Source organism: Oncorhynchus nerka, linkage group LG2 (genome assembly GCF_034236695.1).
Source record: "Oncorhynchus nerka isolate Pitt River linkage group LG2, Oner_Uvic_2.0, whole genome shotgun sequence".
In the NCBI taxonomy this organism is placed as follows: domain Eukaryota; kingdom Metazoa; phylum Chordata; class Actinopteri; order Salmoniformes; family Salmonidae; genus Oncorhynchus; species Oncorhynchus nerka.
In genome coordinates, this window is record NC_088397.1 from 6,781,277 (window position 1) to 6,844,550 (window position 63,274).

Below are 63,274 nucleotides of genomic sequence, written 5' to 3' on the forward strand. Positions count from 1 at the left end.
TTTGTTGACGTTGAGTGTGAGGTTATTTTCCTGACACCACACTCCGAGGGCCCTCACCTCCTCCCTGTAGGCCGTCTCGTCGTTGTTGGTAATCAAGCCTACCACTGTTGTGTCGTCCGCAAACTTGATGATTGAGTTGGAGGCGTGCGTGGCCATGCAGTCGTGGGTGAACAGGGAGTACAGGAGAGGGCTCAACACACCCTTGTGGGGCCCCCGTGTTGAGGATCAGCGGGGAGGAGATGTTGTTGCCTACCCTCACCACCTGGGGGCGGCCCGTCAGGAAGTCCAGTACCCAGTTGCACAGGGCGGGGTCGAGACCCAGGGTCTCGAGCTTGATGACGAGCTTGGAGGGTACTATGGTGTTGAATGCCGAGCTGTAGTCGATGAACAGCATTCTCACATAGGTATTCCTCTTGTCCAGGTGGGTTAGGGCAGTGTGCAGTGTGGTTGAGATTGCATCGTCTGTGGACCTATTTGGGCGGTAAGCAAATTGGAGTGGGTCTAGGGTGTCACGTAGGGTGGAGGTGATATGGTCCTTGACTAGTCTCTCAAAGCACTTCATGATGACGGAAGTGAGTGCTACGGGGCGGTAGTCGTTTAGCTCAGTTACCTTAGCTTTCTTGGGAACAGGAACAATGGTGGCCCTCTTGAAGCATGTGGGAACAGCAGACTGGTATAGGGATTGATTGAATATGTCCGTAAACACACCGGCCAGCTGGTCTGCGCATGCTCTGAGGGCGCGGCTGGGGATGCCGTCTGGGCCTGCAGCCTTGCGAGGGTTAACACGTTTAAATGTTTTACTCACCTCGGCTGCAGTGAAGGAGAGACCGCATGTTTTCGTTGCAGGCCGTGTCAGTGGCACTGTATTGTCCTCAAAGCGGGCAAAAAAGTTATTTAGTCTGCCTGGGAGCAAGACATCCTGGTCCGTGACTGGGCTGGGTTTCTTCTTGTAGTCCGTGATTGACTGTAGACCCTGCCACATACCTCTTGTGTCTGAGCCATTGAATTGAGATTCTACTTTGTCTCTGTACTGACGCTTAGCTTGTTTAATAGCCTTGCGGAGGGAATAGCTGCACTGTTTGTATTCGGTCATGTTGCCAGTCACCTTGCCCTGATTAAAAGCAGTGGTTCGCGCTTTCAGTTTCACGCGAATGCTGCCATCAATCCACGGTTTCTGGTTAGGGAATGTTTTAATCGTTGCTATGGGAACGACATCTTCAACGCACGTTCTAATGAACTCGCACACCGAATCAGCGTATTCGTCAATATTTTTATCTGACGCAATACGAAACATGTCCCAGTCCACGTGACTAAGCTGTCAAGAAGAGGATGTCAACAACCTCCAGACAACAACACATTGAAAACACTGTTATAACTATTAACAGTTTATTGTGGCTGAAATGTAATATTCATATGTATCTAATAACTGTCTTGTCTTCAGGGCATGAACTTCATTGCTGGGTACCTCATCATCATCACTAAAGATGAGGAGAAGTCATTCTGGCTGATGGACGCTCTACTGGGCAGGATACTACCAGGTGTGTTTGTCTTCTCTCCCTGCCGTGGGTCTATGTATAACCCAGCGGAGGTCACATGGTCTTGAGCCTCGTTAAGACTCATGTCCTGTCACACGGAGGGGAGGGAGGGAGGGGGTAATCCTATGATGTCACACAGGAAATGACATCACGCCCCCAGCTCTCTACCTTGGCATAGTCGGGCTCCACTCTGACAAACAGGTGGATTTGATCTGAGATCACATTCGTCACTGAGTTCAGGGCTCATATCTTTGAGGTGTGTGTGTGTGTGTGTGTCTTGACGACAGTAAAAAAACAGTGTAATGAAAGGGACTGTTGATACTAAGTTGTGTGTCCTGTCTGTCTCCTGTCCAGACTACTACACCCCAGCCATGCTGGGTCTGAAGATGGACCAGGAGGTTTTAGGGGAGCTTGTGAGGACCAAAGCCCCAGTTGTATGGCAGGCCATGGGGCAACACAACGTCATGTGGACCCTGGTGGTCTCCAGGTGGTTCATCTGTCTCTACATAGACGTCCTGCCTGTAGAGGTGAGGGGGGTGGGACTAGGGGTTAGGGGGTGGGACTAGGGGTTAGGGGGACTAGGGGTTAGGGGGGGGGACTAGGGGGGTTGGGGGGGGGACTAGGGGTGAGGGGGGGCTAGGGGTTTAGGGAGGGGACTAGGGGTTTAGGGAGGGGGACTAGGGGTGAGGGGGACTATGGGTTTAGGGGGAACTGGGGGACTAGGGGTGGGGACTGGGGGGGTGGGGGAGGGGGGGGGGACTAGGGGTTAGGGGGGACTGGGGGTTGGGGGGGACTAGGGGTGGGGGGGACTAGGGGTGGGGGGGGACTGGGGGTTAGGGGGGACTAGGGGTGAGGGGGGGGGGACTGGGGGTTAGGGGGGGGGGGACTAGGGGTTAGGGGGGGACTAGGGGTGAGGGGGACTAGGGGTTAGGGGAAACTTTGGCCTAATCTTTGTTGTTGTTGGAGTACTATTACTAAGTTGATGTAACTATTGAACATTTAAACACCCAGTCAGGTTTGGGTCCGTGATCTGTTGTAGAAGGGCTATTAAATAATGTTTTATCAGTGCTGAGCTTTATCAGAGACTCAGCCCCACAACAGGACGGAATCAGATTTACAGGGCAGAATGGGTACTCAGCCCCACAACAGGACTGAATCAGATTTACAGGGCAGAATGGGGACTCAGCCCCCAACAGGACTGAATCAGGTTTACAGGGCAGAGTGGAACTCAGCCCCACAACCAGACTGAATCAGGTTTACAGGGCAGAGTGTGAACTCAGCCCCACAACAGGACTGAATCAGGTTTACAGGGCAGAATGTGAACTCAGCCCCACAACAGGACTGAATCAGGTTTACAGGGCAGAGTGTGAACTCAGCCCCACAACAGGACTGAATCAGGTTTACAGGGCAGAATGGGGACTCAGCCCCCCAACAGGACTGAATCAGGTTTACAGGGCAGAATGGGGACTCAGCCCCCCAACAGGACTGAATCAGGTTTACAGGGCAGAGTGTGAACTCAGCCCCACAACCAGACTGAATCAGGTTTACAGGGCAGAGTGTGAACTCAGCCCCACAACAGGACTGAATCAGGTTTACAGGGCAGAATGTGAACTCAGCCCCACAACAGGACTGAATCAGGTTTACAGGGCAGAGTGTGAACTCAGCCCCACAACAGGACTGAATCAGGTTTACAGGGCAGAGTGTGAACTCAGCCCCACCACAGGACTGAATCAGGTTTACAGGGCAGAATGGGAACTCAGCCCCACCACAGGACTGAATCAGGTTTACAGGGCAGAATGGGTACTCAGCCCCACAACAGGACTGAATCAGATTTACAGGGCAGAATGGGAACTCAGCACCACCACAGGACTGAATCAGGTTTACAGGGCAGAATGGGGACTCAGCCCCCCAACAGGACTGAATCAGGTTTACAGGGCAGAGTGTGAACTCAGCCCCACAACCAGACTGAATCAGGTTTACAGGGCAGAGTGTGAACTCAGCCCCACAACAGGACTGAATCAGGTTTACAGGGCAGAATGTGAACTCAGCCCCACAACAGGACTGAATCAGGTTTACAGGGCAGAGTGTGAACTCAGCCCCACCACAGGACTGAATCAGGTTTACAGGGCAGAATGGGAACTCAGCCCCACCACAGGACTGAATCAGGTTTACAGGGCAGAATGGGAACTCAGCCCCACAACAGGACTGAATCAGGTTTACAGGGCAGAATGGGACTGAATCAGGTTTACAGGGCAGAGTGTGAACTCAGCCCCACAACCAGACTGAATCAGGTTTACAGGGCAGAGTGTGAACTCAGCCCCACAACAGGACTGAATCAGGTTTACAGGGCAGAATGTGAACTCAGCCCCACAACAGGACTGAATCAGGTTTACAGGGCAGAATGGGACTGAATCAGGTTTACAGGGCAGAATGGGAACTCAGCCCCACAACAGGACTGAATCAGGTTTACAGGGCAGAGTGTGAACTCAGCCCCACCACAGGACTGAATCAGGTTTACAGGGCAGAATGGGAACTCAGCCCCACCACAGGACTGAATCAGGTTTACAGGGCAGAATGGGTACTCAGCCCCACAACAGGACTGAATCAGATTTACAGGGCAGAATGGGAACTCAGCACCACCACAGGACTGAATCAGGTTTACAGGGCAGAATGGGGACTCAGCCCCCAACAGGACTGAATCAGGTTTACAGGGCAGAGTGTGAACTCAGCCCCACAACCAGACTGAATCAGGTTTACAGGGCAGAGTGTGAACTCAGCCCCACAACAGGACTGAATCAGGTTTACAGGGCAGAATGTGAACTCAGCCCCACAACAGGACTGAATCAGGTTTACAGGGCAGAGTGTGAACTCAGCCCCACCACAGGACTGAATCAGGTTTACAGGGCAGAATGGGAACTCAGCCCCACCACAGGACTGAATCAGGTTTACAGGGCAGAATGGGAACTCAGCCCCACAACAGGACTGAATCAGGTTTACAGGGCAGAATGGGACTGAATCAGGTTTACAGGGCAGAGTGTGAACTCAGCCCCACAACCAGACTGAATCAGGTTTACAGGGCAGAGTGTGAACTCAGCCCCACAACAGGACTGAATCAGGTTTACAGGGCAGAATGTGAACTCAGCCCCACAACAGGACTGAATCAGGTTTACAGGGCAGAATGGGACTGAATCAGGTTTACAGGGCAGAATGGGAACTCAGCCCCACAACAGGACTGAATCAGGTTTACAGGGCAGAGTGTGAACTCAGCCCCACCACAGACTGAATCAGGTTTACAGGGCAGAATGGGAACTCAGCCCCACCACCCAGTCAGGTTTGGGTCCGTGATCTGTTGTAGAAGGGCTATTAAATAATGTTTTATCAGTGCTGAGCTTTATCAGAGACTCAGCCCCACAACAGGACGGAATCAGATTTACAGGGCAGAATGGGTACTCAGCCCCACAACAGGACTGAATCAGATTTACAGGGCAGAATGGGGACTCAGCCCCCCAACAGGACTGAATCAGGTTTACAGGGCAGAGTGTGAACTCAGCCCCACAACCAGACTGAATCAGGTTTACAGGGCAGAGTGTGAACTCAGCCCCACAACAGGACTGAATCAGGTTTACAGGGCAGAATGTGAACTCAGCCCCACAACAGGACTGAATCAGGTTTACAGGGCAGAGTGTGAACTCAGCCCCACAACAGGACTGAATCAGGTTTACAGGGCAGAATGGGAACTCAGCCCCACAACAGGACTGAATCAGGTTTACAGGGCAGAATGGGAACTCAGCCCCACCACAGGACTGAATCAGGTTTACAGGGCAGAATGGGAACTCAGCCCCACAACAGGACTGAATCAGGTTTACAGGGCAGAGTGTGAACTCAGCCCCACAACCAGACTGAATCAGGTTTACAGGGCAGAGTGTGAACTCAGCCCCACAACAGGACTGAATCAGGTTTACAGGGCAGAATGTGAACTCAGCCCCACAACAGGACTGAATCAGGTTTACAGGGCAGAATGGGACTGAATCAGGTTTACAGGGCAGAATGGGAACTCAGCCCCACAACAGGACTGAATCAGGTTTACAGGGCAGAGTGTGAACTCAGCCCCACCACAGGACTGAATCAGGTTTACAGGGCAGAATGGGAACTCAGCCCCACCACAGGACTGAATCAGGTTTACAGGGCAGAATGGGTACTCAGCCCCACAACAGGACTGAATCAGATTTACAGGGCAGAATGGGAACTCAGCACCACCACAGGACTGAATCAGGTTTACAGGGCAGAATGGGGACTCAGCCCCCAACAGGACTGAATCAGGTTTACAGGGCAGAGTGTGAACTCAGCCCCACAACCAGACTGAATCAGGTTTACAGGGCAGAGTGTGAACTCAGCCCCACAACAGGACTGAATCAGGTTTACAGGGCAGAATGTGAACTCAGCCCCACAACAGGACTGAATCAGGTTTACAGGGCAGAGTGTGAACTCAGCCCCACCACAGGACTGAATCAGGTTTACAGGGCAGAATGGGAACTCAGCCCCACCACAGGACTGAATCAGGTTTACAGGGCAGAATGGGAACTCAGCCCCACAACAGGACTGAATCAGGTTTACAGGGCAGAATGGGACTGAATCAGGAACTCAGCCCCACAACCAGACTGAATCAGGTTTACAGGGCAGAGTGTGAACTCAGCCCCACAACAGGACTGAATCAGGTTTACAGGGCAGAATGTGAACTCAGCCCCACAACAGGACTGAATCAGGTTTACAGGGCAGAATGGGACTGAATCAGGTTTACAGGGCAGAATGGGAACTCAGCCCCACAACAGGACTGAATCAGGTTTACAGGGCAGAGTGTGAACTCAGCCCCACCACAGGACTGAATCAGGTTTACAGGGCAGAATGGGAACTCAGCCCCACCACAGGACTGAATCAGGTTTACAGGGCAGAATGGGTACTCAGCCCCACAACAGGACTGAATCAGATTTACAGGGCAGAATGGGAACTCAGCACCACCACAGGACTGAATCAGGTTTACAGGGCAGAATGGGGACTCAGCCCCCAACAGGACTGAATCAGGTTTACAGGGCAGAGTGTGAACTCAGCCCCACAACCAGACTGAATCAGGTTTACAGGGCAGAGTGTGAACTCAGCCCCACAACAGGACTGAATCAGGTTTACAGGGCAGAATGTGAACTCAGCCCCACAACAGGACTGAATCAGGTTTACAGGGCAGAGTGTGAACTCAGCCCCACCACAGGACTGAATCAGGTTTACAGGGCAGAATGGGAACTCAGCCCCACCACAGGACTGAATCAGGTTTACAGGGCAGAATGGGAACTCAGCCCCACAACAGGACTGAATCAGGTTTACAGGGCAGAGTGTGAACTCAGCCCCACAACCAGACTGAATCAGGTTTACAGGGCAGAGTGTGAACTCAGCCCCACAACAGGACTGAATCAGGTTTACAGGGCAGAATGTGAACTCAGCCCCACAACAGGACTGAATCAGGTTTACAGGGCAGAGTGTGAACTCAGCCCCACAACAGGACTGAATCAGGTTTACAGGGCAGAGTGTGAACTCAGCCCCACCACAGGACTGAATCAGGTTTACAGGGCAGAATGGGAACTCAGCCCCACCACAGGACTGAATCAGGTTTACAGGGCAGAATGGGAACTCAGCCCCACCACAGGACTGAATCAGGTTTACAGGGCAGAATGGGAACTCAGCCCCACCACAGGACTGAATCAGGTTTACAGGGCAGAATGGGAACTCAGCCCCACAACAGGACTGAATCAGGTTTACAGGGCAGAATGGGACTGAATCAGGTTTACAGGGCAGAATGGGAACTCAGCCCCACCACAGGACTGAATCAGGTTTACAGGGCAGAATGGGAACTCAGCCCCACAACAGGACTGAATCAGGTTTACAGGGCAGAATGGGACTGAATCAGGTTTACAGGGCAGAGTGTGAACTCAGCTCCACCACAGGACTGAATCAGGTTTACAGGGCAGAGTGTGAACTCAGCCCCACAACAGGACTGAATCAGGTTTACAGGGCAGAATGGGTTCTGTGTGTCAGGAGGTCAGTCTGCTGAGCTGAACTCAGTCCAGGGCCCTGTCCTGGAGCAGCAGGAAGGGAAGAGACAGCAGAATGAAGAACCATCTTTACATATTTCATCACCAAGCCTAGTGTCACTGTCTACCATCTCAGCTTGATGACCTGTCCTGCGGCCCATTAAGCCTAGTGTCACTGTCTACCATCTCAGCTTGATGACCTGTCCTGCGGCCCATTAAGCCTAGTGTCACTGTCTACCATCTCAGCTTGATGACCTGTCCTGCGGCCCATTAAGCCTAGTGTCACTGTCTACCATCTCAGCTTGATGACCTGTCCTGCGGCCCATTAAAGCCCGACTGTCCTGCGGCCCATTACAGCCCGACTGTCCTGCGGCCCATTACAGCCCGACTGTCCTGCGGCCCATTACAGCCCGACTGTCCTGCGGCCCATTACAGCCCGACTGTCCAGCGGCCCATTACAGCCCGACTGTCCTGCGGCCCATTACAGCCCGACTGTCCTGCGGCCCATTACAGCCCGACTGTCCTGCGGCCCATTACAGCCCGACTGTCCTGCGGCCCATTAAGCCCGACTGTCCTGCGGCCCATTAAGCCAGACTGTCCTGCGGCCCATTAAGCCTGACTCTCGTCTCTCTCCTTGGTTCTCGTCCTCAGACGGTTCTGCGTATCTGGGACTGTCTGTTCTACGAGGGTTCTAAGATTCTGTTCCGTGTGGCTCTGACGTTGATAAGGAACCAGCAGGCTGAGGTCCAACAGGCCGGTTCCCTGCCTGACGTCTGTGACTGCTTCAAACACATGACCAGAGGCCCCGATGTAGAGGACTGCCACTCCTTCATGCAGGTATACACACACACACACACACTCTGAAATGAACATGTGTGTGGATGTGTTTTAACTTCTGGTCCCCACAAGAATAGCAAACAAACACAAATTTGACAAACTGGGGACATTTTGTTAGTCCCCATGAGGGGAAATGCTATTTCTAGGGGGTTTAGGTTTTAAGGTTAGGGTTAGATATTTCTAGGGGGTTTAGGGTTAAGGTTAAATATATGGGTTCCAGTTCGGGTAAAAAGGATTTTGAGTGGGACTAAATTGTGTGTCCCCACAAGGTTAGCTGTACAAGACTCTGTGTGTGTGTGTGTGTGTGCACCATAATGATCTCTGTTCATCCCTCTAATCCTTTGTCTTGCTGCTTTCCCAGAAAATCTTCACGGAACCCGGAAGCCTCTCCATGGCAACCATCACCAAGCTCCGGGAGACGTGTCGAACACGCATCATCGCAGAGGAGTCCTGACCCCATCCTCCTGACCTGTCAATCAAACACACTACACATTCCGGGCTGGGTCCCAACACTCCTTAATGGTCTCCTCTCCTCGGATCCTATCCCTCACTGTTGGGAGTGTCCTAGACTGTTTTGTACTCTTTAGCATGACTACCATGTAGCAATGTAGACTACCATGTATGGAGACTACTAGGGGGAAAAGAAGGTGTTATGAGTACCAGCAACTTTAATGAGTAACTATCCTGTGGGGGCACATGGTACAGGTTAAACATGAGCCTATCACAATAATTAACAACCAAGATGTCAATGAAACCTTTTGTCTATTACACTATTGTCATTACTATATGAAAGTCACATGAAATAAAACATATGTAGCCAATGGACATGAAAACATAATACGCTCAAATGCAGTGTGGTTTGGCAATAAGTGACATTTTGTAAAAAGAGATTCAGAGATGATCGTCCGAGACCCGTGGACAGCAGTGGACGTTACCAGACTGATGTCGTCTTAATGACGCGCGGACAGCAGTGGACGTTACCAGACTGATGTCGTCTTAATGACGCGCGGAGAGCAGTGGACGTTACCAGACTGATGTCGTCTTAATGACGCGCGGAGAGCAGTGGACGTTACCAGACTGATGTCGTCTTAATGACGCGGAGAGCAGTGGACGTTACCAGAGATGTCGTCTGATGTCGTCTTAATGACGCGCGGACAGCAGTGGACGTTACCAGACTGATGTCGTCTTAATGACGCGCGGACAGCAGAGGACGTTACCAGACTGATGTCGTCTTAATGACGCGCGGACAGCAGAGGACGTTACCAGACTGATGTCGTCTTAATGACGCGCGGACAGCAGAGGACGATACCAGACTGATGTCGTCTTAATGAGTGACGTCGCTGGGTGTCATTCATCAAACGGCGGCTGCACTGTAGAGATGCAGGAATTCAACATGAGTTTTAGTCCAGCGTTGGTGTTCATCTGCATTGGGGGAAACCAGCCCTGGACCTATTGGTTCATGTAGACCTGAATGTACACATGTAGCTAGATAGTTAATGTAGACCTGAATGTACACATGCAGCTAGATAGTTAATGTAGACCTGAATGTACACATGTAGCTAGATAGTTCATGTAGACCTGAATGTACACATGTAGCTAGATAGTTCATGTAGACCTGAATGTAGTTAGGAGTGTAATGTTAACTCACACCCTGCTAACTGAGGATTCCATTGTGTCCCCCAAATGGCACCCTATTCCCTACAAAAGTAGTGCACTATATATAGGGAATAGGGCCCTGGTCTAAAATAGTGCACTATATAGGGAATAGGGTGCCAATTGAGATGTAACTCATGTGAGATTAATGTTGCTGACTGAAGCTAATCTTAACTGGAATAAACATTTATTTAAGAACAAGATTTGGATTCTATGACTTTGCACTTTTCTCCTCTGAGTGATGACATCACTGATGACGTTGGGAAGTCGACTTGAAGCGTCGTTGTACATGAAGGATAGTGTCTGTTGTAGTGCACTAGAAACTAGCCTGATTCTCTGTACACCAGACATTATTAAATTAACTACTGACTCTTCTCTCCCCCCCCAGTCTGTTCTTTCTGCTACTTTTGTAGTCCCTGTAAATCTCTAGTGCTGGGAACTACAAACCCCATCTATTCTCGACTCAGGAAGCAGAAGAAAAGGTGTTTCAGATGTCTTTTATTGAACTTAGCAAGACGCATAATAGAAAAATGATCAAAACATTCTCTACAAAAATAAAAAAGATCAACTCGCTACAATGGATGAACACAATCTCATGGGAGGAGAGGAGCTTTACGATATTACACACCAGGTCAAGGGGAGGAGCTTTACGATATTACACACCAGGTCAAGGGGAGGCTTTACGCTACACACCAGGTCAAGGGGAGGAGCTTTACGATATTACACCAGGTCAAGGGGAGGAGCTAAACGATATTACACACCAGGTCAAGGGGAGGCTAAACGAGCTAACCAGGTCAGGGGAGGAGCTAAACGATATTACACACCAGTTCAACACATCCATCATGAAACAACCTTAACCTTGTTCTGTTCCTCAGTCCGACAGCGTCCACAACCTTTTGTTATGAAACGCAGTAAAACCACAAAACACACAATCCCCCCCCCACAAGGCCTTTCAAATGCTCCTGTGACCTACAACATAATCCGCTCAGTATTTCTGACCAGAGAGGAGGAGGTGTTAGACATTCAAGTTTCCCTTTGTGTTCCCTCACAGGAGTCTTCAGACCTCCCTTAGGTGATGTCATAGAAAAGATGGCGGTCCTGAAGGAAAGGAGATGAGGAAGGAAGGGAAGCTTGTTGAGTCCATCACAAAACGTGCTTCTAGGAAAGACCCACTCTTCCATAAGAGTTGAATACTATATAATTTAATATCAGATTCATTTAATTTACACAAAAAACTGCAATTGAAGAAAAAGAAAAATCTTTAAATTCTGTTTAAAGCGAGAATCCACCCAAGTCAAACATGAAATGATATCAGAACTAAAAGGGTATACTGAGCCAGCTGCAGTAGAGACGGGCTAGAGACAGAGAGACGAGGGGGAAGGTAGGTTTGACCAGGCACTAGTCTGTTAGTAGGTAGCAGAGGATGAGTTGCTGTGAATAACAACACACAGACACACACACACACACAGAGACAGACAGACACACACACTGCAGAGAGGGCCTGGATGGTACATGGAATAACAATCCAGTCAGTCATTAGTAGCAGTGGTTGGTTGAGCGTCCGGCTCTCTGCAGTCTGCCTGAAAAGACTCCCTATATTGTGCACTAAGTTTGACCAGAATCCACATAGACCTCTGGTCAAAAGTAGTGCACTATATAGGGAATAGGGTGCTGTTTGATACACATAAGGTTGTGTGTCAGTGTTCTCAGATGGTCTGGTATCAGCATGGCTCCTCTTCCTGCCGATGAGGTAAGCGATGAGAGCGATGAGAACCAGGCCGGCCAGAGCAGCTCCCACGACGATGGGAATCAACATGCTGTCCTGATCCAGGAGACACTCCTCCGCTAGAGGGAGGGAGGGGGATGTGGAGGAAAGGAGGGATGTGGAGGGGAGGAGCGATGTGGAGGAGGGGAGGGAGGAGGGATGTGGAGGGAGAGGAGGGATGTGGAGGGAGAGGATGAGGAGGGATGTGGAGGGAGGATGAGGAGATGTGGAAAGAAAGAAAGAAAAACAGAGATGTAGGGGACTCATGTAACTCATGATTTCATGTTGCTGACTGAAGCTCATCTTAACTAGAATAAACATTTATTTAAGAACAAGATTTGGATTCTATGACTTGCACTTTTCTCCTCTGATGACATCAGTGATGGCGTTGGGAAGTCGACTTGAAGCGTCGTTGTACATGAATGATAGTGTGTTGTAGTGCACTAGAAACTAGCCTGATTCTCTGTACACCAGACATTATTAAATAAACTACAGAACTTCTAATCAAGGACACATTGACTAAGTGTAGAGAGAGGGGAGATTAGAACTGAAAGTGTAGAGAGAGGAGAGATGGATAGATCATATGAAAGGAGAGGAGATGGAAAGTGTAGAGAGAGAGGAGAGATGGATAGAACATATGAAAGATGGTAGAGAGAGAGGAGAGATGGATAGATCATATGAAATGGTGTAGAGAGAGAGGAGAGATGGATAGAACATATGAAAGAGAGAGGAGAGATGGATAGATCATATGAAAGGTGTAGAGAGAGGAGAGATGGATAGATCATATGAAAGTGTAGAGAGAGGAGAGATGGATAGAACATGAAATGAGAGATGGATAGAACATATGAAAGAGAGAGGAGAGATGGATAGATCATATGAAAGTGTAGAGAGAGAGATGAGAGATGGATAGATCATATGAAAGTGTAGAGAGAGAGGAGATGGAGATGGATAGATCATATGAAAGTGTAGAGAGAGAGGAGAGAGATGGATAGATAGAACATATGAAAGTGTAGAGAGAGAGAGGAGAGATGGATAGAACATATGAAAGTGTAGAGAGAGAGAGGAGAGATGGATAGATCATATGAAAGTGTAGAGAGAGAGGAGAGATGGATAGATCATATGAAAGTGTAGAGAGAGAGAGGAGAGATGGATAGAATCATATGAAAGTGTAGAGAGAGGAGAGATGGATAGAACATATGAAAGTGTAGAGAGAGAGAGAGGAGAGATGGATAGATCATATGAAAAGTGTAGAGAGAGGAGAGATGGATGGAGAGATGGATAGAACATATGAAAGTGTAGAGAGGAGAGATGGTAGAGAGAGAGGAGAGATGGATAGATCATATGAAGATGGAGTAGAAAGAGAGAGGAGAGATGGATAGATCATATGAAAGGGTAGAGAGAGAGGAGAGATGGATAGATCATATGAAAGATAGAACATATGAGAGAGAGAGGGAGATGGATAGATCATATGAAAGATGGATAGATGAGAGAGAGGAGAGATGGATAGATCATATGAAAGTGTAGATGGAGAGAGAGAGGAGAGATGGATAGATCATATGAAATGAAAGATGGATAGATGAAAGTAGAGAGGAGAGATGGATAGATCATATGAAAGGGTAGAGAGGGAGAGGAGGAGAGATGGATAGATCATATGAAAGGGTAGAGAGAGAGAGAGATGGATGGATAGAGAGAGAGAGATGGATAGAACATATGAAAGGGTAGAGAGAGAGAGAGAGATGGATAGATCATATGAAAGTGTAGAGAGAGGAGAGATGGATAGATCATATGAGGGAATGGATAGTGAAAGTAGAGAGGGAGATGGATAGATCATATGAAAGGGTAGAGAGAGAGAGGAGAGATGGATAGATCATATGAAAGGGTAGAGAGAGAGGAGAGATGGATAGATCATATGAAAGATGGATAGAACATATGAAAGAGAGAGAGAGATGGATAGATCATATGAAAGGGTAGAGAGAGAGAGAGAGGAGAGATGGATAGATCATATGAAAGAGTGTAGAGAGAGAGAGAGATGGATAGATCATGAAATGAAATGGATAGTAGAGAGAGAGGAGAGATGGATAGATCATATGAAAGGGTAGAGAGAGAGGAGAGATGGATAGAACATATGAAAGAGAGAGGAGAGATGGATAGATCATATGAAAGTGTAGAGAGAGAGGAGAGATGGATAGATCATATGAAAGTGTAGAGAGAGAGAGGAGATGGATAGATCATATGAAAGGGTAGAGAGAGAGGAGAGATGGATAGATCATATGAAAGTGTAGAGAGAGAGGAGAGATGGATAGATCATATGAAAGTGTAGAGAGAGGAGATGGATAGATCATATGAAAGTGTGAAAGATGGATAGAGAGAGAGGAGAGATGGATAGATCATATGAAAGATAGTAGAGAGAGAGGAGAGATGGATAGATCATATGAAAGGGTAGAGAGAGAGAGTGGAGAGATGGATAGATCTATATGAAATGGATAGTGAAAGTGTAGAGAGAGGAGAGATGGATAGATCATATGAAAGGATAGTAGAGAGAGGAGAGATGGATAGATCATATGAAAGTGTAGAGAGAGAGGAGAGATGGATAGATCATATGAAAGTGTAGAGAGGGAGAGATGGATAGATCATATGAAAGGGTAGAGAGAGAGAGAGAGATGGATAGATCATATGAAAGGTAGTAGAGAGAGAGGAGAGATGGATAGATCATATGAAAGGGTAGAGAGAGGAGAGATGGATAGATCATATGAAAGGGTAGAGAGAGAGGAGAGATGGATAGATCATATGAAAGTGTAGAGAGAGGAGAGATGGATAGATCATATGAAAGTGTAGAGAGAGGGAGGAGATGGATAGATCATATGAAAGGGTAGAGAGAGAGGAGAGATGGATAGATCATATGAAAGGGTAGAGAGAGAGGAGAGATGGATAGATCATATGAAATGGGTAGAGAGAGAGGAGAGATGGATAGATCATATGAAAGGGTAGAGAGTGAGAGGAGAGATGGATAGATCATATGAAAGTGTAGAGAGAGAGGAGAGATGGATAGATCATATGAAAGGGTAGAGAGAGAGAGGAGATGGATAGATCATATGAAAGGGTAGAGAGAGAGGAGATGGATAGATCATATGAAAGGGTAGAGAGAGAGGAGAGATGGATAGATCATATGAAAGTGTAGAGAGAGAGGAGATGGATATGGATAGAACATGAAAAGGGTAGAGAGAGAGGAGAGATGGATAGATCATATGAAAGGGTAGAGAGAGAGGAGATGGATAGAACATATGAAAGTGTAGAGAGAGATGGAGATGGATAGATCATATGAAAGGGTAGAGAGAGAGGGAGATGGATAGATCATATGAAAGTGTAGAGAGAGAGAGGAGATGGATAGATCATATGAAAGTGAGTAGAGAGAGAGGAGAGATGGATAGATCATATGAAAGGGTAGAGAGAGAGGAGATGGATAGAACATATGAAAGGGTAGAGAGAGAGGAGAGATGGATAGATCATATGAAAGGGTAGAGAGAGGAGAGAGATGGATAGATCATGAAATGATGGATAGGTAGAGAGAGAGGAGAGATGGATAGATCATATGAAAGGGTAGAACATAGAGAGAGAGGAGAGATGGATAGATCATATGAAAGGGTAGAGAGAGAGGAGAGATGGATAGATCATATGAAAGGGTAGAGAGAGAGAGAGAGAGATGGATAGATCATATGAAAGGGTAGAGAGAGAGAGAGAGATGGATAGATCATATGAAAGGGTAGAGAGAGAGGAGAGATGGATAGATCATATGAAAGGGTAGAGAGAGAGGAGAGATGGATAGATCATATGAAAGGTAGAGAGAGATGGAGGAGAGATGGATAGATCATATGAAAGGGTAGAGAGAGAGGAGAGATGGATAGATCATATGAAAGGGTAGAGAGAGGAGAGATGGATAGATCATAGGGTGAGAATGGAGGTAGAGAGAGAGGAGATGGATAGATCATATGAAAGATGGTAGAGAGAGAGAGGAGAGATGGATAGAACATATGAAAGGTAGAGAGAGAGAGAGATGGATAGAATCAGAAATGGAGAATGAGGATAGATTATATGAAGTGTAGAGAGGAGAGATGGATAGATCATATGAAAGTGTAGAGAGAGAGGAGAGGGGAGATGGATAGATCATATGAAAGTGAGAGAAGAGAGAGATGGAGATGTATAGATCATATGAAATGGTGAACTGAGAGAGAGAGAGGGAGATGGATAGAACATATGAAAGTGTAGAGAGAGAGAGGAGAGATGGATAGATCATATGAAAGTGTAGAGAGAGAGAGGGAGATGGATAGATCATATGAAAGAGAGAGGAGAGATGATAGATAGAGAGAGGGAGATGGATTATATGACAGTGTAGAGAGAGAGAACGATCTAGATGTAGATGGATATCCGGTACCTTGTGCAAACTGTCCTCTGGTGATGCCGAAGGGCTGGACCTGCAGGTGGAAGGTGTTGAGGGAAAAGTTCTGGTCTACAGAGAGAGTCTGTTCTGAACTACAGATGGATAGCTACGCCCAGGGAGAGCGAGATGGATAGTCCAGACTACTGTTACTGGTGTTGAAGAGGGGCTGGAGGGAGGAGAGAGAGAGAGGAAGTGTAGAGAGGTAGAGGTGAACAGAGATGGAAACATTGTTATGGAACAGTAATTATTCAACAGAGAGAAAGAGAGAGAGAGAGAGAGATGGGGACAGAGAGAGGACAGAGAGAGGGACATGGATAGAACATATGAAAGAGAGAGAGAGAGGGGAGATGGATAGACAGAGAGAGGGAGAGATGGATAGAGAGACAGAGAGAGAGAGGGACAGAGATGGATAGATCATATGAAAGAGTAGACAGAGAGGGAGATGGATAGACATGAGAGTGAGAGAGAGGACAGATGGAGAGAGACAGAGAGAGAGACAGAGAGAGAGATGGATAGAGAGAAAGGGACAGAGAGAGAGAGACAGATGGATAGAGGGACAGAGAGAGAGAGGAGAGGATAGACAGAGAGAGAGGAGAGATGGGACAGAGAGAGGGACAGAGAGAGAGAGATGGATAGACAGAGAAAGATAGAGAGAGAGGAGAGAGAGAGGGACAGAGAGGGACAGAGAGAGGGAGAGGAGAGGGACAGAGAGGGAGGGACAGAGAGTGTAGACAGAGAGAGAGGAGAGAGGAAAGACAGAGAGAGGGAGATGGAGAGATCAGAGTGACAGACAGAGAGAGGACAGAGATGGAGACAGACAGAGGAGAGAGAGAGAGGGGAGTGGTAGAGAGGATAGACAGAGAGAGAGAGAGTGGAGATGGAGGGACAGAGAGAGGAGACAGAGGAAGAGAGAGAGGGGTGAGTGGAGTAAAGGTGGGGAGTGGTGGTAAAGGTGAGTGGTGGAAGGTGGTGGTGGTCAAGTGTGAGTGGTGGTAAAGGTGAGTGGTAGACAGGTGAAAGTGTAGAGAGAGAGTGGTAAGGTGAGTGGGTAAAGGTGAGTGGTGAGAGGGATAGTGGTGGAAAGTGAGAGTAGTAAAGGTGAGTGGTAAAGTAGTAAAGGTGAGTGGTAGTATCCTCTGGTATAATCTCAGTGGAAGGTGAAGTATATATCATCTCTGGTCCTGAAGAGACCGATCATCAGTGTACATACTGGTACTGTTTGGTCTGGATATGGACACTATTGATAACAGAGGAAACACTAACCTGTCATATCAGACCAAAGCTGCTACCACAGACAGACCAGTCAGGTGGTACCTGTTAGGCGTGGTGTTCTGGAAAGACAAGAAACAACATCAGCCACAGAGGAGAGGAGAGAGAATTGACAGACAGACAGACTGATAACCAGTCAGGCAGACAGGTAAAGAGACAGACTGATAACCAGTCAGGCAGACAGGTAAAGAGACAGACTGATAACCAGACAGGCAGGGAGGCAGACAGACAGGTAAACAGACAGGGAGACAGACAGACTGATAACCAGTCAGACAGATAGGTAAAGAGACCGACAGACAGGGAGACAGACAGACAGGGAGACAGACAGACAGGGAGACAGACAGGGAGACAGACAGACTGATAACCAGGGAGGCAGGGAGGCAGACAGACAAAAGTGTAAAAGACTGACAGACAGGTAAACGGTAGAGTGATGATGTCACCAGAGTAAACAGGAAGCTGAGGTTGGTGGCACTGCCCTGTGTCAGCACCAGGGTGGCGCTGGTGGGGTCACATGATCCTGAGCTGCTTGTCTGATTGGGCAGCAGGTTTACTACTTCCTGGATAGTCTGTCAATGAGCAGGAGAGGGATAGGTTATTGTGTGTTACTGGGACAGTGTGTGTGTGAGTGTACATGAGTGTGTGTGTGTGAGTGTGCGTGTACATGAGGGTGAGTGTGTGTGTTTGTGTGCATGAGTGTGTGTGTGTATGAATGTGTGTGTGTATGAGTGTGTGTGTGCATGAGTGTGTGTGTGTGCATGAGTGTGTGTGTGCATGAGTGTGTGTGTGCATGAGTGTGTGTGTGTGCATGAGTGTGTGTGTACATGTGTGTGTGTGTGTTACCTTATTCTGTGAGGCAGAGAAGTGGGAGATGTTGAGCTGCAGTGCCATGCGGGCCAGCAGACAGACGGTCCCGTTGCTATTGGAGACAGAGTAGCTGCCCTGGTTAGGGGTTCCAGGGGGTGGGGGGGGGGGTTGCTGTGGTGGGGGGGGGCTGCTGTGGTGGTGGAGGGTGGAGGCGGGGCTGTGGTGAAGCTCTGGTCAGCAGTACACACACTCTCTGGGAAGAACAGAACAGACGGTTCAGACCAGCTTTCACACAACACGGGTCAATACCCTCATACTGTTCAGACCAGCTATCACACAACACAACACGGGTCAATACCCTCATACTGTTCAGACCAGCTATCACACAACACGGGTCAATACCCTCATACTGTTCAGACCAGCTATCACACAACCCGGGTCAATACCCTCATACTGTTCAGACCAGCTATCACACAACACAACCCGGGTCAATACCCTCATACTATTCAGACCAGCTATCACACAACACGGGTCAATACCCTCAGACTGTTCAGACCAGCTATCACACAACACGGGTCAATACCCTCATACTGTTCAGACCAGCTATCACACAACACGGGTCAATACCCTCATACTGTTCAGACCAGCTATCACACAACACGTTCAGGTCAAAACCCTCATACTGTTCAGACCAGCTATCACACAACACGGGTCAATACCCTATCAGACTGTTCAGACCAGCTATCACACAACACGGGTCAATACCCTCATACTGTTCAGACCAGCTATCACACAACACGGGTCAATACCCTCACTGTTTACCCTCATACTGTTCAGACCAGCTATCACACAACACGGGTCAATACCCTCATACTGTTCAGACCAGCTATCACACAACACGGGTCAATACCCTCATACTGTTCAGTCAATACCCTCATACTGTTCAGACCAGCTATCACACAACACATACCCTCATACTGTTCAGGTCAATACCCTCCCTCATACTGTTCAGACCAGCTACCCTCACACAACACAACACGGGTCAATACCCTCATACTGTTCAGACCAGCTATCACACAACACGGGTCAATACCCTCATACTGTTCAGACCAGCTATCACACACAACACGGGTCAATACCCTCAGACTGTTCAGACCAGCTATCACACAACACAACACGGGTCAATACCCTCATACTGTTCAGACCAGCTATCACACAACACAACACGGGTCAATACCCTCATACTGTTCAGACCAGCTATCACACACACACACAACACCCTCATACTGTTCAGTCAATACCCTCACCCTACTGTTCAGACCAGCTATCACACAACACAACACGGGTCAATACCCTCATACTGTTCAGACCAGCTATCACACAACACGGGTCAATACCCTCATACTGTTCAGACCAGCTATCACACAACACGGGTCAATACCCTCATACTGTTCAGACCAGCTATCACACAACACAACACGGGTCAATACCCTCATACTGTTCAGACCAGCTATCACACAACATACAACACGGGTCAATACCCTCATACTGTTCAGACCAGCTATCACACAACACGGGTCAATACCCTCATACTGTTCAGACCAGCTATCACACACCACACACAACACGGGTCAATACCCTCAGACTGTTCAGACCAGCTATCACACAACACACGGGTCAATACCCTCATACTGTTCAGACCAGCTATCACACAACACGGGTCAATACCCTCATACTGTTCAGACCAGCTATCACACAACACTGTTCAGACCAGTCAATACCCTCATACTGTTCAGACCAGCTATCACACAACACGGGTCAATACCCTCATACTGTTCAGACCAGCTATCACCTCATACTGTTCAGACCAGCTATCACACAACACGGGTCAATACCCTCATACTGTTCATTTAAACACAATAAGTTAAGTGGTCAAAGTCAAACATGTAAAGGAATAACCAAAGTGTTGATGGTCAGTAAACAGGTGTTAATGGTTGATGGTCAGTAAACAGTTGTTAATGGTTGATGGTCAGTAAACAGTTGTTAATGGTTGATGGTCAGTAAACAGTTGTTAATGGTTGATGGTCAGTAAACAGTTGTTAATGGTTGATGGTCAGTAAACAGTTGTTAATGGTTGATGGTCAGTAAACAGTTGTTAATGGTTGATGGTCAGTAAACAGTTGATGGTCAGTAAACAGTTGATGGTCAGTAAACAGTTGTTAATGGTTGATGGTCAGTAAACAGTTGTTAATGGTTGATGGTCAGTAAACAGTTGTTAATGGTTGATGGTCAGTAAAGAGTTGATGGTCAATAAACAGTTGTTAATGGTTGATGGTCAGTAAACAGTTGTTAATGGTTGATGGTCAGTAAACAGTTGTTAATGGTTGATGGTCAGTGGTGGACAATAAGTGTGCGTCCCAAATTAGCCCCGGTCCAAAGTAGTGCACTATCTAGAGCAAGGGTGAGATTGGGGTCTCAGCCCAGGTGTTGGTGGCTGTACCGTTGGGGCTCAGATCGTCTCCCGTCATGTAGGCCTCCATCGTGAGCGACTCCATGTTTGAGAAGGTGACATGTGTTAGTGTGTGTGTGTGTTAGTGTGTGTGTCCGTGTGTTCCATATGTGGCTCCTCCCACAATGACAGGTGAGGCGCTGATACATCTGTAGGTGGTGTTGACCCTAGCAACCATCCCTACAGAGGTCGTCTCCACAGTTACCACATCTGTCGAGAAACAGACAAGACACATTGGTCAGAAATCAAATAATAATCCATTCTGTGTGTGAAGCCTGACTCCATGTGTTAGTATGTGTGTGTGTGTGTGTGTGTATGTTAGTATGTGTGTGTGTGTGTGTTAGTATGTGTGTGTGTGTGTGTTAGTATGTGTGTGTGTGTGTGTTAGTATGTGTGTGTGTGTGTGTGTGTGAAGCGTGACTCTGTGTGTTAGTATGTGTGTGTGTGTGTGTGTGAAGCATGACTCCGTGTGTTAGTGTGTGTGTGTGTGTGTGTGTGTGTGTGTGTGCGTGACTCCATGTGTTAGTATATGTGTGTGTGTGTGTGTGTGAATGCGTGACTCCATGTGTTAGTATGTGTGTGTGTGTGTGTGTGTGTGTGTGTGTGTTAGTATATGTGTGTGTGTGTGTGAAGCGTGACTCTGTGTGTTAGTATGTGTGTGTGTGTGTGTGTGTGTGAAGCATGACTCCGTGTGTTAGTGTGTGTGTGTGTGTGTGTTAGTGTGTGTGTGTGTGTGTGTGTGTGTGTGTTAGTATGTGTGTGTGTGTGTGTAGTGTAGCGTGACTCCATGTGTTAGTATGTGTGTGTGTGTGTGTGTGTGTGTTAGTATGTGTGTGTGTGTGTGTGAAGCGTGACTCTGTGTGTTAGTATGTGTGTGTGTGTGTGTGTGTGTGTGAAGCGTGACTCCATGTGTTAGTATATGTGTGTGTGTGTGTGTGTGTGTGAAGCATGACTCCGTGTGTTAGTGTGTGTGTGTGAAGCATGACTCTCCAGTGTTAGTATGTATGTGTGTGTGTGTGTGTGTGTGAAGCATGACTCCGTGTGTTAGTGTGTGTGTGTGTGTGTGTGTGTGTGAAGCGTGACTCCGTGTGTTAGTATGTGTGTGTGTATGTGTGTGTGAAGCGTGACTCCGTGTGTTAGTATGTGTGTGTGTGTGTGTGCATGTGTGTGTGTGTGTGAAGTGTGACTCCGTGTGTTAGTGTGTGTTAGTATGTGTGTGTTAGGGAGGACGTGAGGCAGGCAGTATGTATGTATATGTATGTATGTGTGAAGCGTGACTCCCTGTGTTAGTATGTGTGTGTGTGTGTGAAGCGTGACTCCGTGTGTTAGTATACTCCGTGTGTGTGTGTATATGTGTGTGTGTGTGTGTGTGTGTGTGAAGCGTGACTCCGTGTGTTAGTATGTATGTGTGTGTGTGTGTGTGTGTGTCTCTTTCTCACCAGTGCTGTTGGCCTCTGGGAAGGTAGAGACATCACTGAGGTGTGAACGTGACTGCAGGGTAAGGTTAGCGACGCTGTACAGACTGACATTGGATGAGAAGCTGAGGCCCAGGGCGTGGCCATCCCCGAACAACGCCACGAGCGAGGGGGAGCGGCCGTCACCCCCACACGAGCTGGCCACACCCACCACCGCCGAACCTGGGAGGGGCACCATCACCGTACGCTGGAGTGAAGAAAAAGTTTGTACATTTAAAACATGTTCAGGATAGTATCGTTGGCCCAAACTCACACACACAATGGTCTTGGGAAGAGAGACTTATGTTCAGGACATTATCAAAAGTACAATCTGTGTTTCTCTAAGCCGGAGAGGATTGTGGGGGATGTAGTTTACCGTGCCGTTGGCTGTGTCATAGGTGATGGAGAAAGAGGCGGAGAGTTCGGCTTTTATACAGGTGGAGTTTCCCTCTGTCACCTTCAGAGTGACCTGAGACTGGACTACAGTCACACAACCTGGGAGAGACATCATCATCATCATCATCACTATAACCCTGACTGACTGGACTACAGTCACACAACCTGACTGGACTACAGGAGAGACATCATCATCATCATCATCACTCATATAACATCCTGACTGACTGGACTACAGTCACACAACCTGGGAGAGATCATCATCATCATCATCATCACTATAACCCTGACTGACTGGACTACAGTCACACAACCTGGGAGAGACATCATCATCATCATCATCACTATAACCCTGACTGACTGGACTACAGTCACACAACCTGGGAGAGACATCATCATCATCATCACTATAACCCTGACTGACTGGACTACAGTCACACAACCTGGGAGAGACATCATCATCATCACTATAACCCTGACTGACTGGACTACAGTCACACAACCTGGGGAGAGACATCATCATCATCACCATCATCACTTGAGCACCAACCTGAGTCGTATTATCAAAGACAGTACAGAATGACGATAGGCAGAAACTGCTTCTCCAATAGAAACCCATGATCACGCTTCTAAGTGCTATCAAGCTCATGCGCAGAAACACGTTATCTGTTGTAACGGTAACGGTCGTCTCGTGCCAAACTGCACATGTGCATGCCGTCAAATCAAAACCCTCCTTTAACATTAAAGTTGTTTTTGAGGAAAATAAAACGTTTTTTTCTATCTCATGAGGTTGGAGTTGTGGATTATTCCATGTTTAATAAGGCCCAGTTCACTATCAAACTCACTATCAACAGTGGCAAAGCGTTTCTCCAAAATGGCCACCAAGTCACCTGACAAGTCACCTGACCGCTCAACTGACACATCAGATGGTCACCAGCTGACCATATTAAAGATGGCCACCATACACACACTACACCAGACATTGTTTGGTAGTCATCAGAGAACTCTCCAGTATGCCTTCCTGACTAAGCGAGTGTGATCTGTGTCCTGTGCTATATTAAGGACATACCGTTAATAGATTGTAGAACCCATGTTGTTTGCTAATGTTAACTAGTAGACTTTAGCATACGGTTTGCTAGGGCCCATTCAGGTATGTATTGACCCAAGGACCACGTGTTGTAGTTCACATTATGCTACTTATGGTCATTTATGTTTAGTGTATATGTATATATATTTATGAGATGAGACAGGGACTCAGGTCACATATCATTTACATTACATTACATATCAATCTAGATAGACAGATAAGTGATTTCACAGCCTGAACACACGTCTTCAACATGATCATCCAGAACCCTCACGTCTTCAACATGATCATCCAGAACCTTCACGTCTTCAACATGATCATCCAGAACCCTCACGTCTTCAACATGATCATCCAGAACCCTCACGTCTTCAACATGATCATCCAGAACCCTCACGTCTTCAACATGATCATCCAGAACCCTCACGTCTTCAACATGATCATCCAGAACCCTCACGTCTTCAACATGATCATCCAGAACCCTCACGTCTTCAACATGATCATCCAGAACCCTCACGTCTTCAACATGATCATCCAGAACTCTCACGTCTTCAACATGATCATCCAGAACCCTCACGTCTTCAACATGATCATCCAGAACCCTCACGTCTTCAACATGATCCAGAACCCTCACGTCCTCAACATGATCCAGAACCCTCACATCCACAACATGATCCAGAACCCTCACGTCTACAACATGATCCAGAACCCTCACGTCTACAACATGATCCAGAACCCTCACGTCTACAACATGATCCAGAACCCTCACGTCCACAGCTGAGAAGCATCATCATCTGTCCATACGACCAGAATAAGTTCTAGCAGTTCAGTTCCAAGCATGAGAGGAGTTCTAGAATGTTTCCTGTGATGATGTAACAACAGTGCAGATGTAAAAGTGGCAGGTCCCTTCCTCCTCCTTCACATGTACCATTACCAAACCCCCTGTATTACCAACCCTCTAGTCTGGCACACAGCCTACTACAGACTATTAATACCTGCTCTGTGTTCCAAATGGCACACCCTATATAGTGCACTATTCAGAGTCATTTACACCTGCTGGCTACCACAACGGACACAGAGGTCGGGGGTTAAATATGTGTCTACCGACATGCTGTTAAAGGTCAGGTTATTAGTGTGTGGCTAAGGAGTGCCTGACCAGAGGGCGTGTCTCAATAGTCTAGATGGGCTTCCTTTCTCTCCTCAGAGGATCAATTCATCCAAATCAGAACTTGAGTTCAGACAGAATGAATGTCAGATGAACTAAGAGTACATTCTAAATGACACCCTATTCCCTATATAGTGCACTACTTTTGACCAGGACTATTTTTGAGCAGCCCTTTAGGCCCTGGTTAAAGGTAGTGCACTATCCCCTATAGGCCCTAGTTAAAGGTAGTGCACTATCCCCTATAGGTCCTGGTTAAAGGTAGTGCACTATCCCCTATAGGCCCTGGTTAAAGGTAGTGCACTATCCCCTTTGGCCCTGGTTAAAGGTAGTGCACTACATTAGGAATAGGGTGCCACTTAAGACGTACCCTGTCTATCTAAGATGAGATCATCAGCTTCGAGAGCAGGGAGCCTGACGAGGCCTGATGCTGGCTCTGGTTTCATTAATTACTGGAATTGATTTGGCCAAGTGCATCTGCCTCTCTCTGTTCAGTGCGCTTTCTGCTTATGCAGTGGTCTCTGCTCAGTTTGGCAGCTGCGCGAGTGAGAGGGAGAAGCCTGTGTGCTTCGCGATTTACCGGATCTTTTTTCTGCAGTTTTAATTGAAGATCCCTCCGCGACCAACGCGATGCAGCGCTGTAGTTCAGCAGCAGATGATGCGCAGTCAGCCAATGACTTGGTATTCTCACTCGCCAGCTGTCATCAAATGTCGTCAAGCTAGCCATAAATTCTGACTGAGCTCAATTGTCATGAAACACATATACAGCGATGAGTTTCTCGCTCTTTCATACAAACTTATAACGAGGAGCGCCCACAATGTATTTTGTGTGTGGAAGTGCTTAGTAATGAGTCTCGCATAAGGAACAAATGAATTAAACGACATGTCCTGAGCAAACATCCACAGCATGATAGTAAACCCAGGGAGGTCTTTCAGAGCAGGGCTGAATGCTTCAGGAAACATCGCTTCGTCAGTGGAAAAGTAAGTCAGCTAGCAAGGCATTGTTGTCATTTTATAACAGCAATAAGAGAGTACTAACTAACTCATAGTAGTAGATGTGAGTTTCTCTTTCAAACAATCCCCTGGCCTTGTACACAGCTAATAGCTAACCATCGTCAAAGCAAGTTAGCTAGCTACTGATAGTGCAACCCTAAGTAACAATAAAGATGAAGACAAGTCATCATTTTTATTCTTTACTGGAATAAACGGATTGAAGCAAGACGTTGTTTGAGGCAAACCCACACACAGTTCTGGGTTGCTCATCTACAGCAGGAAGCGGTCTCCTGCCTGACTGAGAAAGCAGTAGATGTTCTGGTCCTGTTTGGCACCACATACCTATGTGAGTCAGGGTTCTCAACTCTGGCGTACTTAAAAAACAAGTACAGATAAAGTTTCAAGGCTGAGAATGACCTCAGTGTTACACTGTCTAAAAACAGAGCCCAGAATAGACATGTTGCTGTTAAAATACAATACATATGTTATATTCTGAACTGGAATAAACTGATTGATCACATCACACAGATATAGACTAGAAAAGGACTGCGTGTGTGTTTTCTGGTCTATATATATATATATGTGTGATGTGATCAATCAGTTTATTCCAGTTCAGAATAAAACATGACTTGAATTTTAACAGCAACAGTTCCAACCTAGACTTTCTTTCAACAATCATTTCTTCAGTAAGATGTACCGTAGGCCTGATCCTTTATACAGTAAGATGTACCGTAGGCCTGATCCTTTGTACAGTAAGATGTACCATAGGCCTGATCCTTTGTACAGTAAGATGTACCGTAGGCCTGATCCTTTGTACAGTAAGATGTACCGTAGGCCTGATCCTTTGTACAGTAAGATGTACCGTAGGCCTGATCCTTTGTACAGTAAGATGTACCGTAGGCCTGATCCTTTGTACAGTAAGATGTACCGTAGGCCTGATCCTTTGTACAGTAAGATGTACCGTAGGCCTGATCATTTCTACAGTAAGATGTACCGTAGGCCTGATCCTTTTTACAGTAAGATGTACCGTAGGCCTGATCCTTTTTACAGTAAGATGTACCGTAGGCCTGATCATTTCTTCAGTAAGATGTACCGTAGGCCTGATCATTTCTACAGTAAGATGTACCGTAGGCCTGATCATTTCTACAGTAAGATGTACCGTAGGCCTGATCATTTCTACAGTAAGATGTACCGTAGGCCTGATCATTTCTACAGTAAGATGTACCGTAGGCCTGATCATTTGTACAGTAAGATGTACCGTATGCCTGATCCTTTGTACAGTAAGATGTACCGTAGGCCTGATCATTTGTACAGTAAGATGTACCGTAGGCATGATCCTTTGTACAGTAAGATGTACCGTAGGCCTGATCCTTTTTCGTCTTCATCTGTACTGTTACTTAGGGTTGCACTATCAAAAAGCCTGTCTGTTCTGCATCTGTGTGATGTGATCGATCAGTTTGTTCCAGTTCAGAATGAAAATTATTTATTGAATTTTAACAGCAACAGTTCCAACCTAGACAGATGTGCATTTTAATGGTGTTTGTCTATATTGCATTTATTTGAGGTATAATGGCAATGAAATATACCGATATTTATGTATAGTTGCATATTTTCCTAAGCTTGGGTCCCAGGAAAACAGAATTGAGTGGGTTATTAATGTCCATTAACTATCTGGCCTGGTTGAGAGCAGAGAGCAACAGGCCCTGCTGTGCCTCATGCACCAGTGTGATGATGACTCAGGGAGTTTTACTCCAGTAGTTAAACATGACCCTGCCTGCCTCATGTCCTCCCTAACACACACACACACACACACACACACACACACACACACACAGAGATAGCAAAACAGACATCACTGAAACAAAGAGCAACCACACTATAACACTAGAATACTGTTTCCACGGCAGTAGAGAGAAGACGTGTGACTCAACACTGTAATCACAGGTTGACTACAACACATTATCAACCCGATTACAGTTCTTATGTAGGCCTGGATCTTATCACTATTAAATACAAAATAAAGGCAAGGGACAATGTTTCAAATGTCAATGAACCTGTGACCTGTGACCTGGCCCGTGAATAGCAGCACAGCACACAAACCTTCCACAAAACAGTAGAAAAAAATCTAGACCATAACTACATTAGGCCTATAGCTTATAGTCGGTTGACTTGACAGTGCTGTGACAACACATCTGTGTGTTTGTGTCTCTCAGTATGAGCAGCCAGCTAATGGTCGGTCATAGAGGCTCCAGTGTTTCAACACACAAAGCACCTCTACGGTCACGTGAAGCGTTCCCGGAACAATGGGTTGACAGAGAGACAGACGCGCTGTTGATTTTAGGAAAACAAACTGCCCGTTTGTCTGTTCCCATTTGATTCACTTGTCACACAACATGTCCTGGACATCATGACGAAATCAACATGTGTACAAATACGACAGAGAGAAAAAAATAACATTACACCGAAACGTCCATAAATAAAACGTATATCCAAAAACATAAAATAATATGCTTTATGTCATAGGCCCCTATAGAATTATTTATGTCTAACTTCCTTATGCCGAATTAACAAATCACCATACTACACGATAATATAATACTAGCGGAGATTATGACGTCGTTTAATTTCCCCCTCCGTCTCAGTAACCGTCCTCGACCGACCACCACTATAATAAACACTTACCAAGAATCGCAAAGCAGGCGATCCCGACAAGGAATGGACATGTTCGAGTCATGTTTCAAGTCCAGAGTTCAGTTTAAAGGATAGCACACACCGCTTGTCCAAAGCAGCTGTCCAGGCAGTGCAACAACAACCCCGAAAAGTAAAGATCGACCTTCCTTTTCCTGTTATTCTGTCCCCTTTTATATGGCGGTTATTTAATATTTTTTCATATTCTTGGTCCTGTTTTCGGAGCAGGTTGCAGAAGTCGGACAGTATCGCTCCCTTTCATGTCCTTAATACCAGGAGGGAACGTCCAGTCACGTGAACCAAGCTTTAGAACCACCCAGCACCGTCACGTGAGGCAGCCAGCGACACCCTCTTATTACAGCCCGATGGCGACCGACACCTCCCCTTCCTGACACAACTCAGTACTGTGCTACTACTGGCGAACCCTGCTCAAATCAGAATCTACTGTAAAATACTGTATCATAGAATGTGTTATTTCGTTTTGGATATTTGAAAACGTCAGCTATTTATAGGCCAAAGGGAGGCCCCTAGCGACCCTAAATGAAAAAACATATGTACAAAGCAGATAAACAAGTACTAATGATCTAGTAGATGTGTTTTATGTTGCGTTAACCATGTATACTGCTGTCTTAGTTCACTTGGAAAATATGTCAAAGTGACCTGTCTGGTTAAATAAAGGATGGTGGCCAATGTTTTATAACTGGTCTGCGATCTATGTGGAGAGAGAGATATAAAACCCATTGTCTTATAGTAGAGGAAAGGCAGACAGCAGTAGTCAGTCTTATAGTAGAGGAAAGGCAGACAGCAGTAGTCAGAGTCTTATAGTAGAGGAAAGGCAGACAGCAGTAGTCAGTCTTATAGTAGAGGAAAGGCAGACAGCAGTAGTCAGAGTCTTATAGTAAAGAGGAAAGGCAGACAGCAGTAGTCAGTGTCTTATAGTAGAGGAAAGGCAGACAGCAGTAGTCAGTGTCTTATAGTAGAGAGGAAAGGCAGACAGCAGTAGTCAGAGTCTTATAGTAGAGAGGAAAGGCAGACAGCAGTAGTCAGTGTCTTATAGTAAAGAGGAAAGGCAGACAGCAGTAGTCAGTGTCTTATAGTAAAGAGGAAAGGCAGACAGCAGTAGTCAGAGTCTTATAGTAGAGAGGAAAGGCCGACAGCAGTAGTCAGAGTCTTATAGTAAAGAGGAAAGGCAGACAGCAGTAGTCAGTGTCTTATAGTAAAGAGGAAAGGCAGACAGCAGTAGTCAGTGTCTTATAGTAAAGAGGAAAGGCTCTACCTGGACTTCCAGTAGTACTGTTACTCTGACCTTTATCACTACAACACTACATAGTTTTACGTTGACCTCTTATCACAGCACCCTATTCCCTATAGGGGCTCCCGTGAAAAGTAGTGCACTAAATAGGGACTAAGGTGCCGTTTGGGATATAAGCAATATCAAGGCGAGATATGAGACAACTGGTGCCTCGCCTTCAGGTAGTTTGACTTTATCTCGTCTTCGTCTGTCTATTCCAGGGATCATCAACTAGATTCAGATGCGGGCTGATAATACAAATATTTGTAGACTGCAATTTGACAGTAAGAAGCCCAAACATATATATTTCAAATCAAATCAAATTTTATTTGCCACCTGCGCCGAATACAACTGGTGTAGACTTCACTGTGAAATGCTTGATTACAAGCCCCTAACCAACAACGCAGTTTAAAAATAATGGTAAGAGGATATGAAATACACAATGGAGCTATATAATGGAAGTACCAGATCAAGGTGGAGCTCCATACAGGAAGTACCAGATCAATGTGGAGCTCCATACAGGAAGTACCAGATCAATGTGGAGCTCCATACAGGAAGTACCAGATCAATGTGGAGCTCCATACAGGAAGTACCAGATCAACGTGGAGCTATATAAAAGGAAGTACCAGATCAACATGGAGCTATATACAGGAAGTACCAGATCAATGTGGAGCTATATACAGGAGTACCAGATCAATGTGCAGAGGTACGAGCTATTTGAGGTAGATATGTACATGAAGGCAGGTTAAGTGACAAGGCATTATAGATAAGATTGAAATGAGTAAAAGTGTGTTCTGTGTGTGCGGGTTTTATTTGACCAAAACAACATGGTTGATTTCTTTAGGGGTCCTAGTCAGTAAGGTTGATTTCTTTAGGGGACCTAGCCAGTAAGGTTGATTTCTTCAGGGGTCCTAGCCAGTAAGGTTGATTTCTTCAGGGGTTCTGGCCAGTAAGGTTGATTTCTTCAGGGGTCCTGTCCAGTAAGGTTGATTTCTTCAGGCATCCTGGCCAGTAAGGTTGATTTCTTCAGGCGTCCTGGCCAGTAAGGTTGATTTCTTCAGGGGTCCTGTCCAGTAAGGTTGATTTCTTCAGGGGTCCTGTCCAGTAAGGTTGATTTCTTCAGGCGTCCTGGCCAGTAAGGTTGATTTCTTCAGGCATTCTGTCCAGTAAAGTTGATTTCTTCAGGGGTCCTGGCCAGTAAGGTTGATTTCTTCAGGCGTCCTGGCCAGTAAGGTTGATTTCTTCAGGGGTCCTGGCCAGTAAGGTTGATTTCTTCAGGGGTCCTGGCCAGTAAGGTTGATTTCTTCAGGGGTCCTGGCCAGTAAGGTTGATTTCTTCAGGGGTCCTGGCCAGTAAGGTTGATTTCTTCAGGGGTCCTGGCCAGTAAGGTTGATTTCTTCAGGGGTCCTGGCCAGTAAGGTTGATTTCTTTACGGGTTCTGGCCAGTAAGGTTGATTTCTTCAGGGGTTCTGGCCAGTAAGGTTGATTTTCTCAGGGGTCCTGGCCAGTAAGGTTGATTTCTTCAGGGGTCCTGGCCAGTAAGGTTGATTTCTTTAGGGGTTCTGGCCAGTAAGGTTGATTTCTTCAGGGGTCCTGGTCAGTAAGGTTGATAAGAATGTAGGGGTGGTGGTGTGATAAGAGGACTACTCTAAACGCAACACTTACAAGCAGCAGCAGCTCCTCTGACTCATCACTAAGCCACATACATCCTGTTCTGTTGGGAGGAGTGGAGGGGCAGCCTCACTGAAGATGAGAACCGCAATAGTTTAAAATACTTTGCTTTTCTGTACTTGTGAAATAATTTTATTATTCACATAGCAAACTGCTGGTAAACAGACTTAGTTTTGGTTGAGATGGAGAGGAGAGAAGAGGAAGCCACTTCAGACACACCCAGGGATGAGGAGAGTTTGGGGGGGGGAAGAGGTGATTCCACAACAGCGCGCCAAAAGGAGATAAGCTGGGACCAGAACCTCTGACATCACAGGTCAATCACGCTCCTCCTACTACAGCAAGGATCATTTGTTTCTGAGGAATGACTTCACAGGCAGAATTACTCCGCTTCAGAGCCATGCCCAGTCAGCCTGGCCTGTAGCCTGGCCTAGAGCCATGCCCAGTCAGCCTGGCCTAGAGCCATGCACTGTCAGCCTGGCCTAGAGCCATGCACTGTCAGCCTGGCCTAGAGCCATGCACTGTCAGCCTGGCCTAGAGCCATGCACTGTCAGCCTGGCCTAGAGCCATGCACTGTCAGCCTGGCCTAGAGCCATGCACTGTCAGCCTGGCCTAGAGCCATGCACTGTCAGCCTGTAGCCTGGCCTAGAGCCATGCACTGTCAGCCTGGCCTAGAGCCATGCACTGTCAGCCTGGCCTAGAGCCATGCATTGTCAGCCTGTAGCCATGCACTGTCAGCCTGTAGCCTGGCCTAGAGCCATGCCCTGTCAGCCTGGCCTAGAGCCATGCCCTGTCAGCCTGTAACCTGGCCTAGAGCCATGCCCGTTCAGCCTGTAGCCTGGCCTAGAGCCATGCCCTGTCAGCCTGGCCTAGAGCCATGCCCTGTCAGCCTGTAGCCTGGCCTAGAGCCATGCCCTGTCAGCCTGTAGCCTGGCCTAGAGCCATGCCCTGTCAGCCTGTAGCCTGGCCTAGAGCCATGCCCTGTCAGCCTGTAGCCTGGCCTAGAGCCATGCCCTGTCAGCCTGTAGCCTGGCCTAGAGCCATGCCCTGTCAGCCTGTAGCCTGGCCTAGAGCCATGCCCTGTCAGGCTGTAGCCTGGCCTAGAGCCATGCCCTGTCAGCCTGTAGCCTGGCCTAGAGCCATGCCCTGTCAGGCTGTAGCTCTCTCCATAGACACACAGAAACATCATGTTGGTGAACACAGTTGAAAGGATTAAACAGAGAACACTTGAGATTCAGTCGAGGATTTCTTCTCACAGGGTCAACCAACTACACAGTCACACACTACTCAGTCACACCACTATGTTACACACACTACTCAGTCACACACTACTCAGTCACACCACTATGTTACACACAACTCCTCAGTCACACCACTATGTTACACACAACTCCTCAGTCACACCACTATGTTACACACAACTCCTCAGTCACACCACTATGTTACACACAACTCCTCAGTCACACCCCTATGTTACACACAACTCCTCAGTCACACACTCCTCAGTCACACCCCTATGTTACACACAACTCCTCAGTCACACCACTATGTTACACACAACTACTCAGTCACACCACTATGTTACACACAACTACTCAGTCACACCACTATGTTACACACAACTACTCAGTCACACCACTATGTTACACACAACTACTCAGTCACACACCCTATGTTTACCCTATGTTACACACACTACTCAGTCACACACTACTCAGTCACACCACTATGTTACACACACTACTCAGTCACACACTACTCAGTCACACCACTATGTTACACACAACTACTCAGTCACACCACTATGTTACACACAACTACTGTCACACCACTGTTACACACAACTACTCAGTCACACCCCTATGTTACACACAACTACTCAGTCACACCCCTATGTTACACACAACTACTCAGTCACACACCCCTATGTTACACACAACTACTCACACCCTGTCACACACTATCAGTTACACACAACTATTCAGTCACACCCCTATGTTACACACAACTACTCAGTCACACCCCTATGTTACACACAACTACTGTCACACACAGTCACACCCCTATGTTACACACAACTACTCAGTCACACCACTATGTTACACACAACTACTCAGTCACACCCCTATGTTACACACAACTACTCAGTCACACCACTATGTTACACACAACTACTCAGTCACACCCCTATGTTACACACAACTACTCAGTCACACCCCTGTTACACACAACTACTCAGTCACACCACTATGTTACACACAACTACTCAGTCACACCCCTATGTTACACACAACTACTCAGTCACACCCCTATGTTACACACAACTACTGTCACACCCTGTTACACACAACTACTCAGTCACCTATGTTACACACAACTACTCAGTCACACCCTATGTTACACACAACTACTCAGTCACACCACTATGTTACACACAACTACTCAGTCACACCCCTATGTTACACACAACTAGTCACACCACTATGTTACACACAACTCTCAGTCAGTCACACCCCTATGTTTACAGTCACAACTACACACAACTACTCAGTCACACCCCTATGTTACACACAACTCCTCAGTCACACCCCTATGTTCACACCACAACTACTCAGTCACACTATGTTACACACAACTACTCAGTCACACCCTATGTTACACACAACTACTCAGTCACACCCTATGTTACACACAACTACTCAGTCACACCACTATGTTACACACAACTACTCAGTCACACCCTATGTTACACACAACTACTCAGTCACACCACTATGTTACACACAACTACTCAGTCACACCCCTATGTTACACACAACTACTCAGTCACACCCTATGTTACACACAACTACTCAGTCACAGTCACACCACTATGTTACACACAACTACTCAGTCACACCACTATGTTACACACAACTACTCAGTCACACCCCTATGTTACACACAACTACTCAGTCACACCACTATGTTACACACAACTACAGTCACACCACTATGTTACACACAACTACTCAGTCACACCACTATGTTACACACAACTACTCAGTCACACCACTATGTTACACACAACTACTCAATCCATTTGATGTTCACACCACTCTTCATTAAATATCAATTTATTCATGTTTCCTCTCTCTCTCTTACAAAGAATACAATCTGGTCTACAAAATTCAGAGCGTGGAAAGTGTTGGTCAAAATACAGGAGAGAGTGTCCCCCGACCCAAAAGCATCCCTCCCCTCGTCACTCCTTGTAATCGGTATCCATGTGAACCCCCCCAACCTGTTCCTGTACCCTGTCTGACAACACTGCCACAGTGTTACCCCAGGCTGGTACATGTTATGTTACCTCACAGAAAAAACCTGAATAATCAACAGGAGCTAAACTACAGTGGAACTGAGACTGAGACAGATAGATGTGGACAGACCCCCCACCCCCCTCCCAAAACAACACATTTGAGAAAGTGCTACATTGTTCTCGTTGTTAGCGTCGTCAGCGGATGATGTGTGCCGGCCGGCCTTCCACCCACCAGACAGACTCCTCCAGCCCCAGGACCCAGCCTGCTCTGAGTCCCCCGATGAGGGTGGTGTTGGCTGGGCTGGTGTTGGACCAGGTTGGGCTCTGGCCTCCAGACTGGCCCCAGAAGCAGGGGGGGGAGGGGCGGTGAGGGGGTGGGGCAGTTCAAGGAGAGATGGGGCTATATCAGGGCCAGCTGATTCTGACTCGCTGAGCCCACTGGCAGGGCACCGGAGGGGTGGAGGATGGAGATGGCGCCCCCCTCAGGCCACATAGTGGTACTGGTTGGGACTCTCCTTGTCTCTCTCCATGTAGTCTCTGTCAATCAGCGACTCAATCCGCTTCTTCAGGTCTCCAGGCTGAGGAGAGAACACACAGAGGAATGACAGAGGAGAGAGAACACACAGAGGAGAAAGAACACACAGAGGAGAGAGAACACACAGAGGAGAGAGAACACACAGAGGAGAGAGAACACACAGAGGAATGAGAGAGGAGAGAGAACACAGAGGAGAGAAAACACACAGAGGAATGACAGAGGAGAGAGAACACACAGAGGAGAGAGAACACACAGAGGAATGACAGAGGAGAGAGAACACACAGAGGAATGACAGAGGAGAGAGAACACACAGAGGAATGAAAGAGGAGAGAGAACACAGAGGAATGACAGGAGAGAGAACACACAGAGGAGAGAGAACACACAGAGGAGAGAGAACACACAGAGGAGAGAGAACACACAGAGGAGAGAGAACACACAGAGGAGAGAGAACACACAGAGGAATGACAGAGGAGAGAGAACACACAGAGGAATGACACTGAAGGGTATGCAGCTTAGAGCTGAGGGTGTACAGTGCAGTTTACTTGATGTGAATGACTGTTTGATGTGACTATATTTCAGGGTAGGAAAAAAGAACAAAAGCAACGAGAGAGAGAGAGTGAAAATTAAAGAGTACCTTGACGGGGAACTTGAGCTGGTTGTATAGTTCTGACACCAACAGGTTGTGGCCCAGGGTTTTCCTCATCTTCATGATGCGGACAACGGCCGCGTCGATCTGGTACTGTCTGTCCTGAAACACACGCTCTGTGGTGCTCACCTGCTCCTCTACCTGGACACACACACACAGAAACATCAACACACGCTCTGCTCTGTCTGTGGTGGTCACCTGCTCCTCTACCTGGACACACACACACAGAAACATCAACACACACTCTGTGGTGCTCACCTGCTCCTCTACCTGGACACACACACACAGACACACAGAAACATCAACACACACTCTGTGGTGCTCACCTGCTCCTCTACCTGGACACACACACCAACACAACTGTAATTCACCATTTATTTTCTGTGAACGTTTCACTTCCTGAATAAAATGACTCCAACTCAAGAGTTGACTGTGTGAACGCATGATGGCCACACTTCCTCCAATGATGGGCAAGGGAGGAACTCAAAACTTAGGCAATAAGATTTAACTGACGGGAACCCGGAGTGTCAACCCTCAGTGGAAAGCACCATTATATGGATGAATTAGTCTGATATAACAGACACAATGATTAGAGTCAGCACTCCTTTCTGTTCAACAGGCAGGCACAGACTTGACAATGTACCGTTTCCTTCACAGAGACATGTGTTAACCCTACCGTTTCCTTCACAGAGACAGAGACCGGTGTTAACCCTACCGTTTCCTTCACAGAGACCGGTGTTAACCCTACCGTTTCCTTCACAGAGCGAGAGGTGTTAACCCTACCGTTTCCTTCACAGAGCGAGAGGTGTTAACCCTACCGTTTCCTTCACAGAGCGAGAGGTGTTAACCCTACCGTTTCCTTCACAGAGCGAGAGGTGTTAACCCTACCGTTTCCTTCACAGAGCGAGAGGTGTTAACCCTACCGTTTCCTTCACAGAGCGAGAGGTGTTAACCCTACCGTTTCCTTCACAGAGCGAGAGGTGTTAAACCCTTCACAGAGCGAGAGGTGTTAACCCTACCGTTTCCTTCACAGAGCGAGAGGTGTTAACCCTACCGTTTCCTTCACAGAGACCGGTGTTAACCCTACCGTTTCCTTCACAGAGCGAGAGGTGTTAACCCTACCGTTTCCTTCACAGAGCGAGAGGTGTTAACCCTACCGTTTCCTTCACAGAGCGAGAGGTGTTAACCCTACCGTTTCCTTCACAGAGACCGGTGTTAACCCTACCGTTTCCTTCACAGAGACCGGTGTTAACCCTACCGTTTCCTTCACAGAGACCGGTGTTAACCCTACCGTTTCCTTCACAGAGACCGGTGTTAACCCTACCGTTTCCTTCACAGAGACCGGTGTTAACCCTACCGTTTCCTTCACAGAGACCGGTGTTAACCCTACCGTTTCCTTCACAGAGACCGGTGTTAACCCTACCGTTTCCTTCACAGAGACCGGTGTTAACCCTACCGTTTCCTTCACAGAGACCGGTGTTAACCGTTTCCTTCACAGAGACCGGTGTTTCCTTCTTCACAGAGACCGGTGTTAACCCTACCGTTTCCTTCACAGAGACCGGTGTTAACCCTACCGTTTCCTTCACAGAGACCGGTGTTAACCCTACCGTTTCCTTCACAGAGACCGGTGTTAACCCTACCGTTTCCTTCACAGAGACCGGTGTTAAACCGTTTCCTTCACAGAGACCGGTGTTTCCTTCACAGAGACCGGTGTTAACCCTACCGTTTCCTTCACAGAGACCGGTGTTAACCCTACCGTTTCCTTCACAGAGACCGGTGTTAACCCTACCGTTTCCTTCACAGAGACCGGTGTTAACCCTACCGTTTCCTTCACAGAGACCGGTGTTAACCCTACCGTTTCCTTCACAGAGACCGGTGTTAACCCTACCGTTTCCTTCACAGAGACCGGTGTTAACCCTACCGTTTCCTTCACAGAGACCGGTGTTAACCCTACCGTTTCCTTCACAGAGACCGGTGTTAACCCTACCGTTTCCTTCACAGAGACCGGTGTTAACCCTACCGTTTCCTTCACAGAGACAGAGAGAGGAGTTAACCCTACCGTTTCCTTCACAGAGACAGAGAGAGGTGTTAACCCTACCGTTTCCTTCACAGAGACCGGTGTTAACCCTACCGTTTCCTTCACAGAGACAGAGAGGTGTTAACCCTACCGTTTCCTTCACAGAGACCGAGAGAGGTGTTAACCCTACAGTTTCCTTCACAGAGACAGAGAGAGGTGTTAACCCTACCGTTTCCTTCATCTGAATCTGGTTGATCTTGATGCGGAACAGTTTGTGTCTGAAGTCGTTGTTGAAGTTGAAGCGGTCTCCGTCTTCTATGTCCTTCCCCCGGGGACTCTTATTGAGGACGCGCGCCTTCCCACAGGCCAGAGACTGCAGGGTACGCCTCAACTCACCCTCCTCTGGGGACGGAACGGGGACACAGATCAGTTACACTACTTCCATATACATCAAGTTTAATTGGAGAAATGACATGCATTTCATGAATGAGCCAAAATGTTATTTACCCCAAATACGCAAGGAGATTAATGTAGAAGAGAGGTGATTAGAAGGGTACTCAACATGTACGGGGGGCACTGACACGAATCACTGATGACTGCTTAAAAGAAATGGATAAGACTGCAGGAGCTGTACTGTTAGAATTCAGTGCAGCCTTTGATATTATTGACCCTAACCTGTTGTTGAGAAATACCTATGATAAGGCAATCTAATAGAACCTTCTCTAATGCCAAACATGTAAAGTGTGGTGTACCGCAGGGCCGCTCTCGAAGTCCTGTACTTTTATTTCTCGATACTGAACGAAAAATAAAACGCAACAAGTGTTGGTTTCATGTTTCACGAGCAGAAATAAGAGCCCATTGCTCTAGGTCACATGGGGAGGTGCCGTTGCTTAATTTGTTGGTTTGCTGTCCACTTGCTCTCCATAAGACAGAAGAGTTCCATGCAGTCATGGCTCTGTATACTACTGTACTTCTCATTTGTTCTGGACCTGGGGACTCTGAAAAGACCCCTGGTGGCATGTCTGGTGTAAGTTGACTAAGCAAACTATTTGGAATTTCCAACACAATGTGGACATTTTATAAAAACAAGAAGTAATGCAGTCAGTGTTTCCTCAACTCTCAGCCAAGAGAGACTGGCATGCATAATATTAATATTAGCCCTCTGGTTACAATGACAAGACTACATGTTAATGTTTAAATGTTGGTACATTGTAAAATCAGTCTGTAATGTCTTTTTCATTGTGTCGGAGCCCAGTAACACTAGCTGCCACCATTGGCATCGGCTGAAGGGGATCAGAATCAATCTAGAGATAAATAAGGAGAGTAGTTAGTTTAATCTAAGGAAAGGACCAGAGAAAATTAATGTACACCTTCTTGTACCTATGAAGACAGACAGAGACAGACAGACAGAGGGAGAAGCTGTACCTATGCCAGTGGCTGATTTGATCTCCTCCACGCTGAACTCCTCCCCCTCGTTGAACATCAATAGCACCAACGTCTGGAACAGAGACACCTGCAGCTCCTTCTTACCCTGTAGACAGACACAGTTAGAGACATGTCTGGAACAGACACCTGCAGCTCCTTGGTAAAAGACGCATTAGAAATGTGACATTTCAAAGAACGCCGCCCATCTTCTAGGACAGTGTTGCTCTGGTCCTCACCTACCATTTCTATTGTATCCCAGCATATTTAACTTTGTGGGTATTTGAGGACCGGAGAAGCACTGTTCTAGGGAAACCTTTCAGGCTCACCTCTTTAAACTCAGTCTTCAGAACAGCGTGGCCCAGAGTGGGCTGCCACTGGAGCTTCCTGCCACTGTGTTTCCCCAGATAGAACAGCTTGAATACCTCCTGGAGCTTCACCATCTGGGAAGAGCGAGGAGCAAGGGAGGGGGAAGAGCGAGGAGCGAGGGAGGGGGAAGAGCGAGGGAAGAGCGAGGGAAGAGCGAGCGAGGGAAGAGCGAGGAGCGAGGGAAGAGCGAGGGAGGGGGAAGAGCGAGGGAGGGGAAGAGCGAGGGAGGGGGAAGAGCGAGGGAGGGGGAAGAGCGAGGGAGGGGGAAGAGCGAGGAAGGGGGAAGAGCGAGGAAGGGGGCGAGAGAATTTATATAGGCTTCATAAAACCCAGCATACACACCACCCAACCACACACAGACAGACATACCTCAGGGGGCAGGTGGACCTCCATTGGAGTGTAGGAGGGCCAGTAGCCCATGGTGAGGATGTTGACCGTCAGCTCCAGCTGGCTGGGCTCACTCTGGTTCTGGGTGTACTGGGGGGAGACAGACAACATGATTCAATACATTCATGTGCTGGTGGACACAACTTTGTTCAATACTGGAATAAAATACATTAATGTCCTGTTGTGTGAGACAATCAAATCCTTAATTTCTTGGAAAATGGTGGAAATTGAGAATTCCTTAATTCAAGAAATCATTTGAATCCATCTGGAAACAAAATTTAAACACATCATTGGACTACCCCAATTGGTAGAGTTGTTACACATGATTCTCTGTGGTAAATCAATATATTACAGTAGTAATATTGCTCAGTGTTTGTGTCCTTTATCTTCCCATATTGGTATGAACCCGGTTCAACGATTGATTGCCATCTTTTGTCATCGCATTTTCTTATATCCGATAGAGCGTTGTTTGTGACTGCACAGATCTCTCTCTTATCTCGCAAAAGGCTAATGGGATAGCTCCAAAGCAGTTTGGCTACAATAAGCTAATGGGATAGCTCCAAAGCAGTTTGGCTACAATAAGCTAATGGGATAGCTCCAAAGCAGTTTGGCTACAATAAGCTAATGGGATAGCTCCAAAGCAGTTTGGCTACAATAAGCTAAGCTCCAAAGCAGGGATAGCTCCAAAGCAGTTTGGCTACAATAAGCTAATGGGATAGCTCCAAAGCAGTTTGGCTACAATAAGCTAATGGGATAGCTCCAAAGCAGTTTGGCTACAATAAGCTAATGGGATAGCTCCAAAGCAGTTTGGCTACAATAAGCTAATGGGATAGCTCCAAAGCAGTTTGGCTACAATAAGCTAATGGGATAGCTCCAAAGCAGTTTGGCTACAATAAGCTAATGGGATAGCTCCAAAGCAGTTTGGCTACAATAAGCTAATGGGATAGCTCCAAAGCAGTTTGGCTACAATTTGCTGTCTAACATGAGAAAATATTACCTTGGCGACATCTGCTGAATCCCACTTCTGACACAAAACTGTCCGAATTAATCTAAACTAACAAAATGCCGATTGACGTTGATGTCGATTAAGGCAGCCCCCCCAAGCACCTCTCTGATTCAGAGGGGTTGGGTTAAATGTAGAAGACCCATTTCAGTTGAATGCATTCAGTTGTACAGCTGACACACACACACAGTTGAAGTCGGAAGTTTACACGACACCATAGCCATACATGTTTAAATTTGGTTTTTCACAATTCCTGACATTTAATCCTAGTAAAAATTCCCTGTCCTAGGTTATTTTAAGAATGTGAAATGTCAGAATAATAGTGATTTATTTCAGCTTTTATTTCTTTCATCACATTCCCAGTGGGTCAGAAGTTTACATACACTCAATTAGTATTTGGTAGCATTGCCTTTAAATTGTTTAACTTGGGTCAAATGTTTTGGGTAGCCTTCCACAAGCTTCCCACAATAAGTTGGGTGAATTTTGGCCCATTCCTCCTGACAGAGCTGGTGTAACTGAGTCAGGTTTGAAGGCCTCCTTGCTCGCACATACTTTTTCAGTTCTGCCCACAAATTTTCTATAGGATTGAGGTCAGGGCTTTGTGATGGTCACTCCAATACCTTGACTTTGTTGTCCTTAAGCCATTTTGCCACAACTTTGGAAGTATGCTTGGGGTTATTGTCTATTTGGAAGACCCTTTGCGACCAAGCATTAACTGATGTCTTGGATGTTGCTTCAATATATCCATATCATTTTCCTCCCTCGTGATGCCATCTATTTTGTGAAGCGAACCAGTCCCTCCTGCAGCAAAGCACCCCCACAACATGATGCTGCCACCCCTGTGCTTTACAGTTTAGATGGTGTTCTTCGGCTTGCAAGCCTCCCTATTCTTCCTCCAAACATAACGATGGTCATTATGGCCAAAAAGTACTATTTGTGTTTCATCAGACCAGAGGACATTTCTCCAAAAAGTACGATCTTTGTCCCCATGTGCAGTTGCAAACCGTAGTCTGGCTTTTTTATGGCGGTTTTGGAGCAGTGGCTTCTTCCTTGCTGAGCAGCCATTCAGGTTGTCGATATAGGACTTGTTTTACTGTGGATATAGGACTTGTTTTACTGTGGATATAGGACTTGTTTTACTGTGGATATAGGACTTGTTTTACTGTGGATATAGATACCTTTTTTTTTTTGTACCCGTTTCCTCCAGCATCTTCACGAGGTCCTTTGCTGCTGTTCTGGGATTGATTTGCACTTTTCACACAAAAGTGCATTCATCTCTAGGAGACAGAATGCATCTCCTTCCTGAGCGGTATGACGGCTGCGTGGTCCCATGGTGTTAATACTTGCTTACTATTGTTTGTACAGATGAACGTGGTACCTTCAGGCATTTGGAAATTGCTCCCAAGGATAAACCAGACTTGTGGAGGTCTACAATTATTTTTTCTGAGGTCTTGGCTGATTTCTTTTGATTTTCCCATGTCGTCAAGCAAAGAGGCACGGAGTTTAAAGGTAGGCCTTGAAATACATCCACAGGGAAACCTCCAATTGACTCAAATGATGTCAGTTAGCCTATCAGAGGCTTCTAAAGCCATGACATAATTTTCTGGAATTTTCAAAGCTGTTTAAAGGCAGTCAATGTACTGTATGTAAACTTCTGACCCACTGGAATTGTGATACAGTGAATTAAAAAGTGAAATAATCTGTCTGTAAACAATTGATGGAAAAATAACTTGTGTCATGCACAAAGTAGATGTCCTAACCGACTTGCCAAAACTATAGTTGGTTAACAAGAACTTTGTGGAGTGGTTGAAAAACAAGTTTTAATGACTCCAACCTCCGTGTACGTAAACTTCCCGACTTCAACTGTAGCCATGTCAGTAAGCTAGCTAGCTAGCGACAACAGCTCCACAGCTGAAAGTCAGGGCACTAGAGACCAACTTCCTGACACACAACTTGTCCAGTCAGGGCACTAGAGACCAACGTCCTGACACACAACTTGTCCAGTCAGGGCACTAGAGACCAACGTCCTGACACACAACTTGTCCAGTCAGGGCACTAGCGACCAACGTCCTGACACACAACTTGTCCAGTCAGGGCACTAGAGACCAACGTCCTGAAACACAACTTGTCCAGGAGACGGCGACCCGTTTCCTTTCCTTCAGTTATGTTTTTTTTAAATAACGGACACTAAATATTCAAATACGAGTTCCACGTCCTACAAGACAGATTGGTTGAGGGACGAGCGTCACGGAGGAGTGACGACAACATGGCCTCAAGTCAGATGATTCACTGGTGGTAAATGTATACTACAGTAAGTAGTTCAGTGACATCGAGGAGTCTGTGTTTACCTGCTTGAACTGGATCATAACGTCTTTGGAGAGCTCCATGTCCTTAAACATCCCCTCCAGCTTACTGGTGAAGGCCGCTCCACACTCTGCAGGGACAGGAAGCAGGAAGTCACAAACCATCACACCCACTCTCTGTTAACAAGTTTTTATAGAGTATTATAAGCTGGGTGGTTCGAGCGCTGAATGCTGATTGGCTGACAGCCAGGGTATATCAGATCATATACCACGGGAATGATAAAACATGTATTTTTACTGCTCTAATTACGTTGGTAACCAGTTTATAATAGCAATAAGGAACCTCGGGGGTTTGTGGTATATGGCCAATATACCACGGCTAAGAGCTGTATCCAGGCACTCCGTGTCGCGTCGTGCTTAAGAACAGCCCTTAGCCTTGGTGTATTGGCCATATTCCACACCTCCTACGGGCCTTACTGCTTAAATACATTGCATGACCTGGTAACTGTGGTGGTGGTTCTACAGTCACACACCAGAGGTAGTGACAAACCACCGATGGGCCAACTTCACTGCTGAGGCAACAATCAGCATCTGCCGGAGGACATTTGACATTATCCCACGAACACAGGGCCTAAAATAAACACACTCGCCAAATGCGGGTAGATTTTGACATTGGTGGGTAGAGATGTCTATTTCACCAGCCATGTAGGTGGGTAGAGAGGTCTATATCACCAGCCATGTAGGTGGGTAGAGATGTCTATATCACCAGCCATGTAGGTGGGTAGAGAGGTCTATATCACCAGCCATGTAGGTGGGTAGAGAGGTCTATATCACCAGCCATGTAGGTGGGTAGAGAGGTCTATATCACCAGCCATGTAGGTGGGTAGAGAGGTCTATTTCACCAGCCATGTTGGTGGGTAGAGAGGTCTATATCACCAGCCATGTAGGTGGGTAGAGAGGTCTATATCACCAGCCATGTTGGTGGGTAGAGAGGTCTATCACCAGCCATGTTGGTGGGTAGAGAGGTCTATATCACCAGCCATGTAGGTGGGTAGAGAGGTCTATATCACCAGCCATGTAGGTGGGTAGAGAGGTCTATATCACCAGCCATGTAGGTGGGTAGAGAGGTCTATATCACCAGCCATGTTGGTGGGTAGAGAGGTCTATATCACCAGCCATGTAGGTGGGTAGAGAGGTCTATATCACCAGCCATGTAGGTGGGTAGAGAGGTCTATATCACCAGCCATGTAGGTGGGTAGAGAGGTCTATATCACCAGCCATGTAGGTGGGTAGAGAGGTCTATATCACCAGCCATGTAGGTGGGTAGAGAGGTCTATATCACCAGCCATGTAGGTGGGTAGAGAGGTCTATATCACCAGCCATGTAGGTGGGTAGAGAGGTCTATTTCACCAGCCATGTAGGTGGGTAGAGAGGTCTATTTCACCAGCCATGTAGGTGGGTAGAGAGGTCTATATCACCAGCCATGTAGGTGGGTAGAGAGGTCTATATCACCAGCCATGTAGGTGGGTAGAGAGGTCTATATCACCAGCCATGTAGGTGGGTAGAGAGGTCTATATCACCAGCCATGTAGGTGGGTAGAGAGGTCTATATCACCAGCCATGTAGGTGGGTAGAGAGGTCTATATCACCAGCCATGTAGGTGGGTAGAGAGGTCTATATCACCAGCCATGTAGGTGGGTAGAGAGGTCTATATCACCAGCCATGTAGGTGGGTAGAGAGGTCTATATCACCAGCCATGTAGGTGGGTAGTCAGGGCAACAGAGCGTTTTCACTCACATTGACAAATGGTGTCGTGAGGAAGTCAAGTAGAAAAACATAACTAAATAATTGCTGCAGTAACTGTTTGGTCATTTTGTTTCATAGATGGTAGATAATCACCAAGAACTAGGTATCCTCTCAAATATATCCTGTGAGGCGCTGCAACAATGTCTGGCTGGGGAGCTGTAAAACACTGGGATTTGAAAGTGCTCAAGATGCACAGGCGTAGAAGTCAGTCTAATTTACTGGAACGTCCACTGAAGTGAGGCGTTGTGTTTCTTGGCTATTTTACAATGTTTTGTTCACAAGCTGTGTTTTGAGTTTCAATGTTTGACTCGGCTTCAACTGCAGGTGAAAACGTCAGCTACAAGTCAGACCATCTACTCTAATCTCTCACAGGCACACCGTCACTGACCACTCTCCAGCGGCTGGAGTACCACCGTTGCCACGGTAACCGCCCGCCCTTAAAAGGGGCAGCTGAAAATGTCTCATTGTGATGTTTTGGTAAAAAAAAAAAAAAAGTTAATTAAAAATGATTAGCCCTATACCACATCACTTCTTACTAGTAATATGTTTGTTTCCGAAACATTGCAAAGCATGTTCATTTGTTTCCGAAACATTGCAAAGCATGTTCATTTGTTTCCGAAACATTGCAAAGCATGTTCATTTGTTTCCGAAACATTGCAAAGCATGTTCATTTGTTTCCGAAACATTGCAAAGCATGTTCATTTGTTTCCGAAACATTGCAAAGCATGTTCATTTGTTTCAAAACATTGCAAAGCATGTTCATTTGTTTCCGAAACATTGCAAAGCATGTTCATTTGTTTCCGAAACATTGCAAAGCATGTTCATTTGTTTCCGAAACATTGCAAAGCATGTTCATTTGTTTCCGAAACATTGCAAAGCATGTTCATTTGTTTCCGAAACATTACAAAGCATGTTCATTTGTTTTGTTTTTTAAACAAAACAATATTTTGTCTGGTAATAAAACTGCTAGACCAAAAAGTCCCTACCCACTGACGAAGCCTGCTACAACAGATACCATAACATGTGATGGTGACAAAGTTGTGATTTTGGAGATCACTGCATTGTATCTCCTGTCATCATACCGTGTTTGAGTTTGGACAGCTTACCGTGTTTGAGTTTGGACAGCTTACCGTGTTTGAGTTTGGACAGCTTACCGTGTTTGAGTTTGGACAGCATGGACTTCTCAGCGTCCACGGAGGCACTCTTCCCCACCAGCAGGCGTTTGGCCAGGTCCTTCTTATAAAAGGCCTCGAACACATCCTTACCGTGTTTGAGTTTGGACAGCATGGACTTCTCACGGAGGCACTCTTCCCCACCAGCGGAGGCACTCTTCCCCACCAGCAGGCGTTTGGCCAGGTCCTTCTTATAAAAGGCCTCTTATAACACATCCTTACCGTGTTTGAGTTTGGACAGCATGGACTTCTCAGCGTCCACGGAGGCACTCTTCCCCACCAGCAGGCGTTTGGCCAGGTCCTTCTTATAAAAGGCCTCGAACACATCCTTACCGTGTTTGAGTTTGGACAGCATGGACTTCTCAGCGTCCACGGAGGCACTCTTCCCCACCAGCAGGCGTTTGGCCAGGTCCTTCTTATAAAAGGCCTCGAACACATCCTTACCGTGTTTGAGTTTGGACAGCATGGACTTCTCAGCGTCCACGGAGGCACTCTTCCCCACCAGCAGGCGTTTGGCCAGGTCCTTCTTATAAAAGGCCTCGAACACATCCTTACCGTGTTTGAGTTTGGACAGCATGGACTTCTCAGCGTCCACGGAGGCACTCTTCCCCACCAGCAGGCGTTTGGCCAGGTCCTTCTTATAAAAGGCCTCGAACACATCCTTCCCGTGGATGAAGCGGAAGATGATCATGATCTTGTCTAGAATTCTCTCCATCTCCTCCTCGGTAGCTTCCTTGTTGCCCGCCCTCAACTTACAGTCCACGTACTTCGCTGTGCAGAGATAGGACACCGCCAGTTAGATAAAACATACAGGAAACACTCATATTAGTTAGTTATAGTTATATTAGTTAGGAAACACTCATATTAGTTAGTTATAGTTATATTAGTTAGGAAACACTCATATTAGTTATATTAGTTAGTTATAGTTATATTAGTTAGGAAACACTCATATTAGTTATATTAGTTATATTAGTTAGGAAACACTCATATTAGTAAGTTATAGTTATATTAGTTAGGAAACACTCAGTTCTATTAGTTAGTTATAGTTATATTAGTTAGGAAACACTCATATTAGTTATATTAGTTAGTTATAGTTATATTAGTTAGGAAACACTCATAACTGGCGTGGAACCTCTGACTGGTATTTTAAGCAATAGCGCATAATTTAAAGGCACCTGGAATCTTAAAACATCTCCTGCCCTGACTCTTTGCACACACACACACACACAGCGGTCTTGTCCTCACCGATGAGTTCAGCAGGTTTGTTGGGTCTGTTGTTGATGAAAGCTTCAAAGGCCTCCTTCATAGCGTTGATGAAGCTCTCGTTTCTGTTGAAACAGCCCTGGGCCACGTTGTCCATCTTATCCTTAAAGTCCAACAGGTCTTGAACCATGTCCTTATCCTTCTCTGGGGTGCCCACAATCTCACCACCAAAACTCTGTTAGGAGACATCTCAGTGAGACTGGAATCAATAGAAGTGTTTCTGAGTGAGAGTAGTATAAAGAGAGAGCCAGAACGAGAGCGAGCCAGAGCGAGAGAGAAAGAGCCAGAGCCAGAGAGAAAGAGCCAGAGCCAGAGAGAAAGAGCCAGAGCCAGAGAGAAAGAGCCAGAGCCAGAGAGAAAGAGCCAGAGCCAGAGAGAAAGAGCCAGAGCCAGAGAGAAAGAGCCAGAGCCAGAGAGAAAGAGCCAGAGCCAGAGAAGAGCCAGAGCGAAAGAGCCAGAGCGAAAGAGCCAGAGCGAAAGAGCCAGAGCGAAAGAGCCAGAGCCAGAGAGAAAGAGCCAGAGCCAGAGAGAAAGAGCCAGAGCCAGAGAGAAAGAGCCAGAGCCAGAGAGAAAGAGCCAGAGCCAGAGAGAAAGAGCCAGAGCCAGAGAGAAAGAGCCAGAGCCAGAGAGAAAGAGCCAGAGCCAGAGCCAGAGAGAAAGAGCCAGAGCCAGAGCCAGAGAGAAAGAGCCAGAGAGAAAGAGCCAGAGCCAGAGCGAGAGAGAGCCAGAGCGAGAGAGCCAGAGCGAGAGCGAGAGAGCCAGAGCCAGAGCGAGAGAGCCAGAGCCAGAGCGAGAGCGAGAGAGCCAGAGCGAGAGAGCCAGAGCGAGAGAGCCAGACCGAGAGCGAGAGAGCCAGACCGAGAGCGAGAGAGCCAGACCGAGAGCGAGAGAGCCAGACCGAGAGCGAGAGAGCCAGACCGAGAGCGAGAGAGCCAGACCGAGAGCGAGAGAGCCAGACCGAGAGCGAGAGAGCCAGACCGAGAGCGAGAGAGCCAGACCGAGAGCGAGAGAGCCAGACCGAGAGCGAGAGAGCCAGACCGAGAGCGAGAGCCAGAGAGCCAGAGCCAGAGAGCCAGAGCGAGAGAGAGCCAGAGCGAGAGCGAGAGAGCCAGAGCCAGAGCGAGAGAGCCAGACCGAGAGCGAGAGAGCCAGACCGAGAGCGAGAGAGCCAGAGCGAGAGAGCCAGAGAGCGAGAGAGCCAGAGCGAGAGAGAGCCAGACCGAGAGCGAGAGAGCCAGACCGAGAGCGAGAGAGCCAGACCGAGAGCGAGAGAGCCAGACCGAGAGCGAGAGAGCCAGACCGAGAGCGAGAGAGCCAGACCGAGAGCGAGAGAGCCAGACCGAGAGCGAGAGAGCCAGACCGAGAGCGAGAGAGCCAGACCGAGAGAGCCAGACCGAGAGCGAGAGAGCCAGACCGAGAGCGAGAGCCAGAGAGCCAGACCGAGAGCGAGAGCCAGAGAGCCAGACCGAGAGCGAGAGCCAGAGAGCCAGAGCGAGAGAGCCAGAGAGCCAGAGAGCCAGAGCGAGAGAGCCAGAGAGCCAGAGCGAGAGAGAGCCAGAGCGAGAGAGAGCCAGAGCGAGAGAGAGCCAGAGCGAGAGAGAGCCAGAGCGAGAGAGAGCCAGAGCGAGAGAGAGCCAGAGCGAGAGAGAGCCAGAGCGAGAGCGAGCCAGAGCGAGAGAGAGCAGAGCGAGCCAGAGCGAGAGAGAGCGAGAGAGAGCCAGAGCGAGAGAGAGAGAGCCAGAGAGAGAGAGAGAGCCAGAGAGCCAGAGCCAAAGCGAGAGAGGGGAGAGAGCGTACCTTGATGTAGTCTCTCCAGTGCTGCAGCAGAGTGGGGAGTCCTCCCTTCACCTTACTGAAGAGCTGGTAGAGCAGAGCCAGCTCCATCACCCGGTTACCGTCTAACAGAATACTGAGACCTGGAGGAGGGTCAGTATCACCTGGTTACCGTCTAACAGAATACTGAGACCTGGAGGAGGGTCAATATCACCTGGTTACAGTCTAACAGAATACTGAGACCTGGAGGAGAGGGTCAATATCACCTGGTTACCGTCTAACAGAATACTGAGACCTGGAGGAGGGTCAATATCACCTGGTTACCGTCTAACAGAATACTGAGACCTGGAGGAGGGTCAGTATCACCTGGTTACAGTCTAACAGAATACTGAGACCTGGAGGAGGGTCAATATCACCTGGTTACCGTCTAACAGAATACTGAGACCTGGAGGAGGGTCAATATCACCTGGTTACCGTCTAACAGAATACTGAGACCTGGAGGAGGGTCAATATCACCTGGTTACCGTCTAACAGAATACTGGAGGAGGGTCAATATCACCCGGTTACCGTCTAACAGAATACTGAGACCTGGAGGAGGGTCAATATCACCTGGTTACCGTCTAACAGAATACTGAGACCTGGAGGAGAGGGTCAATATCACCTGGTTACAGTCTAACAGAATACTGAGACCTGGAGGAGGGTCAATATCACCTGGTTACAGTCTAACAGAATACTGAGACCTGGAGGAGGGTCAATATCACCTGGTTACAGTCTAACAGAATACTGAGACCTGGAGGAGGGTCAATATCACCTGGTTAACGTCTAACAGAATACTGAGACCTGGAGGAGGGGGTCAATATCACCCGGTTACCGTCTAACAGAATACTGAGACCTGGAGGAGGGTCAATATCACCCGGTTACCGTCTAACAGAATACTGAGACCTGGAAGAGGGTCAATATCACCTGGTTACCGTCTAACAGCATTCTTCTTGCCAATGTCCAGTCTCTTGACAACAAGGTTGACGAAATCCGAGCAAGGGTAGCATTCCAGAGGGACATCAGAGACTGCAACGTTCTCTGCTTCACGGAAACATGGCTTACTGGGAAGACGCTATCCGATGCGGTGCAGCCAACGGGTTTCTCCATGCATCGCGCCGACAGAAACAAACATCTTTCTGGTAAGAAGAGTGGCGGGGGCGTATGCCTCATGACTAACGAGACATGGTGTGATGAAGGAAACATACAGGAACTCAAATCCTTCTGTTCACCTGATTTAGAATTCCTCACAATCAAATGTAGACCGTATTATCTTCCAAGAGAATTCTCTTCGATTATAATCACAGCCGTATATATCCCCCCCAAGCAGACACATCGATGGCTCTGAACGAACTTTATTTAACTCTTTGCAAACTGGAAACCATTTATCCGGAGGCTGCATTCATTGTAGCTGGGGATTTTAACAAAGCTAATCTGAAAACAAGACTCCCTAAATTTGATCAGCATATCGATTGCGCAACCAGGGGTGGTAAAACCTTGGATCATTGTTACTCTGCCCCGCCCCCCTTTCGGAAAAGCTGACCACGACTCCATTTTGCTGATCCCTGCCTACAGGCAGAAACTAAAACAAGAGGCTCCCACGCTGAGGTCTGTCCAACGCTGGTCAGACCAAGCTGACTCCACACTCCAAGACTGCTTCCATCACGTGGACTGGGACATGTTTCGTATTGCGTCAGATGGAAATATTGACGAATACGCTGATTCGGTGTGCGAGTTCATTAGAACGTGCGTCGAAGATGTCGTTCCCATAGCAACGATAAAAACATTCCCAAACCAGAAACCGTGGATTGATGGCAGCATTCGCGTGAAACTGAAAGCGCGAACCACTGCTTTTAATCAGGGCAAGGTGTCTGGTAACATGTCCGAATATAAACAATGCAGCTATTCCCTCCGCAAGGCTATTAAACAAGCTAAGCGTCAGTACAGAGACAAAGTGTTATCTCAATTCAATGGCTCAGACACAAGAGGCATGTGGCAGGGTCTACAGTCAATCACGGACTACAAGAAGAAACCCAGCCCAGTCACGGACCAGGATGTCTTGCTCCCAGGCAGACTAAATAACTTTTTTGCCCGCTTTGAGGACAATACAGTGCCACTGACACGGCCTGCAACGAAAACATGCGGTCTCTCCTTCACTGCAGCCGAGGTGAGTAAGACATTTAAACGTGTTAACCCTCGCAAGGCTGCAGGCCCAGACGGCATCCCCAGCCGCGCCCTCAGAGCATGCGCAGACCAGCTGGCCGGTGTGTTTACGGACATATTCAATCAATCCATATACCAGTCTGCTGTTCCCACATGCTTCAAGAGGGCCACCATTGTTCCTGTTCCCAAGAAAGCTAAGGTAACTGAGCTAAACGACTACCGCCCGTAGCACTCACTTCCGTCATCATGAAGTGCTTTGAGAGACTAGTCAAGGACCATATCACCTCCACCCTACCTGACACCCTAGACCCACTCCAATTTGCTTACCGCCCAAATAGGTCCACAGACGATGCAATCTCAACCACACTGCACACTGCCCTAACCCACCTGGACAAGAGGAATACCTATGTGAGAATGCTGTTCATCGACTACAGCTCGGCATTCAACACCATAGTACCCTCCAAGCTCGTCATCAAGCTCGAGACCCTGGGTCTCGACCCCGCCCTGTGCAACTGGGTACTGGACTTCCTGATGGGCCGCCCCCAGGTGGTGAGGGTAGGCAACAACAGCTCCTCCCCGCTGATCCTCAACACGGGGGCCCCACAAGGGTGCGTTCTGAGCCCTCTCCTGTACTCCCTGTTCACCCACGACTGCGTGGCCACGCACGCCTCCAACTCAATCATCAAGTTTGCGGACGACACAACAGTGGTAGGCTTGATTACCAACAACGACGAGACGGCCTACAGGGAGGAGGTGAGGGCCCTCGGAGTGTGGTGTCAGGAAAATAACCTCACACTCAACGTCAACAAAACTAAGGAGATGATTGTGGACTTCAGGAAACAGCAGAGGGAACACCCCCCTATCCACATCGATGGATCAGTAGTGGAGAAGGTAGCAAGTTTTAAGTTCCTCGGCATACACATCACAGACAAACTGAATTGGTCCACTCACACTGACAGCGTCGTGAAGAAGGCGCAGCAGCGCCTCTTCAACCTCAGGAGGCGGAAGAAATTCGGCTTGTCACCAAAAGCACTCACAAACTTCTACAGATGCACAATCGAGAGCATCCTGGCGGGCTGTATCACCGCCTGGTACGGCAACTGCTCCGCCCTCAACCGTAAGGCTCTCCAGAGGGTAGTGAGGTCTGCACAACGCATCACCGGGGGCAAACTACCTGCCCTCCAGGACACCTACACCACCCGATGTTACAGGAAGGCCATAAAGATCATCAAGGACATCAACCACCCGAACCACTGCCTGTTCACCCCGCTATCATCCAGAAGGCGAGGTCAGTACAGGTGCATCAAAGCTGGGACCGAGAGACTGAAAAACAGCTTCTATCTCAAGGCCATCAGACTGTTAAACAGCCACCACTAACATTGAGTGGCTGCTGCCAACACACTGTCATTGACACTGACCCAACTCCAGCCACTTTAATAATGGGAATTGATGGGAAATGATGTAAATATATCACTAGCCACTTTAAACAATGCTACCTTATATAATGTTACTTACCCTACATTATTCATCTCATATGCATACGTATATACTGTACTCTACATCGACTGCATTCTTATGGTCACTAGCCACTTTAACTATGCCACTTTGTTTACTTTGTCTACATACTCATCTCACATGTATATACTGTACTCAATACCATCTACTGTATGCTGCTCTGTACCATCACTCATTCATATATCCTTATGTACATATTCCTTATCCCCTTACACTGTGTATAAGACAGTAGTTTTGGAATTGTTAGTTAGATTACTTGTTGGTTATCACTGCATTGTCGGAACTAGAAGCACAAGCATTTCGCTACACTCGCATTAACATCTGCTAACCATGTGTATGTGACAAATACAATTTGATTTGATTTTGATTTTAACAGAATACTGAGACCTGGGGGAGGGTCAATATCACCTGGTTACCGTCTAACAGAATACTGAGACCTGGGGGAGGGTCAGTATCACATACTGCTGATAGATACCTTTCTGTAAGATGGCCGTCATGTGTTCTCCAAGCAGCTGCTTCTCCACATTAGAGATAAGTGGCTTCCTGTTGAATACAAACAGAGAGAGAGAGAGATGATCACGACAGATGGAGGAGGGGGTGGAAGAGAAAGTGGTTCAAATCTGTGAGATGATCTAGTGTACTCTGATTGGAGCACAGGCCTGTCAGTCTAAGGGGTGTGGAGGAAGAGGCGGGTCTTACTGAGTGCTCTGGTCGAGGTAGCTGATGACACGATCGTTCTCTTCTTCCAACCGACGAGCCACATGATGCAGGTACTCCGGCACCTGGACACACACACACGCGTCACTTATGACCATCACTAGGAGAAAGCCAGGTATGCTAGCTATATAGGGGCGTGGTCATAATATTGAATTAAAGCATTTGATTGACGGCTGTCACTCACGTCTCGTTCCTGCATCAGCCTCTGTCCCTCTGCAGCGTACAGTCTGTCAGTCTCCATCAAAAAACGCTCCTCAAACGACTCTTTATACACCTGGAGACAATAGATGATACCAGATCAGAGAATCTACAGAGACCTGAGGAGAGAGACAATAGATGATACCAGATCAGAGAATCTACAGAGACCTGAGGAGAGACAATAGATGATACCAGATCAGAGAATCTACAGAGACCTGAGGAGAGACAATAGATGATACCAGATCAGAGAATCTACAGAGACCTGAGGAGAGAGACAATAGATGATACCAGATCAGAGAATCTACAGAGACCTGAGGAGAGACAATAGATGATACCAGATCAGAGAATCTACAGAGACCTGAGGAGAGAGACAATAGATGATACCAGATCAGAGAATCTATAGAGACCTGAGGAGAGAGACAATAGATGATACCAGATCAGAGAATCTACAGAGACCTGAGGAGAGACAATAGATGATACCAGATCAGAGAATCTACAGAGACCTGAGGAGAGAGACATTAGATGACATCAGGAGATCAGAGAATCTACATACCATCTGCCTATGGAACAATAGTTCTACACTGCTAAGAAAATGCACTCGTTTGACTCGCAAATGACTGCTTTGACTTGATTGGTTCATTGGCCAAATGGTAAGACAAGACTTATGAAGCATTGACCAATCACCTGCAGGTCTGAGAGCATGCCCAGTAGGCTGCGGAGAAGGCTGCGGTCCACTGTCTCTCCGTTGCGTTCGCGTTCGATCTGTTCCAGGATCCCGTCGACCGTGCGCTTCTGGACAGCCCCGTCGCTCACGATGTGGTTCCGGAAGAGTTCCAGCCCGGTATCCCTGTGGAACACACACAGTCACGGTGGACGGTGAAGAGTAGCGGACTGCATCCCAAATGACACCCTACTTCCTACATAGTGAACTCTTTTAGCCCAATGAGGACCTAGTCAAAGGTAGTGCACTAAGTAGTGAATAGGGTTCACGGTGAACAGTAACGGTCTGCATCCCAAATGACACCCTACTTCCTACATAGTGAACTCTTTTATCCCAATGAGGACCTAGTCAAAGGTACTGCACTAAGTAGTGAATAGGGTTCACGGTGGACGGTGAACAGTCTGCATCCCAAATGACACCCTGCTTCCTACATAGTGAACTATTTTAGCCCAATGAGGACCTAGTCAAAGGTAGTGCACTAAGTAGTGAATAGGGTTCACGGTGAACAGTGAACAGTCTGCATCCCAAATGACACCCTGCTTCCTACATAGTGAACTCTTTTATCCCAATGAGGACCTAGTCAAAGGTAGTGCACTAAGTAGTGAATAGGGTTCACGGTGGACAGTGAACAGTCTGCATCCCAAATGACACCCTACTTCCTACATAGTGAACTCTTTTAGCCCAATGAGAACCTAGTCAAAGGTAGAGCACTAAGTAGTGAATAGGGTTCACGGTGGACGGTGAACAGTAACGGTCTGCATCCCAAATGACACCCTACTTCCTACATAGTGAACTCTTTTAGCCCAATGAGAACCTAGTCAAAGGTAGTGCACTAAGTAGTGAATAGGGTTCCATTTCTGACACGGACTCTGTCAGAGGACAGAAAGAAACGATCACCATCTCAGAACAGGAAAAGACCGTTTGCCACAGAGAATGGATGAATGTTTGTGTTTTTCCTAATAGCTACTGGACGGGGCTCTTACCAGATGGAGGGGAGCAGGGAGTTCTGGAGCACGTAGGTACGATCCAGGAACAGAAAGATACTCCGGATCATGATCTGCAGTAACCCAGGTTACACATGACACACTTACGTTAGACTCATTATACAACATACATTTTAGACAGAATAAATGTCTCATGACAAAGGCTGTCTGACTGACCGTCTGTCTGCAGTGGTCCTGCCAACATCGGTTCATCCTCTTCAGGAAAGACAGGCTGTCCAGGGACTCTGTGAGGCGCTACGGTTAAGGACCGGGCCACAATTCAATCAAAACACAATAGTCAAACACTCTCTCTTTGGACGGGGCCTCGACTCGCACCAGGTTGTGGTTAAAAAAACATGACAACCTTCTGATGACTACAAACTGTGTAGTTTATAGAGATCCCCATTACAGGGATGTTCATTGTTTTATTTATTTGCCATCAGTCCAAGCAGCGTGTCGCTGTGTGCAGCTAGCTGGCTGAAGAGGTCCAAGGTGCCCCCTGGGCGGCAGGTAGCCTAACGGTTAGGAGAGTGGGGCCAGTAAACGAAAGGTCGCTGGTTCGAAACCCCAAGCCGACTAGGAGAAAAACATGTCTGTGTGGCATTAAGCAAAGCACCGTAAACATAAATGCTCCTGTAAGCATCTCTGGATGAGATGTGTCTGCTAGATAAACAACATGTCATACGTAGTGGTACAGAGGCACTACTACACACAGCTGGTACAGAGGCACTACTACACACAGCTGGTAAAGAGGCACTACTACACACAGCTGGTACAGAGGCACTACTACACAGCTGGTACAGAGACACTACCACACAGCTGGTACAGAGACACTACCACACAGCTGGTACAGAGACACTACCACACAGCTGGTACAGAGACACTACTACACAGCTGGTACAGAGACACTACTACACAGCTGGTACAGAGACACTACTACACAGCTGGTACAGAGACACTACTACACAACTGGTACAGAGACACTACTACACAGCTGGTACAGAGACACTACTACACAGCGGCCCACTGAGAAGACATACAGCTCTATAACAGGAGGCTGCCAGGTTCCTTTAAGCCCCCCAGTCACAACTAACCAGATCAGCTGGTGTTATCAGGGAGACCCAGGCCAAGGTTATTGTGGCAATGATGGTATTCCAGCCACTGGAGTGGTCCGTGACAGTGTGCCTATGAGTTATATATGCAATAAGGACTGAGGAGGTGTGGTATATGGCCAATATACCACGGCTAAGGGCAGTTCTTAAGCACAACGCAGAGTGCCTGGACACAGCCCTTAGCCGTGGTATATTGGCCATATACCCCAAACCCCCGAGGTTCCTTATTGCTATTATAAACTGGTTACCAACGTAATTAGAGCCGTACAAAATGTTTTGAGGTATACGGTCTGATATACCACGGCTGTCAGCCAATCAGCATTCAGGGCTGGAACCAGCCAGTATTTATAACACAGTAGACTAGTCTGACTAGTAGCTGACGTCCTCACTGGTAGTTGAAGAAAAGTCAAAACATTGAAAAACAACGTAGCTTGTGAACAAAACAATGTAAATAGCCAAGAAACACAAGGTGCAGCAACACAAATCAACTATTAAAAAAAAGAATAATAATGTTATAAAACGAGCTTATCTCCTCAGAGGAGCCACTGTCATGCAGCATCATAAATGAGACGTTCTTATCAAATTGACTTGAAAACCTGTCAAACAGGCTTTAATAAACATCCACACACATTACGCACTGGAAAACATATAGGAGCACACTTTCACACGCAAAGACACAGACACAGTGTAAAGGATATTCTCTGAACTGATGTATCTGGGCCTGGACATGGTCCTCACAGACCTGACGGAGCTGCTTGTACAGTGTGGGGGAGACTTTATAGGAACACAGGTTCTCCACCGCCTGAAACAGAGGAGACGGAGGTCAACATACTAAGTATTCCTCAATTCTGTAAGTCATCCCTCCTTGGAAAAGTTACAAGACAGGATTAGCCAAGTCAACAGGCCGGTGAATGGTCAGAGTGGTTGGGTTAGCCATGTCAACAGGCCGGTGAATGGTCAGAGTGGTTGGATTAGCAATGTCAACAGGCTGGTGACTGGTCAGAGTGGTTGGATTAGCCATGTCAACAGGCCGGTGAATGGTCAGAGTGATAGGGTTAGCCATGTCAACAGGCTGGTGAATGGTCAGAGTGGTTGGGTTAGCCATGTCAACAGGCCGGTGAATGGTCAGAGTGATAGGGTTAGCCATGTCAACAGGCTGGTGAATGGTCAGAGTGGTTGGGTTAGCCATGTCAACAGGCCGGTGAATGGTCAGAGTGATAGGGTTAGCCATGTCAACAGGCCTGTGAATGGTCAGTGATAGGGTTAGCCATGTCAACAGGCTGGTGACTGGTCAGCACAGTGGTTGGGTATACTGACTGCTGATGTGAGCTACAGAACCTGCTGGCTGGCATAGAGCAGCTCTCCTCTCCAATAATTTGAGACTAGAGAGGCATAGTGTCTTAGGACCGATCTCTGCTGCCCGTTGGAATCAGGTGACGTCCCAAATGGCACCCTATACCCTAAATAGTACACCACATAGGGAATAGGGTGTCAGTTGGCACCACCAACCCAGACTGGCTAGGGCGAACAGCAGGTCACATGACAAGACAGCTGGAGTAATGGTACACAGATACAGACAGTAAAGGGCGAACAGCAGGTCACATGACAAGACAGCTGGAGTAATGGTACACAGATACAGACAGTAAAGGGCAACCAGCAGGTCACATGACAAGACAGCTGGAGTAATGGTGTCATACAGATGAAGACAATAAAAGTGCCCATATCGGTACATATTATTCACATGGAAACACTGGGACTTGGATACAGGCATGTCATCAGGGCCCGTTGGACACATAAACTAGGCCCATGTTTTAGAAAGGTCAATAAGGGCTGTAGCTCTCCACAATGTGTTTCATGTCCTGAAAGTGCAACCGTGTGTTTGATACTTTAGGCCTGACCTGGTAGAGTTCCTCTAGGTTGTACTTGATGGAGGTGCTGTTCTGGATGGCTCCTACCGCATCCCTCAGCTTCAGCCAGGTGTCCTCAGTGTAGTTGTCGGCTAGCTTTGGCCTGTCTGGGAACACACAACAGAGTCACGCCACACCAAGGCACAGCAAAATGGTTAGACAGACCCAGCCTCTAGCTGGGTACCTCATTTAAATGAGGAGAAATGTAAAGTTAATTTGTAAACAAGGAGAATATTGTTTGTAAACAGTTGACTATTGTTTGCATGTTCAACCATATGTAAACATCTGGCGGGGACAGAGTCAACAAATGTCAACATTTTAATAGAATGCAAAAAAATATATATTCTGCCAGAATGTCATTAGCTTGGTAGAGTTAGCTAGGAGACGTAACCAGAGTTGAGCAATATTTCCAGGGTCAGGTTGCAACGGAATATTCTGTTGTTTACATGCCATGGCTATCAATTGCTTCAAATATGTCACAAGCTAACTTAGTCTAAAAACTTCATAGGCTACCCAGCTGGCCATCATGGACAACTTTCAAATATGAACTTTAGTTACGCTGCCAATTATGGCATTATGGCAATTACATAAGTAGAGTTAACTAGTTAGCTAATTACTAACATATAGTTGATAATCAGGCAAAACGGCTAAATAACGTGTAGCAAGCTAGCTAACTAGCTATTCAGCACGCGTTACCTTTGAAATTTTTAATGACTAATTTCTTGGAGGCGCCAGTTTTGTTGGAGGCCAGGCCAGAAATCTTTGTCACTCCGTTGTTGTTGTGCTCCGTCAGAGCAGAGAAGTTGGCTTTCTTGTCCTGTCGTATGTCTTCTGCCATTATTAGATTTAATGCAGAGGGCCGTTGTTGTGAAGAGTTGTTAGCTAACGTTAGCGGCACTTCTACTCGTCCTCTCAAACGAGCCTAAAGTTGGATTATACAACTCTGACCCTGTTTCTTAATTCATGTACGATGCACCACTTAGTCCGATCCCTCACTTGAACAAAAGTAGATACCTAGACCAAAGCCATAAAACTCAGGGAAACTTTTGGATGAACCGAACAACTGAAAAATAGATTTCGTTGAAGTAAGCTAACGCGTTAGCTAGCCTAGTTTAGTTAGCGAAACAAACAATTTAGTATATCCACTGCGTCCCTCACTGGACCGTATTAAAATTAGGCAAATATTAAATGTTATATATTTCAGACTTCCATGTGTGAAACAAATTAAAAGCTATATTCAATCTCAAATTATCCATCATTATGCTACCGCTGGAGATGTGGCGCTAGCCACATAGCAAACATAACAAAATGGCTTCCTACACCCCCTTGACAAGTGCATCTTGGGAGATTCACATTCTACCCGTGTGATGTTTGAAATTTCAACATTATTTTGACTTTTTTGTGTTTTTTTTTACGAGTTCATCTTTAAAGGGTCCCAATTACATTTCCTATTCAATTACATTTCCTATTCAATTACTTCAGTGAAATTCATCGACTTTTGTCGATTTTGCATGATGTAAAAGGATTTTAGGTACAAGCAATAACACAAAAAACTCTTATTCAAATGTAGACTCATCATGAAATATGATGGAATATGATCATGGAATAAATTGGTGTATAAATTGGTATAATATAAATTGGTGCAGGATTTGTGCATCGTGATTTTAGCAGTTTACCCTGTTCTAAAAAGTACCTAGATTAAAATGTATGATAGAGTACAGTATTCTAAATTTAGTTTCTAATTTTAAACATGTTTAAACGGTTTAATTTTCTTGGACAGACGAGAAAGGTGTAATTGCAGCCCGCAATTCGGGGCATTCCTGCATGTGGGCATTCCTGCATCTTTAGGAACCCCTCTCTATACTTCTATTGGTCAATTTTTAATCGCATAGACAATTAGAGGAAATCTAGAATATCAAAAGTGACATGCAAACATGAAGATGGCGTGCTTGAGGGGGAGTGTTCATGCAGGAAACAATGGGATGCTTGTGTGTGTGTGTGGGGGGGCGTTCATGCAGCTATTAATGGTATGCTCAATGGAGACTTTCATGCAGTAACCAATGGGATGCTCGAGGGGGTGGGTGGGGGGCGTTCATGCAGCTATTAATGGTATGCTCAATGGAGACCTTCATGCAGTAACCAATGGGATGCTCGAGGGGTGGGGGGGGGTTCATGCAGGTATTAATGGGATGCTCAACGGGGAAGTTCATGCAGTAACCAATGGGATGCTCGAGGGGGGTTCATGCAGGTATTAATGGGATGCTCAACGGGGGAAGTTCATGCAGTAACCAATGGGATGCTCGAGGGGGGTTCATGCAGGTATTAATGGGATTCTCGACGGGGGAAGTTCATGCAGTAACCAATGGGATGCTCGAAGGGTGGGGGGGGTGTTCATGCAGGTATTAATGGGATTCTCGACGGGGGTAGTTCATGCAGTAACCAATGAAATGCTTGAGGTGGGCGTGCCCACATGAAGGAATGCCCTGAATTGCAGGCCGCAATCACACACTATTGAAACAGACCAAGCATATTTTTGTAGGCCCTGGTACTCCACCAAGGTTCGAAGGACAAAGCCTATGTGGAAATGAATGGAGTTTTTGTAGGGTGTTTGGATAAACTGTGAAAATTAGGTCTGTGGTAAAACACAGGTTTATGAGATCTTGTACATGTTGTTCAATTTGATCATTTTCATCAGCTAATGTCACTTTTTGTGAATTTTGAAGCATTTGTGTAATCAAAAGCACATAAAGGCTTTATAATTCATAAAGGTCATGTTAACTGACTGGTATTATCTCACAAAACGAATAAGATCTCCTAAGCCTGTGTTAACCTCAGACCTTATATAGGATAAGGAATGGAATGGCTGAAGGAACCACAGATAACTCATTTCCGTTTGTTAGGACAACAAGCTGGCAGGCTCTTTAGCCCCCAATCTGGTTTTAATGTCTGGGAGAATCTCAATTGCATACTCACGAGGAGGGTGGTGGGAGGAGCTATAGGAGGATGGGCTCATTGTAATGTCTGGAATGGAGTAATAGAACGGCATAAAACACATGGAAACTCCATATTTGACTCCATTGCATTCACTACATTCCAGCCATTACAATGAGCCCATCCTTCTATTGCTCCTCCCACCAACCAGGAAAAGAGGCCCAACTCGGCGGAAAATCTGTCTCCCTCCAAGCAGGTGCCGTTTTTTCGCCCACCAAGCAAGGAGTTATTGTATGGAGGTCAAGGAGTGTTAGTCAACAAATTGGTCAACAAAATGAATGTCTTATTTGCAACGTGAGGTTTATTTGATCGAATATAAGTTCCACTAATCCAAAGAAAGGATAGTTGGAAGCTAAACAGCCCACACTGCCGCTTTGTGGACAACAACTCCCATTTTAGGGCGGAAAGACATGTATTTTGTCAATATATGCATATATTGCCCCAATGCATTGTAAACAGGAAGCACAACCTCCTCATGACCTTCTTCGACCTGAAAACGTAGCGGCAGCTCTCCCTAGCGGTTAGCAAGCAGTTAGCAGCGAAGGGAGTGGAGAGATTGAGAAGTGAAAAGACAGGAAGACCGTGGTACATCGGCGTCTCCTATACTAGATCTGCAGTGGCTACTGCTGGGGTATGACAGCTTCTAGCTATCGTCTTTGTATGGACATGTAAATAGCTGTTTTTGAAAGGTTTGTACAGTAAACGGCAGCACCGATTTACCAATAATGACAGCCTGAGTCATTGCTTAGTAGCTAGTTACATACAGCCAGTCAGCTAGCTAGCAGGCTGCTAAAACTGGTTAACATTAGCTGGAGAGCTTACTTTACTTCAGTCATTGCTCTACTTCCACAACGGATAGTCAATATTTGCATGATGTTGCTAGGTAATTAACTGCCCCATTTTTGGCTCTGGGTTTGCTAATCAAAGTGCCCCAGAATTTCTCTGGAAATTATGGCATAGAGAAGGTTTGTTGCCAGCTAGGCTAGCTAGCATGATGGCTAACTGTCAAGTGATAATTGCTAGAAGTCTCTAGTTGTAGTACCATTATTGCGGTATCCTCCTAGCTAACTAGTTAGGCCCTAGAGTTTTTCCACGTCCGTTCACGTGATCAGGAAAAGTTCCTGGTCCTACTGATTCCACACTAGCCTTGGAGTTGGGACTCTCAGTGAGAGTTTGTAAAATATTATTGGAAAGGCTGTTTCTTTGCACTTACAGGATGCATCCCAGTTATCCACCCATCTCCCAAAGTGTGCATGGATTTAAAAGCATTGGCTGAAGGAAATTTCCACCATTGTTACAGAAATAACCTGTAAGTGTGCAA

General features: G+C 46.9%; 3 protein-coding genes and 1 pseudogene across 5 annotated transcripts in view; 2 read left to right on the forward strand and 2 right to left on the reverse strand.

Annotated features, from left to right (window-relative positions):
• Positions 1-1,070: 1,070 nt before the first annotated feature.
• On the forward strand, positions 1,071-9,542 carry LOC115127215 (growth hormone-regulated TBC protein 1-A-like). The gene is made up of 4 exons (XM_029656859.2): positions 1,071-1,538; positions 1,890-2,062; positions 8,264-8,449; positions 8,811-9,542. The coding sequence occupies exons 1-4, from the start codon at positions 1,445-1,447 to the stop codon at positions 8,901-8,903; spliced, it is 546 nt and encodes a 181-aa protein (XP_029512719.1). The 5' UTR covers positions 1,071-1,444; the 3' UTR covers positions 8,904-9,542.
• An 8,025-nt stretch (positions 9,543-17,567) lies between these two features.
• LOC135573388 (lysosome-associated membrane glycoprotein 1-like) lies at positions 17,568-28,976 on the reverse strand (annotated as a pseudogene).
• Positions 28,977-34,720: 5,744 nt separating this feature from the next.
• Positions 34,721-60,286, reverse strand: cul4a (cullin 4A). Its single transcript, XM_065022570.1, has 19 exons — positions 59,659-60,286; positions 58,954-59,069; positions 57,753-57,857; positions 56,121-56,189; positions 55,944-56,017; positions 54,924-55,086; positions 54,226-54,315; positions 54,024-54,106; positions 53,800-53,867; positions 49,635-49,753; positions 47,820-48,012; positions 47,130-47,345; positions 43,643-43,728; positions 40,274-40,381; positions 39,865-39,978; positions 39,539-39,644; positions 38,343-38,515; positions 36,085-36,237; positions 34,721-35,493 (listed from the first exon to the last, which is right to left on the reverse strand). Exons 1-19 carry the CDS (start codon positions 59,798-59,800, stop codon positions 35,398-35,400), a joined length of 2,274 nt encoding a protein of 757 aa, XP_064878642.1. The 5' UTR covers positions 59,801-60,286; the 3' UTR covers positions 34,721-35,397.
• A 1,829-nt stretch (positions 60,287-62,115) lies between these two features.
• The window catches only part of tgfbrap1 (transforming growth factor, beta receptor associated protein 1), a 33,466-nt gene continuing 32,307 nt past the window's right edge, over positions 62,116-63,274 (forward strand). For 2 of the 3 annotated variants that reach the window (XM_065022578.1, XM_065022580.1), the window contains exon 1: positions 62,116-62,584. The gene's annotated coding sequence lies outside the window, so the exon portion shown is untranslated. Of the gene's footprint in view, positions 62,643-63,274 lie in introns of all 3 variants that reach the window. The other variant, XM_065022577.1, reaches the window with a different exon arrangement.

Excerpts from the sequence above, each read along its gene's own strand:
- cul4a (XM_065022570.1), bottom strand. The coding sequence starts at position 59,800 with ATGGCAGAAGACATACGACAGGACAAGAAAGCCAACTTCTCTGCTCTG. Across the intron at positions 59,070-59,658 it reads AGTCATTAAAAATTTCAAAG|ACAGGCCAAAGCTAGCCGAC; the intron begins GTAACGCGTGCT and ends GTGTGTTCCCAG. Across the intron at positions 53,868-54,023 it reads TACCTCGACCAGAGCACTCA|GAAGCCACTTATCTCTAATG; the intron begins GTAAGACCCGCC and ends TGTATTCAACAG.
- LOC115127215 (XM_029656859.2), top strand. The coding sequence starts at position 1,445 with ATGAACTTCATTGCTGGGTACCTCATCATCATCACTAAAGATGAGGAG. Across the intron at positions 1,539-1,889 it reads ACTGGGCAGGATACTACCAG|ACTACTACACCCCAGCCATG; the intron begins GTGTGTTTGTCT and ends TCTCCTGTCCAG. Across the intron at positions 8,450-8,810 it reads ACTGCCACTCCTTCATGCAG|AAAATCTTCACGGAACCCGG; the intron begins GTATACACACAC and ends CTGCTTTCCCAG.